The sequence below is a fragment of the Peromyscus californicus genome, unplaced genomic scaffold (assembly GCF_007827085.1).
Source record: "Peromyscus californicus insignis strain IS unplaced genomic scaffold, ASM782708v3 Scaffold_12__1_contigs__length_115047231, whole genome shotgun sequence".
Lineage (NCBI taxonomy): Eukaryota > Metazoa > Chordata > Mammalia > Rodentia > Cricetidae > Peromyscus > Peromyscus californicus.
Genome location: NW_026294413.1, coordinates 66821838 through 66882785, shown reverse-complemented (window position 1 = coordinate 66882785; position 60948 = coordinate 66821838). Strand labels below are relative to the sequence as shown.

Here is a 60948-nt window from a genome sequence, read left to right as displayed (position 1 = left end):
TTAGATATTTACATGGCTACACCAGTTTGCTTTTTAGGTTTATTTGCTTGGAATATCATTTTCTATCCTTTCACTCGGAGGTGATGTCTATCCTTGATGTTAAGGTGTGTTTCTTGGATGTAGCAGAAGTATATATCATGTTACTGCATTCATTCTGTCAGTCTGTATCTTTTTATTCGGGAATTGAGACAATTGATGTTGAGAGGTATCAGTGAGCAGTGTTTGCTGATTCCTGTTATTTTGTTGTTGTTGTTGTTGTTGTTGTTGTGTGTGTGTGTGTGTGTGTGTGTGTGTGTGTGTGTGTGTGTGTGTGTTTCCCCTCTTTTGATTTTCTTATCTGAGATTATTCTTGTGTTGTAGTTAACCTTAGGTTGGAGTTTTCCTTTTAGCACCTTCTGTAGGACTAGATTTGTAGATAGATATTGCTTAAATTTGGCTTTATCATGGAATATCTTATTTTCTCCATTTATTGTGATAGAAAGTTTTGCTGGGTATAGTAATTTGGGCTGGCATCTGTGGTCTCTTACAGTCTGTAGAACTGTCCAGGCACTTCTGGCTTCTAGGGTCTCTATTGAGAATTCAGGTGTAATTCTAACAGGTCTGCCTTTATATGTTACTTGGTCCTTTTCTCTTATAGTTTATAATATTCTTTCTTTGTTCTATATATTTAGTGTTTTGGTTATTTTGTATTGTGGGGACTTTCTTTTCTGCTCCAGTCTATTTGGTGTTCTACAAGCTTCTTGTACCTTGATAAGCACCTCTTTCTTTAGGGAAATTTTCTTCTGTGATTTTGTTGAAAATATTTTCTGTGCCTTTGACCTGAGTTTCTTCTCCTTCCTCTATTCCTATTATTCTTAGATTTGGTCTCTTCATGGTGTCTCAGATTTCTTGGATGTTTTGTGCCAGGAGTTTTGGATTTAACATTTTCTTTGACTGACACTGGTGGTTCCTGGTAAAATGTGGTTTTGGGTATTGGGATCTGACACTTAGGACTGGGAATGGGCTTTCGGGTAGGGCTGAACAGGTCCCCAGGAAGGAAGAAAATAGGGTGTTCTACCTGGTTCTGCTTAGTCCCCTGGAAATGGGAGCAGAGAGTATGGAGAGGCTACAGCAGAAGGTCTGCTACAGAGTTGGGGATGAGCCTGGGCGATTGGACTTGGAGGAGTGGAGGGAGAGGTGAAGATCTGCAGTTGACTTTCCTGCTTGGCTGGCTGGAGTGACCTGTGGGTTCCCAGGGAGTGCCTGCTGGGGTTAGGGGATGGGATAAAGCAGTGAGTTGTGGGAGGGGAGTTAGGAGAGGAAGATCTGTGTGGTCCACTGGAGGAGGCAGGTGTGTGTGTGTGCTGGGGCGGGGGTTGCAGCAGGTAGTCTGCCACAGAGCTGGGCAAAGGACTGACAGATTTTGGAGGAGCAGAGAGAGAAGTGAAGATCTGAGGTTAGCCTACCTGTTCCTCTGGCTAGAGTCAAGGAGAAGCATTATTCAGCAAATATATCTGAAAGTTTCCCCCTCACTATGTTACTGACTCCATGTGGTCCTTGTCCACACCTTCATATTATTTGTGTATAAATACAATCATTTTATATTCTATCTTGTTCTTGATATAACATTAATAGTTCATGTAATTCCTTTAAGGCATTTTAATATATATTCTGCAGTTAATTTACTGTGACTCTTATATTATTTTTTAGTAATTTCTATTCCTATCTTTGTCGTTACTAATATTCATTTGCTATTTATTAAGAATAAAATAAATAAAATGCCAATAAAATACAGACATGAGGCAGTCTGTGTAGCAGATAAAGAGCTATCAAAAAGCCAACCCTAAAACAAAAATGATTTTGTGATCTTCTTTTTGGGAATGAGAAAAGCAATATCCTTTTTCTATTCACATCCACATTCATATTATTATGGGCTACCTGGCTTCCATCCTCCGGAGCTTGTCCTCCACCAGGAAAGACTCCTATCACATTGGGTATCAGGAGAGATGTGTCAGAAGCTAAACTCTGAGGAAGGTGAAGAGGTGGAGCTGATTACAAGGATGGGGGCCTGGAAGAAGGTGAGACCAAGAAGGAGCATATTTGGAGAGAAGAATGAAGGGCAAGATTTGGGAGAAGGGCCCTTAGTATAGTACTGGGGAACGATGAGGGAGCATTTGGAGGAAGCAAGAGGTTGATGTCAGAGGCCCTGGGCCAACATGAATATGGAGTTAAAAATGCTGACCAGAAGCTTGAGAAGCAATGCTGCTCCTGGGAAATTGGCTGGTGGAAGGAAGAGATGAGAGCTGTGTTTCTTTTTCAGCCTGTCCTGCAAGCTGTGCTCAGTCACCAGTGGGTGGCTCACTCTCACTTGTCTCTTCCAGAAGAATCTTCGACAGTGGGAACCAGGCAGGCTACTTCACATTGGCCTCTCTTCAGCCTGCTCTGTCCCACATCCCTGCCACTAGCTAGAACTGGACAACTGAATTCCAAAATGCCACTCCTTCCCCACAGGACTGAGCCCAGTCACACAGTTAGAGAGATCAAGAGTGGCCAGTGGATTGTAAACAAGAATTGAAAAAGGACTGCTCCCAGACTGAATCCTGCCACCACACATGCTGGTTGATGCTGTGTGGGTACTGTCACACTCATTGGCCTAGTGCCTATGATCACTTCCTGTGCCAGAGGCAGGACTGAACAGTTGCATAAGAAACCATTTGGCTCTCACGTCTAAGGTACCCACCAGAGAGGATAGGCCCGTGAAGCCCTGGGTTCCAGGCAGCGGGGACAGCCATGCACTTATTGTGACCACATGGCTCTTTCTTTCAATCTGGGCTAATTGTGATGCCTTTTCAAAAGCACCAGGAACATGTTTTTGGAAGTCAGAGTTTTCCATCAAGCGGTGTTGGCTGGCCTCCAGCTCCTTTCTCTTTGTGTGAGGGCAGAGCTGGACGGGCACACGGTATGACAATCCTCAGACCTCGCTTTTGTTTCTACTCAATCCCTGGTCCTTTTAAGCAGCACAATGAAAGTGCTTGGGTCAGCAGGGTCAAGCAGGATAACCAGAGAGGAATGTGAAAACGAGATTATGGGCTGTGATTAGAGGCTGGGACGTGTGCTGAATGTCTTTCACCACGTGGTCTGAACTAAGGCCACCATTTGTCATAAAACAAACTGTCTGGTGCTCAGCGGGTAAAGAACAGATGAGAACTGCACTTTAACATGTTTTGTTTGAATAAATGAAGCACCATTGTTTTGGAAAACAGAAGCAAAGCTTACAAACAGTGAAAGGATTTCCACATTTTTATATTTTCCTGTTTCTAACGGGTGTGGCGCTTTGGGGGCTCTTTTACTAGTCTATATGTGGCTGGGGCTTTCATTTATTGGATAGGGGCATTCACATAAGTTGGGAACAGTGGCTATCCTCAGGGGCTGAGGTGGAGGACAGTCTCCCTGAAAAGCAGTTTGGTAATGTACATCTTAGACGTCATCTCCCTGACTTCAGCAACCCACTCCTAGGCATCTGTCCTGAAGAAATGATCAGTGGGAACTGGGGAGATAGCTCAGCAAACGTTAGGATAGGAGTTTGGATCCCAGAAAACCATGTAAATGTCTGGTGGGCATGGTGGATCACCTGTAACTCCCGCTTTTGAAGGTGGAGATGACCAGAGTAAGGTGTCCGGCAAGACTGGTCATGGCTGTGAGCTCTGGGTTTGATGACAGATCCTGACTCCATGAATAAAGAGGAAGTGCAGTTGAGGCTGACTTCCTACATCACCTTTAATCCTATATGCTGGCACATGTGCATGCATTCTCCCCACATGTGCAAAAACATGTGCACGTACGTATGCACATCACACACACGGGAAGTGGAGAGAAAAAAGAGAAAGGATGTCTGTACAAAGTTGGCTTCTGATTAAACAGATTGTCATACAATGAAAAGGTGGAATTTACTTATTTTATTGTTGCTGGGTTTTGAGACAGGCCCTCACACTGTAGTCTAGGCTATCTTCAATCTGCTCTGTAGCCCAGGCTGGCCAGATCTTACTGATCCTGCTTCAGTTTAAGGAGTGGCAGGATTATAGGTGTGAGTGTATACCTGATATAAGTAATTTCTCCAGGGAGATGGTGAGAGTACACACCTTTAATCTGAGCCACACCTTCTGCTGGAAGTCTGTATGAAGACAATAGAAGAAGGCAGGCTTCTCTCTCCCCTGTCTCCTTGCCCTCACACTACTAGTACATTCCTTCAATGGCATTGGAGCCTACTTCTTTGGGATTTGGCACATACAGAAGACCAGCTGAGACACCCAGCCTCGTGGGACTGAGCAACTACTAGATTCTTGGATTCACAGCTAGCTGTTGGATTAGCTGGACTGCAGCCTTTAGATTTTATAAATGGGAAGAAGAAAATGTACTAACTTTACAGAATGTTTATGATATAATAACAAGTGACCCAGATTCTGTGTGAACATACAGGTAAAAGATAACACAAGCCAGGCTGTGGTGGTAGCTCACACCTTTAATCCCAGTACTGGGAAGGCAGAGGCAGACGGATCTCTGTGAATTCGAGGTCAGCCTGGTTTACAGAGAGAGTTCCAGGCCAGCCAGGCCAGAGTTACACAGAAAAATCCTGTCTTCAAAAACCAAACAACAACAACCAGAAACTGTAAGCAGAGCTGAACTGTGAATACTAAGATAAAAATTTCCTTCATAGCTCCTTCATGCCCTTATGTTTATACTTCCTCTATAACAAGCCTTGAGGGAATGTTTACTTGAGGTGAGGGGTGACTTGGAATTCATTGGGTTTTGAATCCTTGGATGGGTTCCTTCATTAGACTTGACAATTTTTTGTCTTCTCACATATTGTCCCTGCTTCCACCTGCCTCCTTCTCTTCTAGCATGTTCTTTTTCTTGTTGCTGTGGTTTGTTTTGTTTTTCATGACAGGGTTTCTCTGTGTAGCCCTGGCGGTCCTGGAGCTCACTTGGTAGACCAGGTTAGCCTCAAATTCAGAGATCTACCTGCCTCAGCCTCCTGAGTGCTGGGATTAAAGGTGTGCACCACCACGGATTTCCTAGCTTGTTGATTTAACACAAGACTTTCTGTACCTGAACTTCTTTCTCATATTGTTAGAGAAGAAATTCCTGGTCAAGAGAATTGATCTCTGGCCTGAATGGAGACTACCATTCCAGTTGAATGGTTCACTCACTTGGCCAGGGACCTCCATAAGGAAAGCAGGCTCACCTGAAGTCTAGCTAAAGAGATAGGAAGAATTATTAGCCCTTCAGTGAGATACTTCTTTCTTCCGAGAATCCCCACCCTGAGGGAGGTAGTTTATGGGTTGCAGCCATCCATATGGCATGCAAGTCTGCCTGCCTTAAATTTCCCTTTTCTCCTTTCTGTCTCTTTTCTTTTCAAAGATTTATTTATTTATTATGTATACAGAAGAGGGTGCCAGATCTCATTACAGATAGTTGTGAGCTACCATGTCGGTGCTTGGAATTGAACTCAGGACCTCTGGAAGAGCAGTCAGTGCTCTTACCTCTGAGCCATCTCTCCAGCCCCTCTGTCTCTTTTCGAAGCATATTCTCCCTAACACTTTCCAATTCCCCCACATTTTAGGTTTCCTTATTCTTTCTCAGAAGCTCCCCACCCCCAACTCCCTCATGTGACTGCTTGTTGGCAAGTGTCTGTCTGAACTGGCCAGCTTATAAAGCATGGCCTTCTCTCCTCTCCATCATCCTTCTCTGGGAAATTGATGAGGTTCACAACCTGCGTCCTCTGCAGTTTCTTTTTTCTCTCTAATAAAATTGTCCTTGAGCTTTCAGTCCATTGATAAATTTCTTCATCAGCAAGACTCAAAACACCTAGAGGAGACCCAGATTTCACCTATATACCTTTTGTTTCTTCCCAGTTCCTGATTCTTTCAGGATGATTTCTCCAGCTTACTTTTTTTTTTTTTAAATAGATTCTTGTTAGGTCATGGTGACAGCAATTCTTGGTTGACAACTTGATAATTTGAAATTAATTAAAAAAAAAACCCAAATGGAGGGCATACCTGTGAGGGATTACTGCTTAATTTGAAGTGGGAAGACCTAATTCTAATCCAGATCTTTGAGGTAGGAAGACAACACACCTTTAATCAAGAATTCCAGCCCGGAAGACACATCTTTAATCCAGATCTCATCTGGGTTAAACCCTTCCAGTGGAAGCACATGGAAGAAGGAAGTATTTGCTCTTTGCCTGGTCTCACCAGAGTGGCAAGTCCATTCCCTCACAGGCATTAGAGCCTACTTGTTTGGGATTCTAGTGTATACATACTGACAGGTGACACATCCAGCCTCAGGCAATAAACAACTACTAGAGCTAACCTACAAAGGCAGTCATTGTAGGATGAGCTGGACCACAGCCTCTACATGTTCTCAAACTCCCTATATACATATGCACATACACATACATATGCATACACACATACATATACAAATATTCACATACACATACATATACAAATACACATACATATACATATAGACACACACACACACATATATATATATACATATACAAATACACATACATATACACACACATACACATATATATACACATACAAACAGCACACACACAGAAACACAATATATATAGATTCATTTTGTGGTTCTGTTAATCTAGACAATTCTGACTAATCCAAAACACATAGCTATATCTAGTTATCAAAAGAGTATTAAGGCTTGTTAGGAAGGTCTGGGATTCAGCATCAGAAAAGTCAGGGCTTTAATGAGATACTGGTTATTTAGAAACAATCTCCTGATATGGGGCTCACATCTCAAGTCCTTCACATGGGACTTTGCATAGCTGCAGGACCTGTAAATGGGCAGAGATCCCAAACCACCGAGGGCAGGCACATCAGGAGTTCAAGGTCATCCTAATTCTCCTGAATGAGTTGTAGGCCAGCCCCAGGGTACCTCAAAATGCTGTCTCCAAAGTAGAAGGAAGGAAACAGATGCACGTATCCTTCACATGGGTGCCTGGCAGTTGACTTCCTCTTGTCCTGGTGTTGAAAGTCCATATTAAAGTCTCTTTCTCTACTCCAGCTCTGCTGTTGTCTGTGAGCCCTCTATTGTATCAAGACATGTGTTTGTGGATAATGCCAGCAACGGGGAGATCAAGGGAGGAGGGACAGATGATCTTGGTCATCCTCGAGAAGAAGGTGGGCTGCATGATAGCCTGGGATCCATGAGATACTGTCTCAAGAACCTCCAACTCACAAAACCCACCAAGGATCAGAATGAGGTTTTCCCTACCCTTGAATATTGATGATGTGGGTCTTTGTTGCATGTAACTGTCCCGTTGTCCCTAGTCCCCTTTGCTTTAGAGTGAACACAGCAGGGGAACCTTCTGTCCCACAGGATAGAGCAGTGTTCCTCAACCTCCTGATGCTGTCACCTTCAATACAGTTCCTCATGTTGTGGTGACCACCCAACCATTAGATTATTTCAGTTGCTACTTTGTAAGTGCAATGACCTACTGTTTGAAGTCATAAGGTCAATAATGTGTTTGCTGATAATCATAGTCCATCCTTGTGATGGGATCATTCTAGCTCTAGTGGTGCTAGAATGGCAAGGTGAGGAACCTGTGGCTTGTTCTGCTTCTCTGATCTTCCAGCATTCACCCCAATAACTGGCATCAGGTTTGTTTTTATTAATAAGAACTTTTAAGATTTGTGTAACAGTGTGGTCTCCATCCCAGAAGGCCCCGCTGCCCCATTGTTCCTGACTTTTCCACAGGCCGAGCTTTCCTGCTATCCCCTGCTCTCCTGCATTGCTTCCTTTCTCTCTTTTTGCCTCCTGGTGAAGAAGGTGCCAGGCTCCACATTCCAGTATTTGGACAAGCTGCAGTTTTAGAGATGATCCCCAGTTACTAAGTAACAGATCCAAAAATTTCTGTAAATTTCAGGTTTTCAATGAAAGTTTACAAGAGATGCAGGTGTGGGGAGGGGCTTGGTTCTGCCTCACCTCGATATGCCAGACTTTGTTACCCTACGGTCCAGGGCTTTACCCTCTCTGAGGATCGGATGAGGGAAGCTAGGGGGCGAGGATGTATAGGGGACAAAGAGAAACATTGGTTGTTATGTAAAATGAAAGAAAAAATATTTAAAAAGTATTTATTTATTATGTATGCAGTGTTCTGTTTGCATGCATGTCTGCAGCCCAGAAGAGGGCGCCAGATCTCATTACAGATGGTTGTGAGCTCTCCTATTGTTGCTGGGAATTGAACTCAGGACCTCTGGAAGAACAACCAGTGTTCTTATCTGCTGAGCCATCTCTCCAGCCTGTAACTCTTTTTGTTTGTTTGTTCATTTGTTTTCTGTTTTAGGTTTTGCAGACAATGTCTCTCCATAGCTTTGGAGCCTGTCCTGGAAGTCACCAACTCATATGGATGTTTGGCTTTGGTTAGATTGTTGGTTACAAGCTGTTACTGGTCATAGTCAATATATTTCTTAAAAAAAAAGAAAGGGGGGATATGATATGGAAATATAGGATGTAGATATGATAGGATAAAAGGATGGATTGTTGAACCTACTTTAAAGAACAACTTGTTTAAAACGATTTACATTGGTATAGATTTTAGTTTATTGATACAAATTGAAAGTTAATTTTGTTATACTGTATGTTTATTTCTACTCTTGTTTAAGGTATTATGTTTGTGTAACTCACTTAAATTGTAATGGATAGTTAAGAAATACAGATTAATAATTAGTCTTCTATGATAGTCAAATTTATAATCATGTGAAGTTTTCTATGTGTACATAGATATAATTCAATTAGGTAGGTAATCTTCAAACACTTCAAAGACCTACAGAATATGGCCTTTGAAATGTTTGAAAAATTTAGACTTTTCTGCACATTGAGACATGTCTTCGCCTGGCAGCACTTTGATTTATTTCAAAGAGAAAGATTGGCATCGAAGACACTCTATATGGAGTATATCTTCTTCTTGGAAAAAATAGCCATTTGGGTAAGAAACTGTTCTTGCTTGGACTGTTTGACAAAACGTTGATTCGAATGAACATGCAGGACCCATAGGAAGGTGACCACTGAACTTTGAAAGGCCAAATGGTCCTTCAGGTTCCTTCTTCTCAGAAGAAACAGTCAGACATTCCACAGGACACTGAGAGAAGTGACTGAGAGACTCTAGATCTGTGGGCTGAAAATGGATGCCGCAACATTGCAGAAGAACTTTGGGTGACTGTCCAGGCAGGCAGCTGTCTCTGTCATTCTAGATTTTTGTAAGTTGCTTACAATGCACTTCTTGTTTACATAGGTAATATTATATCCTTGTGAGGTCTTTGATGTATTTGAAGACTAGATAGTTATAATCATGTTCTTCCTTGGTGATGATAAGAGATAAGGTAGATATGAAACTTTAGACTCACAAATATAGGATAGACAGGATATTCTCTTTAATTTTGCCAAATACAAATAGACTAGATATTAAAACTATATTTCTTGCTTGATAATCGTTTTGTTATATGAAATTTTACTACGTTAAGTTTAAAACCATTGTTTTTGAAGAAAAAAGAAAAGGGGAAGTGCTGTGGATATCACTCTGCCTGCTGTGAATATATTGCTCTGATTGGTAGATAAATAAATGCTGATTGGTCAGTAGCCAGGCAGGAAGTACAGGCAGGATAAGCAGACAAGGAGAATTCTGGGAAGAGGAAGGCTGAGTGAGGAGCCGCCAGTCATCGGACCAGGTAGCAGACTTAATGGCAGATAGGTAAAGCCCCAGAAAATGAGGCAACATGTAGATCAACAGAAATGGGCTGAGTTTAAAGTAAGAGCTAGTCAAGGGTTAGCCTGAGCTAAGGGCCAAGTAGTTATAAGTAATATAAGTCTCTGTGTGTTTACTTGGGTCTGAGCTGCTATGGACCAGGTGGGACCCAGGAATACTTTCAGCTACATGTTTAAGCTTCTCTCCCTACCTCCTGAATGAGGAAAAATAAAGTGAAATCAAATAGAGGTCTCTAAAGGAACTCCTGCCACATCCTTGTCCTTTCAGTGGTGAGTAGTGGGAGAGGGGATGTGGTAGTGGTGGAGGTTCATTCCTGGGTGACTGGGACTTGGCCTCTACCCTCTACCCTCTTCATCAGACTCTAGGCATTGCGTCTCTTCTACTACAAGGGGAACCCCTGCTGCCATAGACAGCAGCTAGCTCAACACTGTATCCATTCACTAGCTCTCATGTTGTAGCACTCATGGTGAGTGTTCCAGAGCCTCAGACTCCTCAGAATGCAATGGAAACCAGTTGGGAGCTGAAGACTTAGGTGTGTGGTGAACTGATGGAACATCAAGTAAGAGAATATCAAAGTTTTTCAAATGTAAGTTTCAGATATGAAAGAAGGCACAACAGGGGACATTGTCACTTATTCTAAGTTTGGAATGTGTTTCTTGTTGAAAAAAAGAGAGTTATAACATGTTAGACATAATATTGACCTGGTTTATATATATATATATATATATATATATATATAAAATGCCATTGGCTTTCAACGTTGGATTGTCATATCACTATTTTCCATCTACACTTGATAGTCATATCATAGGGTTACACTCGCTCTAGGAGTCATTTTGATTGTGTATATCATTTGGTAATTAAGCATGACATAAGCTGATACAAAAGTGTGTCTAGTTGGATAGGATTGGACTCCTGATGGCTTTCTTAGTACTCAACTTGTCTACATCCACAATTTGCTAGAAAGCCAGTGGGCACACTTGTGAGGGATTTTTGCTTAACTGTCTTGTGTGGCATGTTCCACTCCTAGCTAGATCTTTGAGGTGAGAAAACATACATTTCAGTAGGGCAGACTGGGATTAGGGCAAGGGTTCACAATCCATGGTTTTGAACCCTTTTAAAAGTGGAATAACAAACTATAAAGCAGGGATTTCCTAAAACATCTCAATAATCAGACATTTAATGTAGGATTCAGAACAGTAGCAAAAGTATAGTTATGAAGTATCAACAAAATAATTGCATGGTTGGGTATCACCACAACATGAAGAATTGTATTGAAAGTTCTGCGCATTGCGAAATCTGAGAACCACTCCATGGGAGGCTACTTCTTTTATAGTTTGGCTGATACTAAAGACCAGCTGAGACATTTCTTGGGAGGGAACTACAGCCACTGGATCCTTAGACCTTCTGTTCATAGGCAGTCATGGTTGGATTAGCTGGATCACAGGACGCAATGCATTGCAGTAAATTGTCTCAAGACACCCTCACACACCAACAGCATGTGGGAGAGAGACAGAGAGAGAGAAACAGACACACACAGACACACAGAGAGAGACAGAGATGGAGAGGGAGAGAGACAGAGAGAAAGAGAGAAAGAAAGATGGATTAATACAAATCACATAGCCGAATCATTTATTAAAAGAGTAGTAAGGCTTGCATGGAAGACATGGCCTTCTGCATCTAAAAGACAGGGGTTTCATGGACCTTGGCTACTCAGGGAGGCTCTCCTAATATGGGGCTCACATCTCAACTTTTATTATGGAACTTTGCATACCTGAGGACCTGTAAATGGGCAGAGATTCCAAACCACCATGGGCAGGCATATCAGGAGTTCAAGGTCATCCTAATTCTCCTGAATGAGTTGTAGGCCCATCCCCAGGGTACCTGGCAACTCTGTTCCAAAGTTCAAGGAAGGAAGCAGATGCATGTATGCTTCACATGGGTGCCTGTCATTGACTCTTTCTTGTCGTGGTGTTGAAAATCCATACTAAAGTCTCTTTCTCTACTCCAGCTCTGCTGTTGTCTGTGAGCCCTCTATTGTATCATGACATGTGTTTGTGGATAATGCCAGCAACGGGGAGATCAAGGGAGGAGGGACAGATGATCTTGGTCATCCTTGAGAAGAAGGTGGGCTGCATGATAGCCTGGGATCCATGAGATACTGTCTCCAGAACCTCCAACTCACAAAACCCACCAAGGATCAGAATGAGGTTTTCCCTACCCTTGAATATTGATGATGTGGGTCTTTGTTGCATGTAACTGTCCCGTTGTCCCTAGTCCCCTTTGCTTTAGAGTGAACACAGCAGGGGAACCTTCTGTCCCACAGGATAGAGCAGTGTTCCTCAACCTCCTGATGCTGTCACCTTCAATACAGTTCCTCATGTTGTGGTGACCACCCAACCATTAGATTATTTCAGTTGCTACATTGTAAGTGCAATGACCTACTGCTTGAAATCATAAGGTCAATAATGTGTTTGCTGGTAAACTTAGGCCATCTTTGTGATTTGATTATTCTAGCTCTAGTGGGCTCCTGACCCACAGTTTGAGAACCACTGGGGTGGATAAGCAACTGTGTGCCTCCATAGGAGGCAGAAGCATCCATGCCTCAGGTGTTCAGGCTGTGGCCGTAGTGAGCTGAACTGAGAGACACAAGTATCTTATTATAGAGGGTTGTGAGCCCTCCTGTGGTTGATGAGAATTGAACTCAGGACCTCTGGAAGAACAACCAGTATTCTTAACTGCTGAGCCATCTCTCCAGTCTGTAACTCTTTCTTTCTTTCCTTTTTTTTTTTTTGGTTTTTTGTTTTAATTCTATTTGAGATTTTCCAGACAGTGTCTCTTTGTAGCTTTGGAGTCTGACCTGGAAGTCACTTAGCAGACCAGGTGGCCTGCAACTCAGAGATATCAGCCTGTCTATGCCTCCCAAGTGGTGGGACTAAAGGCCTGTGCCACCACTGCCTGGTGAAAAACAGCCTTGTCAATTAAAAAAATGAAAAAGAAAGAAAGAAAGAAAGACAGAAAGTTTACATGAAATTTAGCACATGTGGTAGAGTATGAAATCGACCAGCCAAGGTGGCCCAATCTTTAATGCCAGCACTCAGGCTGGGGATCCAGACATGGACTGATCAGTGAGATGTCCTGAAGGATTAAGTCTAAATTTTGGTGAGTTCCAAGAAAGCCAGAACTATATAGAAACAAACAACAACTAATAAACAAACAATCAAACCTACAATCAAACAAAGATGAGACAACAAAAAAACCAATGTCACGAAATCCAAATTGAAGTGAGTTGTCTTGTTTTTGTTGTGTTTCTTTGATATTTTGAATTGAGTCTGAGCTGGAGAAATCTGGGCCACCCTCCTGTCTCAGCCTCCAGAGATGTGATTCAATCTTGGTGTTCTCCACTGCTGACCCTTCAGCCTATGATCCAGAGAGGCAGGGCCAGATTCAATCACAACCAAGGGATATAAAAAGGGGCGGATCTCTACTTGGTTCTCAGACTTCCAGAATTGCAGGGAGGTGAGCAGAGCTCTTTGTCCACACTCCAGTCTCTGTGGGACCCGCCAACACCCAGAGAACCCCAGTTCTGTGACCATGTGGAGCCAGACAGATCTCAGGAGGGAAAAGGTATGTGAGTCGGGAAATCCATTCTGTGTTTTCTGGAGGCTGGCTGGGACATTTGTCCCTCAATTCACGTCAGAAGGTGGGTATTGTGCCTCTGGGACAATTCTCCAATCCACGTGATTAGGGAATCATCTTGTACTCATGGCAAGCCCCATGGAAGTTGTTGGTAATGGTTCATTGGACAGACCAGGACAGCAGGCAATAATACAGTTTACTACCTTGAATGTGAAGTTTGCTGAGGCAGATTGTGCTTTATCCAAGACTAGCCCACAACCTACTGTGTGGATGGGAATGACCCTGAAGTACTCCATGCACCTCTCAGGAAAGAACTGCTATTATTTCCACCAGCCAAACAACCACGTCCTATGCAGGAGATGGAAAAGAATTGGGTCTTATAATTCGCCTGATTATTTTTAAGTTCTTTGAAGCACAGCTGGGGTGTATTAGGAGAGTATCAGATGGACTTTTAACAGTAGGGTAAGAGAGAGGAGTTTGGAGAGAATGGGTGAGAGCTGGAGAGAGTGCGTGAGGTCTAGGGGTGATATAGTGTAAGCCCCAATAAAACTTATCTGGGGACCAGAGAACAAAGCAGGACACTAGATTAGACAAAAAGGCCAGAAAATATGGCACACACCCTTAATGCTATCATGGGAGAGGCACAGAACCCTCTGGATCTCATCCGGGTCTCTGAGGTCAAGGCCACTCTGGGAAGAGAGCTTTTAATCTGAACACTTGAGATCTCATGCCTTTGCTTGGGAAGCACACACGCCTTTAGTCCCAGGAAGTGATGTCAGGGCAGAGAAAGGTATATAATTAGGCCAGAGCAAAGAGAAACTCACACTCTTAAGGCTGAGGATTTTGTAGAGGTAAGAACAATGGCTGGCTCTGCTGTTTCCTTGATCCTTCAGATTTACCCCAATATCCACGCCCCATTATTATTTTTTTTTTTTTGGTATTGATAAGACCTTTTAGCAACTGATGTTATACCGTCATCTCCCAGGACAGGTCTTTCTGGGTCTCATCTGTCCCTTCCACAGGGGCACCTCTGATACTCACTGGAGACTTTCCCTGGTCAAGCTTGACAACCAAGCTTTCTATTAGGTGAGAATGACCAGCATCTGTAGATGAGGAATGAAGGGTCCATTGTTGGCTCATGCTGCAAGAGGCTGGTTCCTTAATCCACACACAGCTAAGAGACAGAGATTGCTGTTGCACGAAAATGGTGTTGATACCTTCTTTATTCATTTCTGGACAGAGAAAAGCAAAGCAAGTCAAAAGCTTGAGAAACACCCAGCAAGGCAGAATGGGCCAGAGTAGGCAGCAGGAAGGACAAGGAAGACCCTCAGGTAATCAGAGTGAACTGTGTGCTAAACCAAAAACCTTTCACTGCCTTTCTTGTTGTGTGATTCCCAGGTTTATGCCAGAGCCCAGGTGTGAGCAGCTGTGGTGAGAATGGAGAGGTACTCAGTGTCTCCAGATCTCTGACCTTCTCATAGTAGAGACAGAGGTTCAGGGGACTGTGACGGCTCCCTGGAGTGTGGGAGGAGTGGTCATGAGTGTAGGTAGGGACAGCGTTCCCAGGACCCACGTGTCCTGTGAGAGCCCCTTCTACTCTACAATGTATTTTCTAAACCTGAAGACACCTATGCTCTCCCAGTGAGTGGACTCCTTGTAATCGCCAGCAGGGTGGAGGCCCGATCCTTGCCAGGAAGCAAGTGTTGGTAATCTCATGATACATGAATGAGGGCACTGGGGCTGATGAGTGTGCAGGAAGAGTCCCTAGGGAAAGCACAGATGTACATGTGCATGCTGGGAAATGTTCTGATCCCATCCCTCTGTCCTTTGCAGGTCCTTCCCATTGGCGGTGGAATGAGTATGAATTAAGTCTCTTCCTAGTGGAGTGGGAAGTGGTTGAACTGGAAGTGGGCCAGAAAGGGAAAAGAACTTGTAAAAAAGTCAGGAGTATTCGACAGCGACTCTATCGTAGGGGCCTGAGGAAGACCTGGCACGACTGTTTGCAACTGATGCTGGGTCTGCTGAAAATGCACTACTTGCTCTGTAAAGGGAGAGCAGGCATCGAATCTTTGTTTATTCCTTATGCGATGGAACTCTACAGGATCCTGGGCCACAGACAAGAGTGGAGCCCCTTCCCAGGTTATAATCCCTTCTGGAGAGACCTCTGAGTTCCTCCAGAGGGTGGCGTCAGCTGGCCTTTCTTCATGGGCACAGAATGTAGGCAAGCCCCAGTCCCACAGGCCTCTGTGGCACCAAGCAGCAATGTCTGGCCTCTCTGTGTGTCTAACACCCTCTCACACCCAAGCAATGGAGCTCTGACTTGTTCACAGCTGATTTTTGACCAAGGGGCCAATTAATTACTGAAGGATCTGGCTTCCCTGTGCCTTTCTGGAGCGCTTCAAGGGACCCCACCACCGATGATATGCAGCGGGGATTCTTGATTCCCTGATGGGAGACTTGGAAAACATTTGACTGTGCCACAACTACTTCCTGCTTTGGCTCTGGAGAAACCGGCCTTCATCAGCCACGGTCAACTTCATATGACCACCAAGGCCCTAAGTGGAGACAGTGGGGATTCCTTGAATCTTCTCTGACAACATCGGGGTCCTTTTATGTTGTTTTGTATGTGTCAATTGCTTTCTCTGCCTCCTCAGTGAAGAGTAATAGGTGGAATCAAATAAAAATTTCAAAAGAAACTCCTGCGTCCTCCTTGTCATTTCAGTAGGGCAGATCAGCATGGTGGGACAGGGGATGTGGTAGTGGTGGAGGTTCATTCCTGGGTGACTGGGACTTGGCCTCTACCCTCTACTCTCTTCATCAGACTCTAGGCGTTGCGTCTCTTCTACTACAAGGGGAACCCCTGCTGCCATAGACAGCAGCTAGCTCAACACTGTATCCATTCACTAGCCCTCATGTTGTAGCACTCATGGTGAGTGTTCCAGAGCCTCAGACTCCTCAGAATGCAATGGAAACCAGTTGGGAGCTGGAGTAGTAGCTGTGTGGTGCGCTGATGGAACATCAAGTAAGAGAATATCAAAGCTTCTCAAATGTAAGTTTCAAATAGGTAGGAAGGCCCAACAGGGGACATTGCCACCTATTCTAAGCTTAGAATGTGTTTCTCTTTGAATGAGGGACAGTTACATCATGTTAGCCTTCATGTTGACCTGGGTAAATATATAATGCCATTGTCTTTCAACGTTGGATATCATATCTCTATTTGCCTTCTACAGGAGATAGTCATATCCCACAGTTTCACTCACTCAATAGAGGGGTCATTGTGACTTGCATATTGTTAACTTTGGGAATTGAGCATGACATAAGGTGATATGAAAGTGTGTCCAGTTGGAGAGGTGTAGCCTCCTGGTGAGTATTCTTAGTATTGAACTTGACTACATCCACAATGAGCAAGAATCCCAAAGTAGGTGGGCACACATGTGAGCTGTTTTTGCTTAATCATTGTGTGTGGCATGTTCCACTTCTGAGCTAGATCTTGGAGGTGGGAAAACAGATGTTTCATCAGGGCAAACTGGGATTAGGGCAAGGGATCACGACCTCGTTCGTCTATGGTTGGAACAACCAACTGTAATACAGGGATCTCCTAAAACATCTCAAGTCTCAGACATTTACTTTAAAATTCAGAACATTAGCAAAAGTATACTTATGAAGTAGCGACCAAATAATAGTGTGTTTTGGGATGACCACAACATGAGGAGTTTTATTGAATGGTCTGAACATTATGAAAGCTGAGAAACACTCCATGAGAGGCTACTTCTTTTAGAGTTTGGCTGATACTGAAGAGCAGCTGAGACATTTCTTGGGAGGGAACTACAGCCACTGGATCCTTAGACCTTCTGTTCATAGGCAGTCATGGTTGGATTAGCTGGACCACAGGTCGCAATGCATTGTAGTAAATCATCTCAAGACACCCTCAGACACCAACAGCGTGTGGGAGAGAGACAGAGAGAGTCAGACACACACACACACACACAGACAGCACACAGACAGACACACAAACACACACACATACACACACAGGGAGAATATATATATATATATATATATATTTATAGAGAGACAGAGGAAAAAAAGACTGACTAACACAAAAACACATAGCCACATTCAGTTATCAAATGAATATTAAAGCTTGCTTGGAAAACCCGGCCTTCTGCACCTAAAAGACAAGGCTTGCATGGACACTGGCTACTCAGGGAAGCTCTCCTGATATGGGGCTCACATCTCAACTCCTTGACTTTGGACTTTGCATACCTGAGGACCTGTAAATGGGCAGAGATTCCAAACCATCGAGGGCAGGCATATCAGGAGTTCAAGGTCATCCTAATTCTACTGAATGAGTTGTAGGCCCATCCCCAGGGTGCCTGGCAACCCTGTCTCCAAAGTAGAAAGAAGGAAACAGATGCATGGATCCTTCACATGGGTGACTGGCAGTTGGCCTCCTCTTGTCCTGATGTTGAAAGTCCATCATAACGTCTCTTTCTCTACTCCAGCTCTGCTGTTGTCTGTGAGCCCTCTATTGTATCATGACATGTGTTTGTGGATAATGCCAGCAACGGGGAGATCAAGGGAGGAGGGACAGATGATCTTGGTCATCCTTGAGAAGAAGGTGGGCTGCATGATAGCCTGGGATCCATGAGATACTGTCTCCAGAACCTCCAACTCACAAAACCCACCAAGGATCAGAATGAGGTTTTCCCTACCCTTGAATATTGATGATGTGGGTCTTTGTTGCATGTAACTGTCCCGTTGTCCCTAGTCCCCTTTGCTTTAGAGTGAACACAGCAGGGGAATCTTCTGTCCCCCAGGATAGAGCAGTGTTCCTCAACCTCCTGATGCTGTCACCTTCAATACAGTTCGTCATGTTGTGGTGACCACCCAACCATTAGATTATTTCAGTTGCTACATTGTAAGTGCAATGACCTACTGTTTGAAGTCATAAGGTCAATAATGTGTTTGCTGGTAATCTTAGGCCATCTTTGTGATTTGATCATTCTAGCTCTAGTGGGCTCCTGACCCACAGTTTGAGAACCACTGGGGTGGATAAGCAACTGTGTGCCTCCATAGGAGGCAGAAGCATCCATGCCTCAGGTGTTCAGGCCGTGGCCGTAGTGAGCTGAACTGAGAGACACAAGGATCTTATTATAGAGGGTTGTGAGCCCTCCTGTGGTTGATGAGAATTGAACTCAGGACCTCTGGAAGAACAACCAGTATTCTTAACTGCTGAGCCATCTCTCCAGTCTGTAACTCTTTCTTTCTTTCTTTCTTTTTTTTTTTTTTTTTTTGGTTTTTTGTTTTATTTCTATTTGAGATTTTCCAGACAGTGTCTCTCTGTAGCTTTGGAGTCTGACCTGGAAGTCACTTAGCAGACCACGTGGCCTGCAACTCAGAGATATCAGCCTGTCTATGCCTCCCAAGTGGTGGGACTAAAGGACTGTGCCACCACTGCCTGGTGAAAAACAGCCTTGTCAATTAAAAAAATGAAAAAGAAAGAAAGAAAGAAAGACAGAAAGTTTACATGAAATTTAGCACATGTGGTAGAGTATGAAATCGACCAGCCAAGGTGGCCCAATCTTTAATGCCAGCACTCAGGCTGGGGATCCAGACATGGACTGATCAGTGAGATGTCCTGAAGGATTAAGTCTAAATTTTGGTGAGTTCCAAGAAAGCCAGAACTATATAGAAACAAACAACAACTAATAAACAAACAATCAAACCTACAATCAAACAAAGATGAGACAACAAAAAAAAAACCAATGTCACGAAATCCAAATTGAAGTGAGTTGTCTTGTTTTTGTTGTGTTTCTTTGATATTTTGAATTGAGTCTGAGCTGGAGAAATCTGGGCCACCCTCCTGTCTCAGCCTCCAGAGATGTGATTCAATCTTGGTGTTCTCCACTGCTGACCCTTCAGCCTATGATCCAGAGAGGCTGGGCCAGATTCAATCACAACCAAGGGATATATAAAGGGGCGGATCTCTACTTGGTTCGCAGACTTCCAGAATTGCAGGGAGGTGAGCAGAGCTCTTTGTCCACACTCCAGTCTCTGTGGGACCCGCCAACACCCAGAGAACCCCAGTTCTGTGACCATGTGGAGCCAGACAGATCTCAGGAGGGAAAAGGTATGTGAGTTGGGAAATCCATTCTGTGTTTCCTGGAGGCTGGCTGGGACATTTGTCCCTCAATTCACGTCAGAAGGTGGGTATTGTGCCTCTGGGACAATTCTCCAATCCACATGATTAGGGAATCATCTTGTACTCATGGCAAGCCCCATGGAAGTTGTTGGTAATGGTTCATTGGACAGACCAGGACAGCAGGCAATAATACAGTTTACTACCTTGAATGTGAAGTTTGCTGAGGCAGATTGTGCTTTATCCAAGACTAGCCCACAACCTACTGTGTGCATGGGAATGACCCTGAACTACTCCATGCACCTCTCAGGAAAGAACTGCTAGTATTTCCACCAGCCAAACAACCACGTCCTATGCAGGAGATGGAAAAGAATTGGGTCTTATAATTCGCCTGATTATTTTTAAGTTCTTTGAAGCACAGCTGGGGTGTATTAGGAGAGTATCAGATGGACTTTTAGCAGTAGGGTAAGAGAGAGGAGTTTGGAGAGAATGGGTGAGAGCTGGAGAGAGTGCGTGAGGTCTAGGGGTGATATAGTGTAAGCCCCAATAAAACTTATCTGGGGACCAGAGAACAAAGCAGGACACTAGATTAGACAAAATGGCCAGAAAATATGGCACACACCCTTAATGCTATCATGGGAGAGGCACAGAACCCTCTGGATCTCATCCGGGTCTCTGAGGTCAAGGCCATTCTGGGAAGAGAGCCTTTAATCTCAACACTTGAGATCTCATGCCTTTGCTTGGGAAGCACACACGCCTTTAGTCCCAGGAAGTGATGTCAGGGCAGAGAAAGGTATATAATAAGGCCAGAGCAAAGAGAAACTCACACTCTTAAGGCTGAAGATTTTGTAGAGGTAAGAACAATGGCTGGCTCTGCTGTTTCCTTGATCCTTCAGATTTACCCCAATATCCACGTCCCCCCCCTTTTTTTTTTTTTTTTTTTTTTGGTATTGATAAGACCTTTTAGCAACTGATGTTATACCGTCATCTCCCAGGACAGGTCTTTCTGGGTCTCATCTGTCCCTTCCACAGGGGCACCTCTGATACTCACTGGAGACTTTCCCTGGTCAAGCTTGACAACCAAGCTTTCTATTAGGTGAGAATGACCAGCATCTGTAGATGAGGAATGAAGGGTCCATTGTTGGCTCATGCTGCAAGAGGCTGGTTCCTTAATCCACAGACAGCTAAGAGACAGAGATTGCTGTTGCATGAAAATGGTGTTGATACCTTATTTATTCATTTCTGGACAGAGAAAAGCAAAGCAAGTCAAAAGCTTGAGAAACACCCAGCAAGGCAGAATGGGCCAGAGTAGGCAGCAGGAAGGACAAGGAAGACCCTCAGGTAATCAGAGTGAACTGTGTGCTAAACCAAAAACCTTTCAGTGCATTTCTTGTTGTGTGATTCCCAGGTTTATGCCAGAGCCCAGGTGTGAGCAGCTGTGGTGAGAATGGAGAGGTACTCAGTGTCTCCAGATCTCTGACCTTCTCATAGTAGAGACAGAGGCTCAGGGGACTGTGACAGCTCCCTGGAGTGTGGGAGGAGTGGTCATGAGTGTAGGTAGGGACAGCGTTCCCAGGACCCACGTGTCCTGTGAGAGCCCCTTCTACTCTACAATGTATTTTCTAAACCTGAAGACACCTATGCTCTCCCAGTGAGTGGGCTCCTTGTAATCGCCAGCAGGGTGGAGGCCCGATCCTTGCCAGGAAGCAAGTGTTGGTAATCTCATGATACATGAATGAGGGCACTGGGGCTGATGAGTGTGCAGGAAGAGTCCCTAGGGAAAGCACAGATGTACATGTGCATGCTGGGAAATGTTCTGATCCCATCCCTCTGTCCTTTGCAGGTCCTTCCCATAGGCCATGGAATTACTATGAAATCGGGATCTTCCTGCTGGAGTAGGAAGTCATTGAACAGGAAGTCAGCCACCCAGGCAGGAAGATATACAAGAAAACCAGGGCTATTCACCAGCGACTCTGTGAGCGGGACCTGCGGAATACCTGGAAAAGCTGTTTCAACGTGCTGCTGAGTTGAAATCTGAATCTGCTGAATCTGCACAGGACTTTATGTAATGAGAGACCTAGAAGAGAAGTGGTGTTTTCTCCTTATGAGGAGGAGGCCCTGTTTAGGACCCTGGGCTCCAGATTACAGGGAAGCCATTTTCCAGGTTAGTCCTTTCTGTTTGGACCTCTGAAGTTCTCTAGAACTGGTCATCACTTCACCTGTCCATGATGAGCATAGAGCACATCACACATTGTAGCCAAGCCCCATTCCCACAGGCCTCTATCACAGTCCGTCAGTCTTCCTCTGTTACCCCAGGCAATGGAATTTAGACTTGTTTATTGTTGACTATGACAGACAAGATAGGCAATTATTGAATGTGATTTAATGAGGGTGAGGGTGCCATGCTTTTGATCTGTGTTTCTTCTCTCAGAGCCTCTCTATGATTGGGCTGGTAAATTCCTGCTTTCAATGTACCTTCAACCTCCAATGGTATTGCCATCTCCTGTGTACCAGCCTTGGGATCATGGCATCTCTGTACCTTCTGAAAAGTCTCAGGGAACCCATTACTGATGATATCCAGGGAGGATTCACTGGTTCCCAGATGGGTCCATGGAATCCCAGCTATCCTTTGACAGTTCCACACCTACTTCCTGCTTTGTCCCTAGAGACACCAGCCTTCTTCAGCCATGGTCAACTTCTTATGACCACCAAGGCTCTCAGAGAAGATAATGGAGATCCCTTGAATTTTCTCTAACAACTTTGGAATCATTATGTTATGTATGTGTAAGCTTCTTCCTCTGACTCCTCAGTGAAGAGTAATAAGTGGAATCAAATAAAGGTTTCCAAAGAAACTCCTGCCTCATCCTTGTCATTTCAGTGGGGGCCAGTAGAGGGGCAGGGGATGTGGTACTGGTGGAATTTCATTCCTGAGTGACTGGGACCTGCCCTCTACCCTCTATGATCATCAAACTCCTGGCATTGTGTCTCCTGTACTACAAGGGGAACCCCTGCTTCCATGGAAAACATCTCAACACTGTTTCCATTCTCTAGCCCTCTTTTTGTGGAACTCATGGTCAGTGTTTCAGAGCCTCAAATTCTCCAGAATGCAATAGAAACTCTTTGGAGCTGGAGATGTAGCTGTGCAGGGATGTAACATGAATTAGGAGAATATTAAAAGTTATCACTTTTAAGTTTCAGATACTAAAAGAATGTGTGTCAAGTGTCCTTGACATCTATCCTAAATTTATAATGCTTTGGAAGTTGTAAAAGGGATAGTTATTTCAGGCATAATTATGACCTGGTTAAATATATAATGCTTTTGTTATTCTATATTGGACTGTTATGTCACTTTAAGTGTAATTATAACCTCATTAGTATTTCATTTGCAAATTAAGTATGATGTCATGTGATATGATTGTCAAATTAACAAGGGTGGACTTCTGATGGCTATTTTTGGGAGGAAACCCCAAAAATCCAGATGTTTTGATAGGGTGCTTACCATTGCCCTCCCTAGCAAGTCCATCTCTTTACTGGTGTTACAGTAGCGATTCTCATCATATAGGTTGTGACTCCTCTGGGTGTCAAAAGACCCTTTCACAGGGTTTACCAAAGACCATGACATATATCTGATATTTACATTCCAATTCATAAGAGGAGCAAAATTATAGTTATGAAGTAACAATGAAAAAAATTTTATGTTTCGGGGTCACCACAGCACGAGGAGCCATATTGAAGTGTCAAAGCTTTAGGAAAGTTGATTACCAGTGCATTAGAGGCCACTTTGAGATTCTGGCATATGCTGAAGACCAACTGAGACATTCAGCCTCAGTGAACCAATACTTACTGTATTGTAGGATGTTCTGTTCATAGGTAGCCATTGTTGAATTAGCTGGACCACAGCTTATAAATCATTCTAATAAATCCCATATATATGTTATAGATTAATATTCATTTGATTCTGTAAATTTTATTACTCTAGAGAACCATGTCAAATACAGTCACCTAGGCTCACCTTGAATTTATGGCAATCCTCCTGCCTCTACCGTGGGATCATAGGTGTGTGCCACGACACCCTGTTTCGGCTTTATTATTTAGTTTGCTGAGTCTTTCCTTAACTCTGTGTCCAACCTACCCATTGAGTTTTCTGTTGTGATTATGTAATCCATAAGCTTTCATTCAGTCTTTATTCATTATTCCTTGTTCTCCACCCGCATTTCCAGTCTTTCAGTTCTTAAAACATGCTGCATCGATAATTCTTACATCAAAAGTCTCTGTAGGTCTCTCCTGTTTACTCTCACTCCCTGGACCTCATTTCTTTGTTCATAAGGTAAATTTTCCTGAGAGCTGTGTAAAGATAAAAAAAAATACAGTTCTTGCTCCTGAAAGAGTTGCCTGAGGCTGTTTGCAGGTGGCTTATTGGAGATGGTGGAAAATGCTGCCTTCCTCTTTGAAGATTTGCAGGCATCTCTCCTGGTATGTAGACACCTGAAACCCAAGTCTCAGCTTGGAAGTATTTTGTCCAGTTGGTGATATGGAGTCAGGATGCAAATTCCTGTGAGCACCAGTCTATAGCAAAGTCACTTGAGCAGGAAGACCCCTTCCCACTCAGCACCAGGAATCAGCACAGATGAAGCTGGCTTGCAGTCCTTGGAGAGATTTCCAATTTTAAGCTACATCCTTTGGGGTGCTAGCATATTGGACTATTTGGAGGCACCCTGGGCTGTACACTTGGCTCCTTGGGTACTAGTGTTCTATGAGTCCTCGTCCACTAAAGTTCAAGTTTATCCTAAATACACTTGTTTCCATTCATTGCTCACAGTGACCTTGACAGAACAGCAATTACCTCCAGACTCTGATTACTTCTTTGCTTCCCTTGGGCTAAGCCAGCCTCTCCTTTTCTTTCTCTGCTTTCTGAGTGTGGTTGCAATATGATCATCCAGCTTCCTGCTTCTGCCTCTCGGCCTTCCTTGACTATTTCCATATCTTCCTCCCCATGATGGGCTCTATCCCCCTGAAAGGGCACATCAAAATAAACCTTTTCCCCTTTAAGTTGCTTTTATCAGAGTACTTTATTATTGCCACAGAAAAGTACCTAAGACAGAATCTCTCTGATTGGATCATGTGGCACTCAGTTATAAACTCCCCTCTTGGGACTGCTTTCATCATGGCCCATAGGTTTGGGTATATTGTGTTTTCATTTTTATTTGATTTAAAGAATCTTTTATTTCTTCAGTAACCTCTTCATCGTTCAGTAGTAACTTATGTTTTAGGTTTTTTAGACAAGGTTTCTCTGTGTAGCCTTGGCTGTCCTGGATCTCGCTCTGTAGGCTGGCCTTGAAGAGATCTGCCTGCCACTGCCTCCTGAATGCTGGGATTAAAGGCGTGTGCCACCACTGCCTGGTTTACCTTTGTGTAATTTAATCTCCATAAGTATTCAGGAGTTTCTCTTCCTGTGGATTTGAAATTTTATTTTATTGTGAACAGACAGAATATGGGAATTATCCCAGGTTCCCTTTATTTGTTGAGACTTGCTTTATATCTAACATATGATCTAATTTAGAGAAAGCTCTGTGGTCTGTTGAGAAAATAGTATATTTTTCCGTGTTTGGATGGAATGCTCTGTAGAGACATATTAAGTCCACTTGACCTATGATGCTGCTTGATTCAGATATTTCTCTATTTTTTGCCTGGATAACCTGTTGATTGATGAAAGTGGGGTGTTCAAGTTGCCCACTGTTACTGTGCTAAAGTAGTAGTATTTGTTTGTGGAATTAGGCACAGTCACATTTGTTTATGTTTAGAATTACAATGTACTGTTGATGTGTGGCTCACCAATTGGTATAAAGAGCCATTTTTTTTTCTACTTTGTCAGATCTAGACCAGCGAGGGCTCCTTGTGTCCTGGTGCTGCTTGTCTTTTCATCCTTCTGCTCTCGGGAAGCATTTGTCTCATGGGGAGGTATTTCTTAGAGACATCAAATGGATAGTTCCTGCTCCCTAACCCAATCTGGTAGTCCATGGTTTTGAACAGAGAATGGAGACTATCAGTATTTGGAGTCATTGAGAAGTGTATATTATTTTCTACCATTTTGTTGATTTTGTAGTATTTGGTGTTTTGCTATTCTTTTCTTGTTTGTTTTTGTTTTTATTTTTCAAGATAGGGTTTCTCCGTGTGTAGTCCTGGCTGTCTGGAACTCACTCTGTAGATTAGGCTGGCCTTGAACTCAGAAATCCGCCTGCCTCTGCCTCCCAAGTGCTGGGATCAAAGGCATGTGCTACAACCACCCAGCTCTTGCTTAACTTATTCAAGAATGGTTTATTTTTCCCTGGGGCCAGGTGGATGGTTTACTTTTCTGTTCATTCCAAAGAATCTCTTTAAGTATCTTCTGAAGAGCTTTCTGTGAAGCCCATGTTCATGGAAAGCTTTCTTTTCTCCTTATTATTATTATGATTGAGTCTGAGTCTTACCTTGTAATTGTGGATGGTCTGGAACTCACAGAGATCTGTCAGCCTCAGCTTCCCCAGTGCTGAGCTTAAAGGCATGAGTCACCACACCTAGCTTTATTTATTTTTAATGGCCCAATGAGATGAGGTGTGTGTGTGTGTGTGTGTGTGTGTGTGTGTGTGTGTGTGTGTGTGTGTGTGTTTATTATGAATACAATGTTCTATCTGCATGTATGCCTGCACACCAAAAGAGGGCCCAAGAGCTCATGACAGATGGTTGTGAGCTACCATGTGGTCACTGGGAACTGAACTCAGGACCTCTGGAAGAGCAGCCACTGCTCTTAACCACTGAGCCATTTCTCCAGCCCATGACTCCATTTTGATCATAATTTCCTTCCATGACAATTGTTCCTTCTCAGAACAATTTTCTGTGAAGACATCACTGATTAACCCATCTCATGGTTTGGTTTGGTCTGGTCATCCAACAAGGAGGGAGGCCCTTCCTGTTTGATCTGATCCCACGTTTTGTGTGTGTGTGTGTGTGTGTGTGTGTGTGTGTGTGTGTGTGTGTGTGTGTGTGTGTGTGCAGATATTCAAGGAGAGAATGTCAAAAGCCTTTTATTCTTGGCCAAATTTAAGAGACTAGGAGTTCTAGAGAGTTCCAGAAGGAAAGGCTCTCAGGCTGGGTTTACCTAAAGTCTGCTATGAAATATTGAAGAATATTTAGTCTCTGTTGAGTGCTCAGTCTCCGAGGCTCAGGGTACTTTGTGGAGTAGGGGCAGAAAGAATGTTCCGAGCAGGACTGGTGAAGAGCACCACGAAATGCTATCTTCAGGACATGGCATGTCTTTTTGTAGCAGACTATCAACATACCTCAGCTACAGGACTCTCCGTGAGGATTCCTAAGCAAATCCTAGACCACAGAGGTTTCAACAGCACAGCACAGCACAGCCCTGAGTATTTACTTTTGAGCAGAATCTGGATCTTCAAAGTGTTTAGGCCTTCTACAATTTTGTTTGATTACAATTTTGTTTGATTACAATTTACAATTATCAACGATTACAAGTACACATAACCTGATGCGCACACATGACAGCTGTACTTAACAAAGTAAAAGGATTTCAGCTCAAACAGAAACTTAACTGATCAGATTGTGTTAAATGCCTGAAAAAATTAACAGGAAACCCAGAGTATTAAATATTTATTGATTCCTTTGTTTTGTAGTCCTCCAGGATGTGACTTATAGAATGCAAAGCTTAAAAAAACAAAAAAAGGCTGGTGTCATCAAAACATTGTCGATAATGACAACCCTTTTAGACATGTTCCTAATTAGATCATTTTTCAGCTGTACTAGGCCCCATGGTACTGGGGGGTGGTGTGACATCTAGCCCTCGGCATCTTTTTGCTCTCTGGTTATGCCCGAGCTGTGTCCTTCAAAACAAATCGGTGAAGGTGACTCATCTCTCTCCTGGATGTGACAGCCAGGACAGAGGCGGTAGGAAGTGAAGAAGTTCTTTCCTGGGGTGGGGGTACCATTTCCAGACTGTTCTGAAATTATGTAGCACTGACTGGCCTCAGACTCACAGCATCTTCTTGCCTCAGCTTCCCAAGTTCCAGGACTACTTCAACGAGCCACCACATCAGCAGGTTTCAACAGGAGGGCTACGTAGAAAGATCCAGGCTAGTTTGGAGTGAGATCTAGTAATTCTTTTGGATTGGCTTCCCTGTGGTTCCTGCAACAAACCACAATGAGATTAGTGTAGAAATCTCTCATCCTAACCATTCTGCAAGCCGGAAATCTGACATCAGCACCGGGCTCCAATCAAGGTGTCAGCTCTGCTGGGCTCTGTGCTTCCAGTGGCTGCTTGCCCTCCTTGGCTCTTGGCTTTCCTCCATCTTCCAAATCCATCACTTCAATTTCTTTCATCTTTGTGTATGTGTGGATGTGCACGCACATACATACTTAGCATGCACTGTATATTCATGCATCGCTCTCATTTCTGCTTCCCGGGTCACGTGGCTTTCTCTTCTCTTCTGAGGACCTTTGAGATCATATGTCTTCCACCTTTAGAGCCCAGGTCATGTGCCCAGTCAGGAGCCTTCATTTAGACAGATCTAGGAAGTCTCTTCGGCAGTGAGGTAACATTCATAGGTCCGAGGAAAGGGGATGTGGACACAATCCAGTGCTGTCATTTTACCTGCTCCCTTTCCTCACTCGGGAAGTCACTCTGAAACTCAAGGACGTGAATAAAGTGTAAAAGATGGGGCAGCAGCAAGGCTTCTGGCTGGAATACGGCTCCCAGCTACGGGCAGAATTTCTTTCTTTTTAAAAAGATGTATTTATATTACACAAGAGCATTTTTGCCTGCATGTATGTATGTATGTATGTATGTATGTATGTATGTATGTATGTGCCCCATGTGTGTACAGTCTCAGCCACCCAGGAAGCTGGATTAGAGCCATGAGGCTCAATTCGAATGCTTTGTTTAAAATAAAAGTTGCTGGGCATGTGGTGAGTCACCCGAGGAGTGACATCCAAAGAGCTCTGGGGAGAGTCTTATGTCAAGGTGAGAGGAGCCTGAGGGATGGCAGAAGGGTCACAGCAATAATTTCTTAAGCTTCAACAGGAAGCAGCTTTCTGCTCCTTATTTTAATAAAACGGAACTTGTTCAGGAATCCTGCTCAGGGAATCTATTCAGACAAACACTCTGCCCACTAGCAATTTAAACATATGGCACTTGTTACTGCTGATTTTTAGAAAATGCTTATTTTCCAGTTACAGTGTAATCCAGGAAAGACAAAAGATGTGTTTTGACACAAATAAGTAAATTTTTTTAAAAAATTAAGTAAGAGTTTTGTAAAGATAGGAGCAAAATTGAGATTGACATGTGACCATTGTCTAATACTACTCTAATAGAACTCTCTAGAAGCAACTCACTCTTTCTAGTGTCATGAAATTCCTAACTGGCCCAAGAGTATTAGTCAAAAAAAATCTTTTCGGTAGTAAGAAATCTCAGAGTGAACCTGAGGTTTGCAGTGTAATGCAGATACAGGAAGAGAGATTTTCTACTCCATGGCTTTTTCTTTTGGTGCCAGGGTGGAGCATTCAGGCTTGTGCCTGCCAGGCCGGTGCTAACCATCAAGCCACGCCCCCTCATCCCTCCTCCCTGACTGGAAATGGGTGATGCCCACACCTGGTATTTAAAGGATGTTAGACTAAACCCAAACTGTGGCAGAAACTTATTGTTCTTGTTTGTCTGTGTAGCCCTGGCTGTCCTGGAACTTGTTCTGTAGACCAGCCTGAACTCAGAAATCTGCCCGCCTCTGCCTCCCAAATGCTGGGATTAAAGGCATGCACCACCACTGTCTGGCTAACTTATTGCTCTTTACTGAACACATCTGCACTCTTAAGTCATGCCATAAGTTTCGAGTATTTATCGTGGTGGAGATCCATGGACTGATTAATAACGAAGATCAGAAGAAAGACAAAAAGCTCAAGAAAAAGGATTTTATTCAGGAATTCCCTAAGTATTAAAAAAATATTAATACTGACCATAATGAGCTTAACTGCAAAAGATACCTCAACCCAATTAGGTCAGCTTTAAATAAGACAATGTTTGAGTTACCGTCTTACTCCTTACTCTAGGTACTCTCTGTTCTCTCACTCCCTTCTCTCCATTTTGTTCTGATTTGTTTATTTGCTTGTTTTTGAGACAGAATCTCAAGCCAGGCAGTGGTGATATACGACTTTTATCCCAGGGCTTGGGAGGCAGAGGCAGGCAGATCTCTGTGAGTTCGAGGCCAGCTTGGGCTACAGAGCAAATTCCAGGACATCTCAGGCTACACAAGGAAACTCTGTCTTGAAACACAACACACACACACACACACACACACACACACACACACACACACACACACACACACACACACATACACACACACATGATCTTTCTACATAACCCTGGCTGTCCTGGAACTCATTATGTAGACTAGGCTGGCCTTGTACTCAAAGAGATCCTCCCTCCTCTGCCTCCCAAATGCTGAGATCAAAGGTGTGTGCCACCATTCCTGGCTCCCATTTTGCTCTTTTGAGACAAGGTCTCACACTATAGTTCAGACTGGTCCAGAACTCACAGTCATCCTCCTGCCTCAGCAGCCTCCCACATGCTGGAATTATGTGCATGTGCTACCATGCTTGGCTCTAGGCGCCTTTTATAAAAATTCTATTCTCTAAGGGCTGGGGACATGGCTCAGTTCGTAGTGTGCTTTCATAGCAGGCAAGAGGCGCTGGGTTTGATCCACTGCATTTCATAATCAGGGTGGCACACACCCATAATCCCAGCTTTGGGGAGGTAGAGTCAGGAGGATCAGAAGGTCAAGGCCATGCTTAGCTTTGTAAGGCAGTGTTTTTCAACCATCCTAATGATGTGACCTTTTAATACAGTTCCTCATGTTGTGGTGACCCCCAACCATAAAATTATTTTCATTGCTACTTCATAACTGTAATTTTGCTACTCTTATGAATCATAATGTAAATATCTGATGTGCAGGATATCTGATATGTGATCCCTGTGAAAGGGTCATTCAACCTCCAACAGGGTTTTGACCCACAGGTTGGAATTGCTGGCATAGGGAGTTCAAGGCTAGCCTGGGCTAGAGACTCTATCTAAAACAACAACAGACCCCAAGAACCAATACTCTGAGCCAGATGTGGTAGCTCATGTCTGTAATTCTAGCACTAGGAGGTTGAGGCAGGAGAATTTCCATGAGATCCAGGCCAGCCTAAGCTGCAGAGTGAGACCCTGTCCCAAAACCACATATGAGAATGCATGTGTACACATCTAGCCTCACTATGCTCCACCTACTTACTTATCCAGAGCCAGGATTTGCCAGAAGTATACATTGCTACCTGATCTCTCTTTTTCTTTTCTCTATTGGATTTAGTTTTATGAAAAAACAAAACTAGCTCAGTAAAATCAATCTTATAAGGTGGTAATATAAAGAATGTCTAGAATTTAAGAATGAGCTGTGTTCTGTGGCTATTCCTGTTCACATTTTATCACCCCTTAGTTTGGGCTCAGGGTCAACTGATGTCTGAGAGTCTAAATAGTTATAAGAAGTAGCCGGGTGGTGGTGGCGCATGCTTTTAATCCCAGTACTCAGGAGGCAGAAGCAGGTAGATCTCTGTGAGTTTGAGGCTCCTGGTCTACAGAGCAAGTTCCAAAACAGCCAGGACCACACACAGAGACCCTGTCTCAAAGCAACAAAACAAGACAAAACCCACCACCACCACTACCACCACCACCAAAACCTCAATTTTTTTTAAAAAGTTTCTCAAGACAGGGTTTCTCTGTGTACCCACCAGTGCTGTCCTGGAACTTGCTTTGTAGACCAGGATGGCCTCGAACTCATGGAGATCCACCTGCCTCTGCCTCCCAAAAGCTGGGATTAGAGGCGTGTGCCACCACCACCTGGTCCCAAAAATTTTTAAAGGGACTATGTTATATGGTACAGTTGAAACAATATATGCTTTTTAATAAGCTTAGGAATTAAAATTTTTCTATTAAATAAAGAGAAAAACAGTGTTGGTAAAATCTCTAGTTCATGAAATGGCCAGAGAACATTTGTGTGGACTCTTGCCTACATAATCAATTTCTATTTTTATCACACAAGTACACAGTGATCCCACACAGCCATAGGGGACAGGCAGCCCTGCCTCCAAGATACCGTATTTCAAATAGCAACACCATGCAAGACAAGCCTTCTTTCTTCTCATGGCCTGCACACTGACCCAAGAAGTAGGCTGTAGGTAATGTCTATGTTAGATCATGCCTAATCAAATAATATTGGCATTTTTGTGCATATTGTGAAGAGAGTTCAGTTTGTGCTCATGTGTTTGAGTATGTGCATGTATGGAGTGTCTTTCTCAGTTGCTCCTCACCTTAGTTTCTGAGGCAGGGTCTCTCACTGAACCTGAAGTTAGTCTATTTGGCTCGACTGGCCAGCCAGCTCCAGAGACCTGCTGCCTCTACCTTCCCAGCTTCAGATTACAGGTACATGCCACCACAGCCCATTAAAAAACAAAACAAAAACAAAAACAAACAAACAAACAAAAAACATAATAAGTACTGGGCACCCAATTCAGGTCCCAAAGCTGTCTTTCCAGTCCCGGTCTTTAAATGTGAAAACTAAATAAATATTCTGTCAAAAATCAACTGTGGGTAAGCACAGGGCTCATACATAACATTTACTTCAGTCCAACTTGCAGAACTCAGGAAGCACCCACATCGATGTGTGACTGAACATTAGCTCTTTGGTGACTGCTAATGCATTTTCTAAGAGAACCAAGTAGTTTATTTGCTTGTTTTATCAGAATTCTCTAGCACCAGGATTTCTCATAGCCCTTCTCTCTAAAGAGCTAAGTCGGACTCCCTAAGTCAAAGACTGCATGTGCCGAGCTAGTATTTATGTATCTAGAATTTTCCAAATGACTTAACTGTGGCCCAGGCTCTGTATGGAGAGTCAGTGTATTTTAAACAGCAATGATTGCCCATCGCATTCAACAGCAAACCGAACGCACTAACGAACTATACATGTATGCACACAAAAGGCTCAGTCTGGAAGTTCCTCTCCACCCCTTTAACATAGGAGACAGAAAGTATGTGGGGTGTGCCCCAAATTAATCATTAGATTAACTTATAAAAATAAATGAAATGGGAAAATACACGATGTTTGCTGAGTAAGGATGGACTACTCAGAGTGGAAGCGAGTGGGGTGGGGGCAGGCTCTGCATGACCATTATTCACTGGCTTATGACAAAGGGTGACAGTAACAGAGACAACGCAGTGAGAACCACAGAGGGATTCTGCCCTCTTCCTGCCCAGCCCAGTACATAAATAGCTTCCCTGCAGGACAGTACTTAAGTGGGTGGAAACAGAGTGGACACCCACAATCAGCCACACGCTCTTACACAGGCAGTCAAATCAAGACCATTTTATTTACACTTTAGAAAGCAAACAGGCACCAAAAAGCGGATCGGGGAACTTGAAGTGTTTTATTTTGTACTTTTAAGTGTAGGTCATCAGTGATTCATCTGTATAGATATTTGTCCTGGTTATAGTGGTGAATCTCCAGTTCAGAAACTTTAAAACTTCAAGTACTCAAAATGCACGCGAATCCCCCAAGTCTTACCTAGCGTACATTCTCACAGTGATTAACTTATCACCTAGACACCCTCACAGTGATTAGTCAGATGACATGGAAGGTGAATTTGTTTTAAAGCAAAGTTCAAAATCTCAACTAATTAAACATCTTCCTGATCAGCAGTCCTTTTAACAGTGCTATGTTTTTTAATGAAAGATAAAAATCTGTGTGTGTGTGTGCGTGTGCGAGTGCGTGTGTGTGTGTGTGTGTGTGTGTGTGTGTGTGTGTGTGCGTGCGTGTGTCGCAAATAGTTTTTTTACCATTCAGGCTAAGCACAAAATGTCACCAAAGAATAAACACCTACGGCATACCTGCCACACTGTGGTCATTTCCCTCATCTGCTGAAGGGCTTTCCAGGGTCTCTGCATCTCCACCTGCCTCTACCAGTAATGTCTGTGGTCCTGCCCCACAGAACCACCCTCTGGAGGGCAGCTGCTCTTTGTCGCTTTGCCGTGCAGCCTGCAGTTGGATAGCCTGGACTTCACATGCAATTCCAGAAACTCAAATGACACTAGATAGAGTCCCTCTAAATCTTTTTTTAGTACAGTTTGGCAAATATCCCAAATGAAATTCAACTCTAAGTTAAAAGTATCAAACCGAGATAGAGCTAAGTGCCTCTGTGACTCTCTGGGCTGTTTGGAGAGCTTAGGAATGGAAACCCAATTGTCTCCCACTGAAGGGCTGCAAACACCTGTTGCTTTATCATGGCAGAATAGTAACTGCAGATGGAGGAGTCCGAGAGCAACCGCTGCTGGGAGCATCTTTAAGAGCCAACAACCCCGCCCCCTCTCAATCTCAGACACGCTGGTGTCAGACCCACTATATCCCACAGCGACAGGAACAGCAAGCATTAAAACAGACTGACTGGGTTTGTTCGGTGTTTCCGGGGACTCCAGCGCTGTCAGGCTTTCTCTCTCTCTCTCTACCTGCTGATTTGAAATGCATTTTGGTTTTGTTGTTGTTGTTTGTTTCTAAGGAGGAAAGGGAAGGTTTATAAGGCTGTCTGGAGAGACTATGGCTAGATGGCCAAGTCACCAGGTCTGGCCCGCCCGCTGCTGGCCTTGCTGGACCTTCCTGGGTCCAGGAGGACCAACGGTGGGGAATGCATCTCCACTGTGGTGGCCAAGGCCTGCTCTCCCTCCTCTGGCGTCACCACCAAGGCACTCTCCTCTAAGCTGCTGCCACTGCTGTCCGTGAGCCCCTTCCGACCCTCAGGGCTGGACGCTGCCGAAGAGGCCTTGCTGGCTGGAGTCTGCCGCTCCGGCACTCGGCTGGCCCAGTTCTGCTCTGTGACTAGATGGTGACCATTGCAGTGCTTGACAGGGTGGTCTCTGCCTTGTGCATCGTTCAGGGTTACCACTGTGAAGTCTGCTGGTGGTGGTGGGCCCCCAGGGAACCCTGTGGCCCTTGCCTGTACTGGGGGACAGGCAGGGTGTGTGTAGTAAGGTGGGAGCCCAATGGAGGCGCTGGGCGGATCAGAGCTGGAGGCCTGGGGTAGGGGTTCCAAGGGCTTGTGTTTGGTTTCTGAAGCATCTGGGCTGAAGTGGTTGGTAACCCCCTGCTTGAGCTTCTTCCAGCCCAGATGGTAAATCTCCAGCATGTTGAGCACCAGTGACGCACAGGCCACAGCTAGCATGAAGATGACGAAGATGGTCTTCTCCGTGGGCCTAGAGATGAAGCAGTCTACCGTGTTGGGGCAGGGCCAGCGGTCACAGCGATAAAGTGGCTGCAGCTGGAAGCCATATAGAAAGTACTGGCCTGCGATGAAGCCCACCTCGAAGAGCGTCTTGAAGATGATGTTGAAGACGTAGGTCCGCAGCAGCGCGCCTGCAATGCGCACCTTACCACGGTCATCACGCAGTGGCGGGTCCCGCGGACTCGCTGTATGCATCGGCTCGCGGCCACGGCCGTGCTGAGGGTTGTCTCTCCTCAGCAGCTCTTCCTCCCGCTCCCTCTTCTTCTCCTCCATGCGCACGATGTGCAGCACGTGGCCCAGGTAGATGAGGGTGGGCGTGGACACGAAGATAATCTGCAGCGCCCAGAAGCGGATGTGCGAGATGGGGAAGGCACGGTCGTAGCAGACGTTCTCGCAGCCGGGCTGCTGCGTGTTGCAGGTGAAGTCCGACTGCTCGTCGCCCCACACCTCCTCGGCCGCTGCTCCCAGCACCAGGATGCGGAAGATGAACAGCACGGTCAGCCACACCTTGCCGATGACTGTGGAGTGCTCCTGCGCATTCTCCAGCAGCCGCCCCAAGAAGCTCCAGTCGCCCATCGCTCCCGACAGCTAACCTGCAAGGGGAACATGGCTGTTAACTACTGGGAAGAGCAGGACAACACAGCAGCATGGCCGCAGTGTGCTGCCAGCCCTCAGTAGCTTCGGGTCCCACCAACCTCAGAGCTGAAGCAGGTGGAGGTCTAGGGTAGGGCCCCATGCCTGTAATCCCAGAACCAGGGAGCCTCAGCTACTCAGAAAGACCTTGTATTACTTTTGTATTATTATTATTTATTATTATTCCTCCTCCTTCTCCTCCTCCTCCTCCTCCTCCTCTTCCTCCTCCTCCTCCTCCTCCTCCTCCTCCTCCTCCTCCTCTGTGGTAAAACTGTGCTAATAACCCGAGTTAGGTCCTGGGAATTCATTTAGAAGAACCGACTCCTGAAAGTTGTCCTCTGATCCCTACACATCGACCATGGCACATATGCACCTGTACTCACACACATCATACACATATACACACAGTAATAGTAATAAATAAAGTAATTTAAAAGTATTTGGTGATTGCAATTGTCCTGTATTTGCATTTTGCTGTCATTATCCCCTAAACAACATAGTATGGCAACAATTTCCACAGCATTTACATTGTATTAGATATCTTAAATCATCCAGAGATGACATACAGTATGCAGAGGGATGAGACAGGTTTTTTGCAAATACTTCGCCATTTTATAGAAGGGACCCCAACATCAGTGAATCTGGGAATCTGTGGGGGTCCTGGAGCCAACCCAATCCCCATGGACACTGAGTACCAATCACCACTACGACTCAGCAGCCGTCACAGTAGGCAACTGCTGGTGTAAATGACTTAACCGCCCTCCTGATCCCTCACTTCAGGGATGAGGAAGCCGGGGCACAAAGAAAGAGAAATGCGTCCCCTGCCTCTAACTCTGTGTCCCCTTCTCTCCAGAATGCCTCTGCATAGAACTGGGGGACCTGGCTCAACTCCCAACCTCTGCCTTTCTGCGTCCATGGGATTACAGAACATTTGCCAAACTGCTGCCCTTCCGGGGCAACCATCTAAACTCTCGCCTTGCTGATCTACCACCTCACCCATTATTCATTTTCTCTTTCTCCATATCAATACTTTTTATAATGCTAAATCTTAAATACAAGACTCTCTCCTACTATTATACAATTATAATATTTTAATTATTATAAAAAGCATTCACACCAGAAATAGATGATAGCTTTAAGAAAAAATACACTGACACTACTCAGTGGGCAAGAGGACTGCCCCAAGTTCAGAGTCGCCTGGTCTGCCTAATCAGTTCCCACCAGCTAGGGCTCCATGTCAACAACTGTCTCAACATAAACAAACAAAATACCGATAACAGTATTATCATTATTTTGGCCAGAAGCTCTTACTAAGCATTCTTGGTTCAAAAGAAAATCAAGAGGCTTAGAGGGGGGTGGGGTGTGTTGGCAAACACCTTAATCTTAGTACTTGATAGGTGCTGGAGGAGGATCAGAAGTTCCAGATCATCCTCGGCTACATAGGACGTTTGAGGCCAGCTTGGGATGGGTGGGGCCTTATCTAAAAACATAAAATAAACACGAACAAGCACAGGAAAAGATGTGTCCTCAGCGAAGATGACTGGATTCCTCACAGACCATAAAACCACTGGGTGCTCAGCAGTGCGGGCCTTGCGTAGAAGCTACGACTCCCTTCTGTGTACTTCAAACCGTCTCTGGCTAGCGTTATCACACCTGGCACTCTATGATGCTATGCAAATGGTTGCTGTGATGGTTAATTTTCACTGTCAACTTGTCTAGATTTAGAATCACCTAGGAGTTGGGTGAGCCCCACTTCTGGGTATATCCGAGGGTATTTCCAGAGACGATGAACTGAGTGGGCCAGACCCAACCCTGTACGTGGGCAACAACATCCAAATGGGTTGGGGGACTAGAGAGAGTGGAAAAAAGTGAAAGTGAGAAGGCAGTGGGGCTCGGGTTTCAGTGTGAAATTGCTCTTTCAGGCCCTCCCCACCATGATGGACTGAACCTCTGAAAGCATGAGCTAAATAAGTAAGCTGTCTTCCTGTTATCTTGTCATGTGATGAGAAAGATGACTAACGGCTACACGGCATTGTTTAGGGGAAAACAACCAAGGTTTAAAAACCCTCTGGTTGGGTCAGTTGGCTGGGAGTCAGGGTTGACTGCTAGTAGTGTAGAACGGACACTTTCCAAGGCCACCATGAAGAAGAACCACAAGAAAGGATCAATTTTATCACCATTTCAATAATTAACAAACCACCTAAAATCACCTCACCTATCATGTATGAAATCTCTGTGGTCCCCATGGAAGCCCAAACTGGATACTTGGGCAACACTGGATGGGACAGCCATAGGCAGAGGCTCATTGGGACCTGAGCACTGCTAAGTGCTCAAGAAGTACCCAGAGTTGGCTGTTCATGGATTCCTCCTTAGGACCAAGGCTCCAGTCCAACAGAGCAAGGCCTGCAGCAACTAATCACTCAGTAGTGTTAGTGGGCACACAGCATGTCTCCAGTACTGTGTTGGCTGTGAGGGAATCATACACACAGCTGCAGTATGGGTATTATTATCGTACTAGCTAAAGGCAAGTGGGAGAGGCCCAGGAGCTTTGGATTTGGGGTGGAGTGTGGAGGGTCCAGATAGGGCTCATGAAGGCATCTGGTGGTGCTCTGCCTGTGGACATCACTCCTGCGAGGCACACCCTCAGCAAGGTCTGTGGTAGGAGGCCTTCGCTCTCTGAGCCTGGTCACTGAAGGGCTACCATGATGGTTAATCTTGTCAACTCAATGAGATTCAGAAACACCATGGGAATCAACCTCTAGGCATGTTTGTGAGGGAGTTCCTAGACGAGGTTAACTGAGGTGAGAAGACTCACTCTAAATGTAGGCAGCTCCATTGCACGGGCTGGTTTTCTGGCTGAATAAAAAGAAGGAAGAGAGCTGAGTAGTGGCATGCCTGACTGTGGATGCAATAGGACCAGCTCCTGGCAAGTCAGCCTAGCCAATTGGTGAGCTTTGGGTTCAATAAGAGACCCAGTTTAGAAACATAACATGGACAGCAACAGTGGAAGACATCTAAGGACTTCAGCCCCCACCCCGTGTACATGTACATACATATACAATACTAATCTACTTAATTAAAAAATATAATTTGGGCCGGGCGGTGGTGGCGCACGCCTTTAATCCCAGCACTCGGGAGGCAGAGCCAGGCGGATCTCTGTGAGTTCGAGGCCAGCCTGGTCTCCAAAGCGAGTTCCAGGAAAGGCGCAAAGCTACACAGAGAAACCCTGTCTCGAAAAACCAAAATATATATATATATATATATATATATATATATATATATATATATATATATATATATATAAAATTTGGATAGGAGAGTTTGCTCAGTGGTTAAGACCTCAAGTTTGATTCCAAGCACGCACATGGCAACTCACAACCATCTGTAACTACAGTCCCAGGGGATCCTACACCCTGTTCTGACCTTGTAGGCACCAGGCACTCACATGGTACACAGACATGCGTGCAGACAAAATTCTCATGCACATAAAATAATAAAATGACTAAATCTAAAACTTTAAAAATTTATTGATTTGGGTGAAACTCAGAAAAGAATTCACAGGAGTCTGTTCTCTCCTTCCACCCTGTAGGTCGTGGGATCAAACTCAGGTAGTCCAGCTTGGCAGCAAGCCCCTTTACCCCCTGAGCTAGCTTTTTAAAAATATTTTTAATATTTACTTTATTATATGTGTAATAGAGTTCTGCCTGCATGTCTGCACACCACACGCATGTATGGTGCCCTCAGAGGTCAGGAGAGGGCATCAGATTCCCTGGAACTGGAGTTACAGGTGGTTGTGAGCCACCATGTGGATGCCGGGAACAGAACCCAGGTCCTCTCCAAGAACAATAAGTGCTCTCAATAGCTGGACATCTTTCCAGCCCCCGCCCCCCATCTTCCAGCCTCAATACTAGTCTTTCTGAACCAGCTTGGAATTAAATAAGACTTCACTGACTAGCAGTCTGAAGGAGCAGTTAAATGTTAACTCCAAGCACGCTTCCAATGTTTGATTATTGGGTTAAGAACGGGGATGAAACCTTACTCTTTATAAATTCCACACTCCGCTTGTCCCCGCTGTGGCATGCTCGGCATGCTCTCAGGAGATAAAACATCATCCTTCGAAGACTCAAATCACGTAAAGCAGCCACTCTTCTTCCTGATGGATGTAAGGGAGCCGTTCGAGCACCCTCTTTCTTCTCTTCCAGTCAGCCCTCAATCTACCTATCCCTCAGAGCTGTCCCTAGAAGGAGGGGTACCTAGCTGCCCCAGGCTATCAGGAAGGCACCGTGCCACGGCTTCAGTATGGTTCACCTGTTAGAGGTGTGGTTCCCAAGAGGGGTGGTATTGGGAAGCTGTGGGAATTCAAGTCCTTAAGTCACCGGGGGCATCGTCCTCAAAGACAGTGTGGGGCCAGTTTGTCTCTTCTCCCTCACCCTCACTCTTACTGTTTGCGCGCGCGCGCACACACACACACACACACACACACACACACACACACACATACACAAGCATCCTCGTTCTCCATCATGACTATTGCAGGGAGAGGGACAGGGAAGGGAAGAGACGGTGGGGCCCCACAGAGCTGAACTCACGCCAGTGCCTGCCACTGAGCCTCTAACACTGCCAGCTACAGAAACTCTTCCTAAGCACTTTGTGGTGTCAGGCCTGCATCACAAGGAGGAAAAGTCCACAGTTCTGACTTGTGTCTCGGCCCTTCTGCCACCCTCCCTGGGGTCCCCTGAGACTGTGACACACAAGTAAGCACGTAGGGTAGCACTGCACAGACAAAGCCACGGTAGCATGTGGTGGGGCTCCTCCCTGGGCCCTGGCCACAGTCCAGGGTACACTAAATTCCCAGAAGCCCTGCAGACTGGCCTGTGTGTGCAGTTTCTCCAGGGCCCAGCCTGTGGACCTGGCCTGGCCTCCCAGCCTCTTGCACAGGCCCACACCTTTCTCCTTATTGACCTAGGACACCACAGCGTCCAGTCTCAAGACCACTAGAGGACTAAAGACTGTCCCCTTTAGTCCCACCCCTGGGGGTGGAGCCAGCACATACACCTTCCCTGGAGATGTCTACAGTAGAACTGGGGCAAACATTGCTAGCCATGGCTAAGGAGAGGCCAGTGCACGTGTTTAAGTCTCTTCCAGACGCTCATCTCCCAGAAGCACTCTGTTTGCTAGCAAACATTGACAAGATGTGCTGGAACCACGGGCCTGGGCTCTCCTCATACACAGTGGATGGTACAGAGGGAAAGAAGGGACTTTTCTGCTTGGAATAGACTGGATACTGCTGCTGGCATTTCCCTGCAGGCTAGGGAGGCCAAATGGCCCCGTGTGTGTGAGCTGACCTCATAGTGAGGAACTGATCCACCCCAGATCCATATGTCCATCATATGCACCTGTTGAGGAACATGAATAGCCCAATAACTATCCTCCACTGGGAAACTGGTGGAGGAAAGGCACGGTGGCAGGGTGGGGTGGGGGAGCTGGCTGCACTGCCTGTCACTCTGCTGGCTGAGTCCTCTCTAGAAGAGCCACCAGCTCCAGGCACTTACAACACACCAGTACATGCTCCTGTGCAACCTATAAGAAGAGCGATGTGCCACTGAGTATCCTGTCTGTGTGCTGGCCGTGGTCACAGCTCACCAACCCGTAGGGAGAGGCCAGTTCTCAAGCACTCTGCGGTAGTGGTGAATCTTGATGGGAAGGAATTTGGTAATGTGTGAGAGACACAGTGACGCAGTACCTTTGGCTGCAAGTGAAATCCTCAAAGATCTTCAGGATGAATGGTGCTGAAACAGATGCCCACTAATAGATGGCAGATAAACAAACAGAAGGAGCCTGGTGGTTGCTGTGGCTGACACGGTGATCTGGTCAACCCAGGGTCTACTCTCATATCTCTGGTTTACCTCTGACAGGGCTGGGGAGGGATACCTTTGTTCTCTGCCTTCCCAGCCAGCCAGAGGGGACCAGCGAAAGGGGACTAAAATCTGCACATGAAGATGAAGAATTCTGGGAAGTTCTTAGAAAGTTTTGATTTTCTTTTCTTTTTAAAAAAATATTTTATTTTTAATTTCGTATGTATGTGTGTGTGCTGTGTAGGTATGTATGGGTGCCTGGAGGGATCAGAAGAAGGTATCTGGATCCCTTGGAGGTGTAGCTATAAGCTGCTGTGAGCCACCAGCCCCATGAGGGTGCTGGGAACTGGACTGGGACCCTGCCAAGAACAGCACATGTTCTTAACTGCGGAGTGTCCCTCCAACCAGGGCTGGCTTTCTAAGAAAAGAATGGTCCTCGTGCTGACGGTTCCCCTTCCTCCCAAGTTGAACACAGATGTAATGTCTGGAGCTGGGCAGCCACCTTACAAGCATGAATCAGGGAGCCTGAAAGAAGGGTCAAGGAAGTACGAAGGCCATCTGCTGTCACATTGTGAGGCAGCTCCATCAACCCTGCCGGCTGCTCCTGGGGTTCTTACAATCAGAGGAAAGTCCACTACTGGTTCAAGTTATATCTTTTTTCTTATATACAAAGAAAAAAATCAATCCTATCGATATATTATCTTCAATTCCTAAGAGAGTAAGGCCAGGCATAAATGAGAAATTATGGTTCATTCACAATTACTGAAAAAATTTCACATGATCCCTAACTACTGAAAGGCATACTAATATTAAATATAATTTCAAGCATATTAATGACGCAAAGAGTAGATAGCATTCCTAAGGATGACACCAAGGTTATCCTTTGGCTTCCACACGCCACAGATCTTCTTGGGCCACATACACACATATGAGCATGTGCAACCATACATACAAATGAGCAAGCACAACTGTATACACATGAACACGCACACATGCACACACACGCACACATGTATAAAAACAAAAACAAAAAGCAAACCAACCTGGGCAAAGTGGCTCTTGCCTGTAATTCTATACTTGGGAGGCTGGACTAGGAGGATTGCCGTGAGTTTGAGGTCAGCCTGGGCTGCATAATAAGGTCCATGCACTCACACAACCGCTGTGGGAGCTGAGGTCACGGAGGCCCACCACCAGTCCTGAGAGGCGTGGGTGACAGACAAAGGTCAAGACGGGCCCTATTGCCCCTGTACCAGTCTCCCACAGGGGGACAGAACTAGGGGAGAGCAATTTCCCAGCTACTCTAATCCTCAAGGGCAAGGTATGTCCCGGACACCTCCGCTGGGCCTCCATGCTGCACTCCTTGGTGAGGGTTTGGTTTTGTTTGGCAAAATGCATGTGTGATGGAAACTTAACCAGAGGGCTGCCCCATCTGCTTGGAAGACTAATTGTCTGGATCCAGGCTAGAGCCAAGCAGATAAATCTAGAGCAGACGAGGCCTTCATCTCCTTCACCATCTCCTTCAGGTGGCTCCAGATGGCACAAAGGCGTTCTGGAGGCATCTTATTCACACCACTTAAAAACAATTATTTATTCTTATTTTATGAGCATTAGTGTTTTCACCTGTTTTGTCTGTATGAGGGTGCCAGGTTTCCTGGAACTGAAGTTACAGATGGTTATGAGCTGACATGTGGGTGCTGGGAATTGAACCCAGGTCCTCTGGAAGAGCAACCAGTGCTCTTAACTGCGGAGCTGTCTCTCCAGCCCCATTCATACCATTTTTTAACTCTACCCCTAACATGAGTTAGACAGCAGAGTCCGCAGGGATGGGTGGGGCACGCTGATTCGACAAGATACCCGGGGCCACAGGGTGGTGTGCAGCAGGATGAGGTCCACCTGGACAAATGAATCCTGCTGGGAAGTGGATGCCGGTGTTCACGTGGTTTGCTCCTCCCCACCAAGTGTGTTGGGAGGTAGTGGGACCACAAAGAGGGGACTTGCTGGATGGTCCTCAGATAGACGCGGGCAGGCCCCTGGAGGGAACGGTGGGACGCCAGCCTTTCGGCTTCCTTTGTGCAGACATGATCTTCCTCTCTGTAGTTCAGCTGACATCAGTACCACACTCTTGAGACTAGCGCTGTGAGTAGTGTGCCTCAGATGCAGGAGAGTGTGGCAGATGGATCTCGAAGGCAGCCCAAGCTTATTCTTTTCATAATGAGAACTGCTTAACCCTGTGAGGTGCTTACAGTTTAATGACAGGATACCGTATCCAGCGTTATAATAGCACTTTAAATAGTCACCTGCTGCATAGCAATGTTGTGGTGCTGACAGACTGCAAAGCGACAGGGTCCTATAAGATTGCATCACCTGGTGAGGACGCTCGCTTTCGTTTGTATGTGTAACTCTGTAGTCACACTGTGACAAAATCAACCTGTGGCAGTTGTCAGAACGGGCCCCTGCAAAGGTGGGACACAGGGGGAACGGATCCACAAGGTGGTAGGTAGTGGGGCTACATATTACCTGGATGTGATCTTTATCCCTGTGAAATGGCACCTGATCTACTCAGTACATCTTAATTGAAAAAAATTGAAGGCCAGGCATGGCGGCACAGGCATGTGATCCCAGTACCTGGGAAGTGGAGGCAGGAATATCAGGAGTTGAATGCCAACCTGGGCTCCTTAGTGAGTCTGAGGCTAGCCCGAGGAACCTGAATTGTTTACTATACTGCTACCACATCCTGAAAACAATGGCAGCCCTTATCAGTGAGCACTAAACAGGTCTTAGGTTTCCAAAGCTTCTGGCAGCTTTCCTGCCGCTTGGCAGCTCCATTTCTTTTTGACGGTGATGTAGTTTTTCACTGGGGCCTCAGGATGTGTTGGTGTTCCTGTCAGAGCAAAGAGTGGCTATTTATTAAAGCCACTAAAGGGACAGCCTGGGGCTCACTCCTGAACCCGGGTTTGTTGGACATGGTCACAGCACATCGGTTAAAATTTGTCTGTGCGTGGTAAGGTGGCACACATCTGCAATGTCCTGTAATCCTAGCATCCAGGACACTGAGCAAGGGCCTGAAGTTCAAAAACAAAGTAGAGAAGGACAAAAACAAGAGAAAGAAGAAACGGAAAGAGAGTGAGAAAGATCTCTTTTTAAAATTTTTGTTTTATGTGTATGAGTGTTTTGTTCGTGTCCTGGCTAGTTTTATGTCAACTTGACACAAGCTAGAGTCATCTGAAAGAAAGGAACCTCAATTGAGAAAATGCCTCCTTAAGATCTGGCTGTAGGGAAGCCTAGGGGCATTTTCTTAATTAGTGAGTGATATGGGAGGGCCCCAGCCCATTGGAGGTGGTGCTATCCCTGGGCTGGTGGTCCTGGGTTCTGTAAGACTGGCTGAACAAGCCATGGGGAGCAAGCCAGTAGGCAGCACCCCTCCATGGCCTCTGTATCCGCTCCTGCCTCCAGTTGTCTGCCCTGACTTCCTCTTTTCTCACCAAGTTGCTTTTGGTCAAGGTGTTTCATCACAGCAACAGAAACCCTAACTCCAGGGTTTGGAGTATGGCCTCTGGACAGAAGAAAGCAAAGCCGAAGGCGGAATGAGTGTGATCTGAAACGACAACACCAGATCTGAGGTTAGAAAGCAGTAACTTTCCCAGCTGTCTGTGTACGAGAGCCGACTGTGGACCCACTCTGCTCACTGCAGACTGTAGCCCAGAGTCGGTACAAACAAAGGAGCCACTGGGCTGTTCTGAGAGGCAAGAGATGGGTGAGAAGTGGAGTCCAAGAAAGAAAGGGCCTCAGGCAGCTGGCAAGGACTCAGTGTGGCAATCAGAGGAGGCCAAATGGGCTAGGCGATAGAGGGGGCAAAACAGACCAGAAAGGAACCGAAAGGGACTATCTTCTGAGGACAAACAGAACAGGATGTGTGTCTAAGTCAAGTCAGGAAATGCATTAAGGGTGAACCTCAAAGCCTGGCCTGGGGAGGTCACAGGGCTCTCTGAAAAGAAAAAGGTTTTGGCTGGGATGCTGAATAGAGTCTGGAAGAAAAAAGGCTTTGCCTCTGTGATGGCCTGGATTAAGTCATGGTGGAAGAGGCATGAGGCCACAGGCAAGAGGAAGCTGAGTGACCCCTAACTCCGTAAAGTCATATGCTCTAGCGAGAGGACATTGTACCCACATTACCGGGCACATTTCAGGTGCAGTCGTGTGCTGCATAACATTCCAGGCAACGTGGACTGAAGACTAGGGCACTCCAGAACTATTGCTGTGTCCAGCCTGTGTATGGCCAGCCCGTCTGTCAGCATCAGGACCAACCAAGGTCATGTGAAGAACGATGCCCTCTGAAGGGCCTGTGACCTGTGTGTGAAAGCAGTACTGGAGTCGGATGTGGTGGGGTAAGGGGCTAAGATATACTAGAGATGAAGCTCAGAAGGGCGGCGTGTTGAGGGCACCAGTGTCTTCTTGGTTGTGGACCAGATGAGGGTCTCCAGAGAAGTCACTGCATTGGGTTTCGAGGTCTTGGAGTCTGCGCTCTGAGAAACTGTTTGCATTGCTTCATCTCTTGTCATGATTTCCCTTCAGTCTTGTAGGAAGTCACTTCACAGCCTTTTCCCTTTCTCTTCTCACCCCTCTCCTTCCTGTCTGTCTGTCTGTCTGTCTGTCTGTCTGTCTGTCTGTCTCTCTCTCTCTCTCTCTCTCTCTCTCTCTCTCTCTCTCTCTTAAAAGGCCTTACTCTGTCAGGGGCACAGGGGCACGAGAGCAGAACTGGCCCGGCTCCCTGCTGTCTGCTGCAGTGGAGGAGCTAGCTGAGGCGGTCCTGGAGAGCTCGCCCAGGTGGTGATGATGAGGAAAAGATGGCGTGCTGACCAACCCAGCTACCACCCAGGCCCCGAACCAGGGCTATGAAGGGGCCCACCCCAACACCCGCCTCATCTATGGACTGTTAGAACATATGATGGGGATGAACCTACAGATCCAAAACAGCAGGATCTCCATGACACCGGACAACAACAGGATATCCAAGAGGAGCCCCAGTGAGAGCTCAGTATGGAGGGGAGAACAGAGGCCAGAGGCCTTGAACCAGGCTAGGCTACAGAGGGGGCTCATGGCAATGAACACAAGTAAAGATGTACGGACTAAAGGGTAAACTGTGCAACTCACGGGGCCACAATGCAGCTTCCACGATGAGATTTTTCTATTCGGCTTGTTTGCTTTTGTTTGGTTTTACTTTTCAATTTTGTTGTTGGGGGTTTGCAAGGGCAGAGGGTGGAACCGAGGGGACAGGGAGCTGAGTGGGATTGAGATGCATGATGTGAAATCCACAAAGAATCAATAAAAAGTTTTTTTTAAAAAAGGCCTTACTCTGTAGCTCAGGCTGACCTCAAACGCATAATTCTCCTGCCTCAGCCTCCTGAGTAGCTGGGAATGTAGTAGTTTAAAAGCGGCCAGGTATCTCTTGCAGTGTCTAATGTCAAAATGGGGTCAACAGGTGGTACAGGGACCAGGGAGGGGCTTGAGGGCAAAGGGACACTGAGGAACGCCACTCCTGATTCAGAAGCCAGCAGAGGGCTTTGATGAGCCACGGTGTGACAACGTTTTTCAGAGTGTTCAACATGGGTGAAGCAAAGACCCTTTGATCTCAGCAGGAGGCCACCCGCAGTCCTCAAATGACCAGTCGAGCAGGAAGGTAGGAACAGAGAGTCTAATCAAGGGTTAAAAGGCGGCAGGCGGGGTTAAGTGGGGCCGGGGGAAAGAACACTTGGTTAATAAACACATAATTAAAAGAGAAGTCAGCACAGTCTCGGGCAGGGTCTGGGCCCCCTCAGAGGTGTTTCCAAGCCTTGGAAGCCATGGGTGGAGGACATCGGAGGGGGAAGTCATAGGAACAAGGGTGATGAGGACACCAGGAGCCTTCTTCCCCCACAGCAGTGGAGAGGGCAAGTGTGAGAAGAAGCCTTCCCTGAAGTGCTGACAAAACTTTTGTCAGGGAGGTCAAAAGGAGGTCGTCTCAGGGCAGGCCTCGGTTCCCAAAAAGATGAGTCTGCAGAGAAGGAACGGGAAGGAAGGAAGGTCCCACCTTCTTCTCACAGCCAGAGGCTGCAGCCATGGGCAGTCAGCCCTCAGCTGAACCTGTCCCTATAACACAAACCAAATGGCTAGACACAGAAGGTGGGCACATGGGTCCATGGAGCCAGAGGGCAAGACACATAAGGCAAGGACGTGGTTGTGAAAACCAAACAGAGGGCCTCGGCTGCAGGGCAGAACCCTCCAGAATTGAGGGAGTATCCCTCCAGGCATGAAGGAAGAGGGCACAGCAAGCCAGTAGATCAGGCCGCAGCAGGAGGGACAGGTACCTGGTTCTCACTTATGGGAACACTAACAGCCTTTGAGGAGCTGAACAGAGTGACACAATTTGTCCAGAGCACTCCTGGGACCCCCCCCCCCCCCCCCCGTGTGTCCTGAATATCCTAGAGGGGAGCACAGAACTTTAGAGGGTCTCCAATGAGGACCCCTGCTGCCATCTATAGAGGCCACTCCCTCCAGGATAGATGGTAAGTCAGCTGCGCTCCACCTGATCACACCCCTGAAACATGCTGAGGACTGGAGAGGGGCAGACAGGGCTGGGGAGGAGAATGGAGCTCGTGACTCTAACTACAGGAACAAATGTGCTCTTTCCCAAGGTGGGTCATCGGTGGTGGAGGGACAAGTAGGGGAGACCGTGGCAATCGTGGGTTCTATTTGGGACACATGAAGTTTGAAATGCCTGAAATGTCCAAGCTCGAGGTCCCATCTGGGAGTTGTCACCAAGCAGGTATTTAAAGCCTTCGAGCTGGGTGTGGTGGCACACTCATTTAACCCCAGTACTCAAGCTGGGTGTGGTGGCACACTTATTTAGCCCCAGTACTCTAGAGACTTAAGAGAGATGAAAAGTTTCAGACCACCCTGGAATCTATGAGGAGACCCTATCTAAAAAAAAAGTCCAAGTTGGGGCTGGAGAGATGGCTCAGCAGTTAAGAGCACTGGCTGCTCTTCCAGAGGTCTTGGGTTCAATTCCTAGCACCTACATGGCAGCTTACAACTGTTTGTAACTCCAATTCCAGGGGATCTGACACCTTCACACCAATGCACATAAATAAAAAAAAAGTCCAAGTAAAAATAAAAAAATAATGAAAATTTCAGAGTACATGGAGATCTTGCAGGGAAAGAGAAGGAAAGGGGCCACTGGTGTCTGAGTCTGGAGCACACTGACATCAGGATGACAGCAGGGGACTGGCAAGGCAGCTGACCATAAGTCTTCCAGTGTTTAAAAAGATTTATTATTTTATGTGTCTGAGTGTTTTGTATGCATGCATACACATCAAGTGTGTGACTGGTGCCCTTGAAGGTCATAAGAGGGTGTCAGATTTCCTGGGACTGGAGTTACAGATGGTTGTGAGCCCCCATGTGGGTGTTGGGAGTTCAACCTGGCTCATCTGGGAGAGCAACAGTGTTCTTAAGCACTGAGCCTTAGGAAATGCAAAATTTACTAAGACTCCAGAATGGTATCAGAGCCAAAAAACTGAATGTGTAGCATTCTTTATTACCTTTTATAATAATACCTTAACTGTTTTTGTTAGTTAGAGGTAATATAATCTGGGGTGGGGTTAGGAAAATCAATTTTGTATGAAGTGTATGTAATGGCCTGGAATACCACTCAGTGGAATTTTAAGGGTCCTATAAGACATACAGTTCTATGTTCCATTAGTAATGTCTGCCGGGGTTTGAAAGATGGAGGGGTGGCTCAGGAAATAGCTTTTGCTGTTCCTGATTTGAGACATACTCCAAAGGGACCTGGTGGGCTGAACTTGTCACAAATATGATCCAGTGATAAATGGGCTGATCTGGTGAACTCTTTATTCATGGAAAATGGAAAGACTTTCCACTAACTTCTTGTATTCCTTATCTACCCACTTCAAGCTTCACTCTTGAGACAGTATAGTTAGGCTTCCAGACTCTCAGATAAGAAATAGTTTATAAACTGTGTCTGTAATATACAGACATCTTTGTCATGATTTCCCAAATTCCACTTTATGGTGACTATCTACATCAATTCGATGTAAAGAGTTGGGTACTAGAAGTCATCCAGACAGTTCAAGGCACATGGGAGGATGTGTGTATTGGCAACATGGCACATCTCACATGTAGGACTTGAGCATCATGGACTTCAGCAAGGGTGTGTGGGTCCTGGAAGCCATCGCCAGTGACACCCAGGGATGACTACACCGGATATCCAGCACAGGACTCCCAGCCTTGTTCTCCAAATCTATCTATTTTTGGCCTTTTATTTCTTCAATACGAAATTTGAACACAGTAGGTCAGTTTCACAAAAAAAACGCTAACTATGGTATCCAAAGGAAACACATGAAATTTGTATTTGAACTGAATTCAGCTCCTTACCATGTCATTCCTCTACAGTAAGCCCAGCCATTCTCTGTCGACACAGACGTTCTCTGACAAACACCCCTTGTGCTTTAGACCTTGACCCAGGAGGGCTTGCGTTTATTCTGTTGTTGGGTTTATTTCCAGAAGTTTATTTGAAAAGTGTTCTACATTTTTTTTCTTCTAAATAGCTTTAAATTTCCCTGATGGGTTATCATTAGTACTTGGGGACATGTACTGTTGGTTTGTCTGGGGCAGTGCTGTGGACACAACTCAGAGCTTCATGTGTGCCTGGCAAGCACTTTTACGCCCAGCCTGGCTGTTCCTGTTCTATACTAATCTTGTATCCGACAGTCCGTTAGGAATCCCCGATCTGCCAGGAGATCACTTAGGGTTTGCCATGTGGCCGTCATTCAACTCACCTGCTATTAAACACAGATTTCTTCCAATTCTTCCTGTTGTTTGTTTGATACCATGTTTACCTCTTAGCTCAGACTCGCCTGGAACTTGTGATTCTCCTGCCTCGGCCTTTTCCCCCTTCATTTTTTTTTAAACTATATTTTACCCTTGTATGTCTGTGCACCACGTGCATGCTTAGCACCCAAGGAAGCCAGAAGAGGGTGTTGGATCCCCGGGACTGGAGTTACAGACAGTTGTAAGCTGTCATGTGGGTGCTGGGAATTGAACCTGGGTCTTTGGGAAGAGCAGCCAGTGCTCTGATCTGCTGAGCTGTCTCTCCAGGCCTGTGATTCTGAGTGCTGGAACCAGAGCTGTGAACCACAATATCTAGCTTCCTGTTACAAGCCTTGTTCTCCAAATCTATCTATTTGGTGTTGTTAGCAAGTAGACCAGGTAGCATGGTGGCATCTACACATTTCTGACTTCAACACAAATGTTTCTAATGTGTGATTAGTGTTTTAATTATTTTCATCTTTTTTTTTTTTTTTTAGAGCTGAGGATCGAACCCAGGGCCTTGTGCTTGCTAGGCAAGCACTCTACCACTGAGCTAAATCCCCAACCCTTCATCATTTTTTTGAGACATGGTCTTATGTAGTTCAGGCTGACCTCAAACTCACTATGTAGCTGAGGCTAGCTCTGAACTTCTGTTCCTGCCTTTATGTTCTAAGTGTTGGGAGCACAGATGTGCATTAGCATTGTTGGTGCACATCTGTCTTTAATTTCATGGTGTGTTCATTTTTATCAGGCTGAAGGAGCTTCTGGTCTTGGCTGGCTACAGACTCCATGCTTCCCTTTGTTCCTACATCATCACTGAGTACTAGACTTAATACAGCATTTTTTTTCCCTGAATATATTTGAGTTTTAGCTGGTGATCACTGCAAAGGTGTCTTCACCATGGCTTACTTTTAATATCCAAGGACACTCTATATTCTATCATTTTACTTTAGATTGATTTATTCATATCTCAGATGGACTGTTGGAGCCCACGGAGGTTTCCTAGTGGCTTTACCCAGCAGGACTGCATAAGAGAATGATTAGATCACGGGCCTGAGTACCAGGTATTTGGAAGGGTCTACACTTGGCTGTATCTAACAAGGGGGAGGTCGTTTGCCCCTCCCCTTGGCATTGACATAAAAATCCCTTTTGAATAAAGTTCTGGGCTGGTGAGTTTTGACCCAGGCCCTCCCGAGGCTGTCTTGTGTTTCTGTCTGTCTCTCTCCTCTAAATTTCTATCTATATATTCCTCACTTCTCCCTGCTCAAGAGTACCCTGCTCATAAAAGTGGGGGCTGGTCCCCCACAATGGACCACTGTTTGCACTATTGGTATATTTTGGCATATAAGCTGGTAAGCTGGAGAGGTTAAGTTCTCTGAATTATCTCATGTAAGAAAGTCTCTTATGGTAGTTTGGGACTAATGTCTTTTCCTAAGGAGGTGGCGGAAGATCTGGATAGATCCCGATTCATTAATAGCTCTTGATATGTGCAAGTTTTCTTTTTCTTTTTCTTTTGGGTTTTCAAGACAGTTTCTCTGTGTAACAGCTCTGGATGTCCTGGAACTCTGTAGACCAGGCTGGCCTTGAACTCACAGAGATCTGACAGCCTCTGCCTCCAGAGTGCTGGGATTAAAGGCATGAGCCATCAATGCCCAGCAAGTTTGCTATTTCTTGAGTTAATTTTGTCTTTCAGAAAAATCTCTACTTCCTGTGCATTTTAAATTTATTAACAAATTATTTGTAATATTAGCTTATGATTTCTAAACTCAGTGGTGGCCAGCCATGGTGGAGTACGCCTTTAATCCCAGCACTCAGGAGACAGGCAGGTGGATGTCTGTGAGTTCAAGACCAGCCTGGTCTACATAGCAGGTTCCAAGCTAGTAAAGGTTACATAGTGAGATCCTGTCTCAAAAAAAACACAAAAACAAAAAACAAACAAACTAAAACAACAACAACAAAACAAAAACAAACAAACAAAACGAACTACCAGGCTGGACGGTGGTGGTGGTGGTGGTGGTGGTGGTGGTGGTGGTGGTGCACACCTTTAATCCCAGCACTTGGGAGGCAGAGGCAGGCAGACCTCTGGATACCAGCCTGGTCTACAAAGATAATTCCAGAACAGCCAGGACTACACAGAGAAACCCTGTCTCAATAAACCAAACCAACCAACCAAGAAAACCAACCACCAAAAAACAACCAACATCAAAAACAATAAAAAACTAAACTCAATGGTACTTGTACTGAGCTTCATATTTTAAAATGCTATGTCTTTCAGAAGTTTTATTTTGGCTTTGTTTTCTTTTTTAGAACCAACTTTGGTATCCTTAAAGAGTAGTGAAAATGCCAATTTTAGTATTTACCAATATTACTGTAGAATATCAACCAAAGGGCATTCTTTATTTTAGTGTAAATGTATTTATTTATTTGTTCCAGTGGTTTCTAGCCCTTATTTTAAGTGAAAAAAAAATGCATGTTTTTTTTTAATCAAACTTGTACTTTTTTTTTTAAAGATTTTTTAAAAAATTATGTGTCTGTGTGTGTGTATATGTGTATGAGTACAGGTGTGTGGGCACCAGAAGAGGGCTTCAAATCCCCTGGAACTGGAGCTATAGGTAACTGTGCCTGGCATGGGTGCTGGGAACTGAACTCTGGTCCCCCGAAGAAGCAGTACAAGCTCTTAAAACACTGAGCCATCCTTTCTGCCCCTTAATGTAGCCCATGAAGGCCTTGAACTTGTGTCAATGCTCTGGCCTCCTGAGTGCTGCCACTCCTGGGTTTTTACTTGACTTTCAGAGAAAGGCCACTCTCTCCCGTAATTCACAATGTAGTGAAATTATTATAAACAGTTCTTTCTCCACGTCTCTTTTAGTAGCTCCCAAGCACTGTCAGAATATCATCCTAATGTCCAAGGATAAAGCTCCAGAAAGAGTCGACTATCTTTAAATCATATTTTAAAAATTCATGCTATATACAGTTCGCCTCCTCCCACCTCATGGTGGCGATCATTCTGGGGTCAAGTGTACACCAGCTAAGCACTCAACCACTGAGCTCAATCCTGGCCCTGAGGCCATTGCTTATGAAATAAGAACGCACGGGAAGCACCTGTGATAGTGTGACTGTGTCCTCATCTTGCCTACTGCCACGTGGGGCTCTTGCTCATTTATGAAGGCCTGAGGAGTTGATGCTCAAGTGGACACCCAGCTACCTACAGGAATCATGGGATGACACATCATCTCTCAGAGGAAACCATGAACTACTTTTCTTTTTTGAGCTATGGGGATTTAAAGGCCTAGTGAGAACTGCTTTCAATCTTATTTTAGTGTGTGTGAGTGTGTGTGTGTGTGTGTATGTGTGTCCCAGAGGACAGCCTTGGGTGTCACTCCTTTGGAGACAAGAGTCTCTCCCTGGTGCCCAGGAAGGAGGCTAGACTGGCTGGCCAGCAAGTCTCGGGTATCCTCCTGTCTCCGTCCACTGCTAGGATGTCAAGTGTGTGCCACCATGATGGACACTTTTTAATTATTTTTTTGGTGTTTAGTGTATGCCTTTATGTGAGGGGTGGACACACATCAGTGCATGATGTACACACAGAGTACGTACAGAGAGGATGTGGTTCTTGTTTTGTCATGCTCCCCTTTACTCCCTTGAGACAGGGTCTCTCTCTGAACCTGGAGCAAGCCCCAGGGATTCTCTGTCCCTGTCAGGTCATGGGCACGCTCATGGCCACACCTGGCTTCTTATGTGGCTGCTGGGGACTGAACTCGGCTTCTCATGCTTGCACAGCAAATGCTTTTCCCGGCTGAGCTACTGCTCCAGGCTCTTGCCTGGCCCTTTCACACAGGGTCTAGGTACTAAGGCAAGCACTTGACTGGATGATCTCTCCAGCCTTTGTTTTACTTTTTGAGACAAGGTCTTACTATGCTGTTTAGTCTGTGTTGTGAAATATTTTTTAAGGTGTGTTACTTTTACTTATGTTGCATGTGTTTAACTCTATGAAGCTGTGTTACTGTGCCTGTCTAAAACACCTGATGGTCTAATAAACAGCTGAATGGCCAATGGCAAGGCAGGAGAAAGGATAGGCAGGGCCAGCAGGCAGAGAGAATAAATAGAAGGGGAAATCTGGGAGAGGGGAAATGAGCCAGAGAAGGAGGACTCCAGGGGCCAGCCACACAGCTACACAACAAGTCACAGAGTAAAAGTGAAAGTAAGATTTACAGGAGTAGGGAAAGTAAAAAGCCCAGAGGCAAAAGGTGGATGGGATAATTTAAGCTAAGGAAAGCTGGCAAGAAACAAGCCAAGCTAAGGCCAGGTATTCATAATTAAGAATAAGCCTCCATGTGTGATTTATTTGGGAGCTGGGTAGTGGGTCCCCCAAAAGAGTAACAAAAAAGCCAACAAGTCTGGCTTTGAACTCCTGTGCTGGTACAGTCTTGCACCTCAGCCTCCCCAGTAGCTGGGGCTGCAAGGGCACCATCACCACACCTGACTACAATGAGAGCTAATTTCAATTTGTAAGTAATGGAAATGTGTGCTTATTTAAATATAAAGGTCTTGGGGCTGGAGAGATGGCTCAGTGGTTAACTACTTGTTGCTCTGCAGGGGAAGGGGGATTGGTTCTTAGCACCCACATGGTGGCTCACAACCATCCATAATTCCAATTCCAAGGCATCTGATGCCCTCTTCTGAGCTCCAAGGGCACCAGGCACGCATGTATAATGCACATATATACATTCAGGTAAAGCATGCACACATATTTAAAAAAATCTAAAAAATGTTTAAAAACAAAGGTCTTCACTGCTTTGTATGGAAGAAGGGCAAGTTAACAATACATTTACATTTTTATTAAATTATTTCTTCTTTGGATACTTGAACAAAATAAATATTCTCTCTGGAAATAAGTCTTGAGTGGCCCTTTCTGCTGTGGGAAGTCTTTCTGTATGCTGTGAATATGTGTTGCTCTGATTGGTTGATAAATAAAGCAGCATTGGCCTATGGCAGGGCAGGACAAGGTTAGGTGGTACATTCCAACTGAAGACTAGACAAATAAGGGTGGAGTTGGGGAAGATGCCAGCCTGCCACCCAAGGAGCAACAAGATGCCAGCAGACCGGTAACATAGATTAATAGAAATGGGCTGAATTAAGTTGTAAGAGCTAGCTAGTGAGAAGCCTGAGCCAATAGGCCATGGACTTGGTAATTAATGTAAGCCTCTGTGTAATTATTTTCTAAGTGGCTGCGGTGTGGGGCTGGGCAGGACCGGAGAAACATGGGACCGTGGGGCCGGGTGGGACTGGAGAAACTTACAGCTACACCGTTCTGTAGAGTACTAACATCTACAGAAAGCTAGCAACTGGCCAAACCTCGGGATGCCACAGGGAGATGGTGACAGCTTCCAAGGCCTCCATGCCACACCAGACCCTTTGCCGTCCAGGGCTCCCCTCTTCTGCCCTGTCCAACTCTCTGGTTTCCTCTGCAGGTTACTAAATGGCATTGCAAGTCTTTTAAATGACTGCTGTGAAGGAGCCACAAGACCCAGTAGAGCTGCCACTTCGAAAAACATTTACTAAACATCACTTGTTAATGAATCTTAATGAACTCACTTCAACTCCTTCCTCCAAGTATAATAACTAAACAATGAAAAAGTGATTACCTCCAAGTGAGACGGGACTTACTTACCAACACTCTACTTTCTAAAGGACGATTTGGGCAAAGTATATTGCAATAAAAGAAATTATAGAGGGCTGGAGAGATGGCTCAGCAGTTAAGAGCACTGGCTGCTCTTCCAGAGGCCCCGGGCTCAATTCCCATCACCCACATGGCAGCTCACAACTGTAACTCCAGTTCCAGGACTTCTGATGCCTCCACACAAACATACGCCTAGGCAAAATATCAATGAACATAAAATAAAAATAAATTATATAAAAAAAGGAATTGTGGGATGCTTTAACATACTAGAGATCTCAACAGGCTCTTGGTATGCCTAAAATGCCTAAGTCAGGCAGCCTGAGTAGCTTTTCTAGCTCCGGCCCTGTAAACACAGTTAAAAAGTAATTTCTTTGTATAGACTGAGTGATGTCATCAGAAGTCATACTCGCTGTACCTGGTGTAGGAAAACAGCCCTGTGGCACTAATAACCACTCGGAAGTGTCAGGTTTATCTTCCTTATTTACAGACCTGGAAGTAGAAGCCCCGAGAGAGTCCTGAGATTTGCCTTACGCTGCACAGCCCATAGTGCCAACGCCAGCAAGGAACCTCACTTGCCACTCTGTCACATTCCCCTTCTCATGCCTTCAAGGGGGTAAGCAGCAGGCACACTGCTCAGGTTCCAGCAGCTGCCCTTTGCATCAAATCACATTCTACACGCTTCAACAAGTATGTTAAGACAGACAGGTCACATTGTAAGCTTTTGTCGATGAAGAGTGTCTAAAGGAGCATTTCCAGCTTCCATCAACATTCCCAGGGGCTGGTGGGATGGCTCAGCAGGTAGAACACTTGCTGAACAAGCCTGGCCACCCACAGTCAACCGCTGGACTCGGCATAAAGTTAGAAGGACAGAACCAACTCTCCAGGCTGCCCTCTCACTCCACATGTGCTGTGATTCATTCCTGAGCCCAAATACACACATATGCACGCTCCCTAAAAGGCATTAAGGACAGTCCAGTGACCTCGTTCATCATATCACTGGAAACATCATTCTAAATGCAAGTATTTCTACTCTTAGCAAACAAACCCCATACCTCCATAGCTGTGGAATGTTATTTTCCACTTTTTAATGAACAGAAACTGTATGTAAAAATGTTTTCAGCTTAAATTGGCAGGGAACTCATTATGGAACCTAGGCTGTCTTCAGACCCATTGCAATCCTCCTGCCTCAGCTTCCCAAGTGCTGGAATTATAAGGCATGAGGCACTATGCCCAGCTAAAGATTCATTTTTAAATTAACGCGAAATAGATTTTCATGAATAAGGCTAGAACTAATTTGTGGAGACAGTGGGGTGGCCTGAAGAAAACAAATAAGCAATTTTCACAACTAGTACCATTAGTTTGTAAGTGGTTTAAATAAACCACTAATTCTTCAAATAAAAGAATGAAGTGCATGAACCAGGCATGGTGGCACAGGCCTTTAATCCAGCACTCAGAAAGTTAAAGCAGGCAGATCTCTTAGTGTGGAGTCAGCCTTGTCTACATAGAGAGTTCTAGGCAAGCCAGGGCTACATAGTGAGACTCGGTCCCCAAAAACAAAACAAAAACGAAGAATAAAGTGCACAAGTATAAAAACAACTCTCTGCAACTATTCACACTTTTGAAGCTGTGGCAGTTTAAAAAAAAAAAAAAGCCAGCTGCAGATTGCTAATCTATTTACCACGAGGGAAAATTTCCCACCCCGAAACAATGACAATTTAGACGAAACTTTGTTTTCTTGCCTTTATACGTTATACTGAAACCACAAACAGACTGTTTTCATAGATACACGCATGCTTCTATGGCCCCATGAACAATAGTGGGTGCGTTTCTCTCTCCAGGAAGCATTAAACGTCTCCTGTGTGCGGAACTGAGCTATATGTACTGTGGGGATTCAAACAAAAACAAGAGTGTGCTCCTCACCTCGGGAGATGGGTTTGCAGACTATGGAAGAGGAAAATGGGTAGAATTATATGCCCTGACTGCCTAGTCCTGGGGACCAGGAGAGGAAACCAGAGGGCCGGACAGACATGCGCGTCAAGCCACCAGCTGAGTTTGGCTGGTTTCTTCACGCTCAGAGCCTGGGGCCAGGCTTTCTGCACAGGTGAGAATCTTCCCAGGCCTTTCAGCCCTCATATGTGCCGGTAAGTTACGAAAGTATGTGTTTATTAAAGTACTGTAAATGGAAACAGTGAAGGTAGATCCTGCGGCTGTGTGTGTGTGTGTCCTATGTAACTGTTAGGCATGTGTTCAAGCAATGGAGGCTGTAGTCCCAATCTTCCACACGAGCCAGGCAGCCCACAGCAGCCATGAGAAAGTTTCAAACCCATCATGTCATTTAACTATGAAAAAACGAACACAAGAACCTAAAGCATTAGTACCATTCAGGGAAATTGGTCAAAATTCTCTCCTCATTGGCGAAGAGTTAACTTTTATTTCCTCCCGTTTTTAAACCGGACCACTTTCAGCCATGTGCTAGTCAGCAAAGTGCACTGTCTTTCCCCACAGGACCGTGTGCGTGTGCGTGTGCGTGTGCCGCTTCACACTATGGGGCAGAGCACTGTCCTCATTTGATGCTTATCTCAACAGAGGCCAAACTGCTGAGCCAGGCGACTTTGTGCCAAGCTAGCTCATTTCTACTTTGAACACACTGATATTTAGAAAAGTCCCTCCCTTACTCCACTTTAATCGCTCCATGTTTTTCTTGCAATATATTTCATGGCACCACAGATGGGCAGTCCAGGAAGTGATGCACACATTACAAATCGCTGTAGTTTTTAATTCTAAGGGAGAGCCAGTGCACAATTCCCTTCCTGGTTGTTTTATACAGCTGCTGTTCGATGGCACATTTTGGAGGCATCTTGACAAAATGAAAATTGGAGAAGCTGAAGTCCCTTTCACAAATATTCAGGAACCAAGACGGCTTGACCAGGAGGGTGAATTCCAGCCACCAGTGTGAAGAGTGGACAGAAAACAAACAGCTGCCCAGCCGCTGCCACTACAAGTCTCTTAATTAAAGGATTCTTGTAGAACGCAGCTAAGTGCACGCTTCTGAATATGTACATTCTTTACACGTGCGCATCAGCACGTGCGCACAGATCAAGAAGCTGGGTACAGATCAAGATACTAATAACTAAGGTATTTAAGAAAAATAAACTTCAGAAAGTTTCTTAGAAGGAAGGTGAGCTCACCGTGTTTCTCTCCAATCCAAACACTACGAATGCACAAGGACACTTGCAGGCCACTGCCTGCAGCTGGGGTGGCTTGCTAACATGGCCTTAGGATCCCTGCTGTTGGGGGCAGCCTTGCTTTCCCCAATCCAAGGGCATACTATCTCCAGGAAAACCATCTCGACCGAGCCTTGGTCATCCATCAAGGAGAGCGGGCGCTCCGCCCAGGTCTTTAGGCGCCTAGCAGGAAGAGCAATCATTCCCAAAGTTTATCAAAGTCTCCCGAGGCTCAGCTCCCTACCCCTACGGCGCCCCGCAACTATCCTAAGAATCACGAAAGCCTCCCAGGATCTGAGCGCCACCCGGCCTGGCCCAGGGGTGGCAGCGCCTTGTCCGGTCGCCCCGGGTGCTGTCGGGTCCCGAGTGTGGCCCTGGGGCACCCAGTCCATCTTACCCCGCTCTGCCGCGGCGGCACCGGCGCTCCTCGCCCAGCGGGGCTCGGCCTGCTCTGAAAAGGAGGCTCCCTCTTCACTCGTGCGGCGCCCCTTCCCACGAGCGCCCCGCGCCAGGGTCCGGCCTCTCCGCCCCGGCCGCCATCCCCACCGCCGCGGTACGCGCGGCACTTGGCGCGCCCCAAGCTGCGGCCCCGCCGCCCGCCACGCCCTCGCCACCTCCCACCCGGGCCGGCCGCGCCTCCCCGCCGGGGCCTCGCGCAGGCCACGCCCCCGCGCGCCCCTCTCCAGGTCCTCTCCTGGAAAGCGGGGCACCTGCGCCCTCTTCGCGCGCCCGCATCCTCCGGCGACACCTGCACCCCACTGCGCACCACGCGCACTTCTCGCCCGGGCTCCCGCAGCTCGGCCGCATCCGCGGGACGAGTAGGACCGGGCTCCCTGCCGCAGGCACCCCAGGACCGGGTCATGGAGGGCTGGAGTGGAGAGCCCGGCAGAGGCAACGACCTGTTGCCGGGGTGGTCTGGGCGCTGCGCGCGTGGGCGTCGGGCGGGCGCGTCGGTCGCGCCCGTGTGTCGCTGCCTGGGGGATGCAGGCTTGTTCCTGGTGTGAGCCCCGGCCGGAATCCCTTCTCGGCCTGGCGGGTAGAGCCGCCCCCGCAGGCAACAACCTATAAATAGCGGCCGCCAGCCTGCTTCCAGGAGGACCCAAATTAGCAGACAGCTCCACAGGATTCTAATTTTTTCAAATAACTTGTTCCAAGGCGCTTGAGACTTGGCATGGCCTGAAGTGTTGGGGAAGATGTCCCTGCGGGCAACTTGTTCCAGCTGGTCTTGGGGATGAGATGCCAGAGTGTGGTCCATCTGGCCTGTCCATAACCGGGTGAGGCTTTTAATATGTCCAACCCTCAGGGTTTCTCTCTTTGAGAGTCATAGGACAGAAGGCCAGAGAGCAGGACAGAATCCCAACCCTTTCTACTGTCTCAATATCCGATAGGTCTCGTGTTCCGTCTGGCTCCCTAAGGTCTACCAGGGGGATTGGACAGCAAAGATAATCATTAATAAATGATAGTTCACTGAATTTTCGTGGCAATTTTGAAAGTTGATACCAGCATTCCCTTTATGATTGATGAATTTATTTCAGGAATGAGGCCAAAATTCTGGTTGTTTTACGGTCCCCATGAAGCCTCTATTGAGTGACTAAAGTTTGACTCTGCTGGGATTAGCAATCAGCCCACTTTGAAGAAGTCACTCATTCTGTTCAGATCAGAACTTGAGCGTATTCCAAAGAGAAAAAAAACAAAGCTTGTAAAGACATGCGAAGCCTCTCTCCTGTCGTGGAGTCTCAAGTTTGCAGTTTTATTTTATTTCGTTTTGTTTCTGAGACAGGGTCTCCTGTAGCACGACCTGG

The 60948-nt window shown here is 45.7% G+C and overlaps 1 protein-coding gene and 1 pseudogene across 1 annotated transcript; one reads left to right on the top strand and one right to left on the bottom strand.

The window, feature by feature from the left end:
• The first annotated feature begins 21284 nt into the window (after positions 1-21284).
• Positions 21285-22283, top strand: LOC128106430 (uncharacterized; annotated as a pseudogene).
• A 10755-nt stretch (positions 22284-33038) lies between these two features.
• Gja3 (gap junction protein alpha 3) lies at positions 33039-59672 on the bottom strand. Its single transcript, XM_052734265.1, has 2 exons — positions 59544-59672; positions 33039-35488 (listed from the first exon to the last, which is right to left on the bottom strand). Exon 2 carries the CDS (start codon positions 35469-35471, stop codon positions 34218-34220), a length of 1254 nt encoding a protein of 417 aa, XP_052590225.1. The 5' UTR covers positions 35472-35488; positions 59544-59672; the 3' UTR covers positions 33039-34217.
• Between the last annotated feature and the right edge of the window lie 1276 nt (positions 59673-60948).

Coding starts and splice junctions, on each gene's coding strand:
- Gja3 (XM_052734265.1), bottom strand. CDS start 35,471: ATGGGCGACTGGAGCTTCTTGGGGCGGCTGCTGGAGAATGCGCAGGAG.